A 72089-nucleotide genomic window follows, 5' to 3' on the forward strand; every position below is an offset into this window, starting at 1 on the left:
TTCTTCAACAGGTCCCTTCATCCATTCCCGAACACGATCCCGAATGTAGTCTTTGACATTTGGAGTTTCGCGATATTTAACAACTACATTCGGATCGGGAACGGCGAATTCCGGATCCGTAAAATCGATCTCAGGATATTCCAATTGGAAGTACGCCATAAGCCATTCACCATAGAAGAAGGCTTGCTCTCCATCCATAAATTCGGCATCCGCTAAAGCTTCTTCATGCTCCTTAGCATCCGCTTCAATCTTCTCCCTCAACTGCCGAATCTCAGCATCCTTACGGGCGGATTTGGCATCTTTAAGAGCAAGAGCTGATTCGGCATTCGCCTTCGCCTCCGCAGCTTCTTTTTCCAACCTTTCTATGGTGGCCTTATCCGCCACCCCTTGAAGAAGCTCAGCCTCTGCGACTCGTAAGCGAGTATACGCCTACGAAAGCAAACAAAAGCTTAGTCGATATTTATCCCCAAAAGAAATTGCCTAAAAATCAAACGTATGGTTAAGAAAGCACTTACGGACAGAAGCTCCTTTTTCCCAAGTTGGATGTTGGCAGCTCCTGAGATTAGAGTTTGACTCTCTCGAACCCTGCCTAATTGCCCAAGAGCTTCATCCAGATCGTTGATTACCGACTCATTCTCCAGGGATCCCTCATCTCCATATTTAGCAGCCCAATAACCGCCCAAATCAGGTCTCGCCATCTACACCATAATCTCCAGGTCAAAACCTAAAATTAAAATGTAGAAAGGAAAAACAAGTAGAGCAATTTACCTGTTCCTTGTTCGACGAAAGTATGGCGGATCTCAATGCATCGGCCATCAACTTTTGCCCGACCGGAGCAGTGTATCTCTTCTTCTTCTGCGGCGGATCAATTGCTGGATCCGCAACACGCTTTCCTACATTCTTTTGAGGCTCCATTGCCTGCGCCTTCCTACGGGCCTCCTCCTCCTTCATCTTCTTACGCATCTCTACAAGAGCGTGATTGGCCTTAGATACACCCATGTCCAAGAAGAACAATCAAATAATCAAGGTTTAAAGAAAATTAAAGTTACCTTGATCAAATTGAGCAATCTTGGAGTAAGTGAACTTGTCTCCATCTCGGCGAATCAAGGGAATGTCGTTCATCATAAAGTCTAAAGCATCGGCATATGTCCAAGCATTCGCCTTAACGCTCTTCATGAGATCCGCCACAGCCTCATCGCTACCCGTCATTATTCGCATGTCACCCGCCATGTGTAGAGGTTTGGCATTCCAATATGATGGAAAGCCTAACGGCTCATTCTCCTTGATCTTCAAATAAAAGAACCTCTCGTCCTAGGAGTGGACATTCGACATCTTGCCACTAAATGGCGAATAAACTCCAAATTTGGCAAAGGTAAAAAATGACTCAGACTTCCGTTTAGAGGGTTTATGAAAGGTTCGGAAGACGCGAGGTGTACACACTACACCTAGATTTGAAGCTAAGTAGCAATCCAGAGCCAAATCTAACCAGCCATTAGGGTGCAACTGACAGGCAGTGATATCAAAATAAGCAAGGATATCCGCCATCATCTTTGGGAGAGGTAGACGAAACCCCCTCTCTACATGACTACAATACACGGATAGATATCCGCGTGGCGGATAGGCTGGTCGCTGATGGGCATCCGCCAGTTGAGTTTCATAATTTTTAATCCACGGAAAGCGATCCGCCAGGCTCGCTAGATCCGCAGAGCTCATACGAGATGAGGTGGACTCGGCACGAGGTCTCTTTTGCCTAGGAGGAACTGACGAAGAAGCCTCCATCTCTAAGTATGACCTAAAACCGGTGGCCGGAATACAGCGGGTAATGACGACGGGATGGTTTTGAACCTCGCCGGAATGAGTTCGACGTGTATTACACGCCGAGGCACGCAACTCAGCTAAATTACAACTAACGGAATCCTCAAAAGAAGAGGAATTCTTTGAGGAAGAAGAAGTCCAGCTAAAAATGGGTTCGGAAGATGAGGTTAAATCAAAAAGCTCGGACGTAGATTCAGAAGAGGAAGAGGAACTCCTAAACATTCAGAAAAAATAGAATGGGAAAGATGAACTTACATGTAAGCGAAAGCTTTGAAGGAACTCTGAAACTCTTAGAAAAAGCTTCAAGCAACGAAAAAGTAAATGAAGACGAAATGGGGAAGAGAGAGAAAGAGAAGGAAGAAGAAGACGTCTTTTCTTTCCTTGGACAGTGCGCCCGTTACACGTGTCACTCTGCGATTGGCATCGAATAGAGTGCTCATTAATGCAGGTAGTCATGACGGCGCGCAGAAGCCCTAAAGGACTTTAAGGGAACTTTGGGGGGGGGGGGGGGCTTCTGATAACATTGAGATATTATCCCAATGACCAAAAGGGATATTCACCTAAAGAACGCCGCGTATTGATCCTCCAAAGAGATCCGACTGGCGGATCACCAAGGTCCCATCAAAAGAGACCCGCCAGCGAACCTATGAGGCGAATCTCCTTGAACACTCATTCGCCATTAGAACGGCTGGGCTGACCCGACCATAAAGACCATTAATGAGCCATCAATTGGCTAACCGCCGGCTTAAAGGTAACTTGTAACCGCCATTAATGGAACATTAATGGAGACTTTCTAGTTACTGAAAGTTACAAGTTTCTAGCTATATATAGCCTACGTCTCAGGCTATCAAGGTACACATTCATTCTTACCATTTGTCAATTCAGTTTGCCATCTTGTTCTTCCTTATTGACTTTGGCATCGGAGCTTCCCCCCGTCGAACCCAACGACGCCCCCACAGGGACGGAAGTTAATCAGAATTTCTTCGCGTGTCATCATTGTTCAATAGTTATTAATGATTATACCATATTGGTATGTAATATATATGAAAAGTCAGATTGTTCAGAAACATTTCTGAAATGAATACAGATTTATTAAAAATAATGACAAATTCATGTTAAAATTATACTATTTCATTTAAACTGAGATTTGGATGTATTCATATAACTTGTATGGTTAACGTATTTTAAGCAAAAAGAATCAAGAATCAAACTTGATAGTTTTATTAAAATTAAAAGAACACATATACATAAAATCACAAAGAACATATATATGTAAAAATGAAAACAAACCTATGTACAAACTATACACACAGAAAGTAAAATAAAACAAAATAAAGTAAACTAATTTGTCATCCCTTTGAATTGGGATACGCATAGCCCGAATAACGATCAATCTTTGCTTGCACGAAGATCTGTCTTTCTTCCGCAGAAAGAAATCATGGGCCAACTCGGAAAATTCTCTTGACAAATCCCTCAGGAATTCATAGTCAATGATAGGGAATGGTTCTTTATCAGTCCATGGAACCGAAATAATGTGTTTGGTTCCTAAAATAATTTCACATAGTATATTCCCGTATCCAATTGTTCTTTCCATGGAACATGAAGCGGCAACTAATCCCTCCATTAAGATTTTTTAGGAATGAATGGTGTTTGCCTTGAAATATGTCTCCTAACATATATATTCCTTCATCATGAATAGAAATAAGAAATGGTTCTCCAAACTCAGAAGCTATACATTCCTTTATCATGTTTGGTGAATAAAGAAAAAAAAATGTGTCTGTAACTTTTTGGAAAATTTTGAATAATATGGAGAAGAATATCAGATTTTAAAGAGATGAAAAGTATGGAAATCTGATCTTCTCGAATTATTTATAATGATGTTAGGATGAATTAATGTGTCTGTTGGTGGCGAAAAGGTGCAAATTCACACCATTTGAACATGAAGAAACTTAATTGTTCAAAATTTTCAGAAATGGTGCATGAACTGAAGAAGAAAGAAGAGATACAAGTCTAATATACGCCCGTGTCGCGACCGTGAATGGCGATTCTCGGTCGCGAAAAATATTTTTTTTATTTTTTATTTGGTTTCGCTGAAGTTTCCGAGAATTTCGATTCTCGGTAAGTTCAGAAATTTTGTTTTTCTCTTCCGTTCCCTTGAAATTTTGAAATCCTGAATTCTTAATTGAGAATTCACATTCTCAGTAAGTTCAGAAATTTATAAGGCAGAGAAAGTAAAATTCTCAACTGAGAATTCACATTCTCAGTAAGTTCAGAAATTTATAAGACAGAGAAAGTAAAATTCTCAACTGAGAATTCACATTCTCAGTAAGTTCAGAAATTTTCTTATTCTACTCGTGAAAACCTAAACTTAAAATCTCAACTGAGATTTCTGGATTCTCAACTGAGATTCCTAAAATTTTAGTAAACACAATAAAAGTTTCTGCAAAACATTTAGAAACATGACTTTAAAAAAAATTTATTAGATAAAACTTGTTTATACACAAATCAAACTTATGAAATAAAAATAAAACAAAAATAAATTAAACTAAAAACAAATAAACATAAAAATTATGAACAAGGGATAAGAAGAATGAAAATCTAAACGTAAAAACTAAGCGAATTAATTTTCAAAGAACTTGTTCACAAATTCAATTGCTTGAATTTGAGCTCATTCATATTCAAAATATTTTTATTAACTAAATATGGCCTTGTTCATTTTAACTTATCTGGAAATAATTTCAATTTGGAATAAAAAAAGTAGAACTGTATTCCAAACTTTGAAATTATATTTTTTCTTTTTTTTTTAGCATTTTTTTAAGCGCTTTATTTTTTAGCGTTTTCTCAATTTAAGAATCTAGTGATTTCGGTTGAATGTTCGAACTTCAGGTTCAGGCCTCGAACAAAAAACTACGCACATGAACTGAAACTTTCAAAACTATATTAAAAACATACAATTCCTTCATAGCGCATAAGGTAATTTCATCCTACTTCTGATATATCTTGTCTGAGAAGATGTAGGCGTTTAAGGTAGTGATAAAAACGGAAATTATTTGGGTTTAGTGTAGGAATTGAATAATTTTCTTAACAAAGAGATATGACGTTTTGGTGAAGGATTTAGTGTATAGAAAAGAGGTAAATGTGTTTGGGAAGAGGTAAATTTTCTGAAAAAATCATCTGTCACGTCTGACATCCTGTTTCATAAAATTTTCTTTTCCTTTTGATGTAACTGCAGGCTTAATTTCTTTTCTGTAGACTCCTTCTGTGAATTTCATTGATAATCAAATCTTCAGGTTATCTTTGAAAAAACTTGAATTTTTTATCTGCAAACATCTAATTGCAAACGTTAAATAACAACGAGGATTTAGTCCTAGTGACCATCCTCAAAATAAAAAAAAACTATAAAAATAAATAAATACATATATTATAAACCAAGGTTCGAAATAAAACATGAAAAATCTAAATTTTTGTTAAAAATTTTGGCGTTCCCCGGCAACGGCACCAAAAACTTGTTGAGCGATTTTCGCAAGTGCAAGGTATACGCTTGTAGTAATAAAAGATATCGATCCCACAGGGAACGTTTTTTAACAAAAACTTATTTTGAATTGGTTAAATATACTTTTAAGATTTATAATATGGAAAATCGTTAAATCGGATTTGGTTTTGAAATTGCTAGAATGAGAATTAGATTAGAGTATAAAGATGTTAGAAAATACTTCTGATTTAGGAATGAATTTACAAAACAGGATTGTTTAGTTCTTTAGAAAAGTAAACAAGTGTATTCGTTTGCATTAAGCAAAGAAAGCAACTTTAAACTTTGTATAAATTATAACGATGAAATAAATGACGAAACCTCTAATTTTTAGGCTTTGAACTGTAGTCAATCCTCCTACGGTCGGGTTAGATCGCTACCTTAACCAAATTAAAACTCTTCCGAGATAATAATTTGTCTAAGTGTTCAACAAAGTTTCCTTGTAAAGATTTTGAATTAAACTACGTTTTAATGAAAACACCGGCAATCCACTTCGGATCCTTTACCAAATTGCTGCATGAAAATCTATCGAATATAACGGACTTTATTAGATGAAATATAAATTTGATACAAGTTTACAGAGAACAAGAAGCATGAAAACATTCGACGACTTGCAAGTGAACGGGTTGTCAATCCTTTCCTTGGGTTTCGTTAGAGTTTGTCAGACTCAGGGGCGGATTCTCTACTCAATCTTCTCGCTGAATCTTCGGAATAGAGACTGGTCTATCTACTACCAAAATGTAAACTAATATGAACAAATCTAAACGCTACTGTGTTTGTTATTATTGAATAAACAATGTGTGTACACCATAATGCTTTTTTACAAAAAAGAACTCTAATCTCTGACTCATTTCTGAGTCAGAGTTTTTGCATAACTCTTGCACTAATATTAAAATCTAACTCTCTCATTATTCATTTCAACTCTCAAATCAACTCTTTATTTATATATGTTGAAGAGTCGTGATTGAAGTGTCGTATCCATTATGGAGAGTCGTGTCCGCTGTGAAGAGACGTTTCTATCCACCCGAGCGAACGCATTTCTTGGATTTTAAACATGTGTTTGTTGTGCTTGCAGAATTTCTGATCTTACCGAGAATAATTAATTCTCGGCCGAGAATGAGGAACTGATTTTTCAGCCTTTGAACGAAAGAGAGAGGCGCCGGACTTTAGCGTGTCGCGACCGAGAATTTGGGATTCTCGGTCGCGGCCCACAAATTCTCTACCGAGAATTTGGATTCTCAACCGAGAATATGAATTTTTCTTCCGTTTCTGACTTCGTTCTTGTCTTCCTCATAATACAAATTGAATGCTAAGATTACGCATTGAATTTCTGGTAGTAGATCCATAATCAAAAAAGTGTTTGTGATTGTTCCAGAAGAAATGAAACAAAAGATAGGGTAGAGCTAGGACAGTTATTGTATGAGGTCTACCCAATGCTAGTGCTGATTTCTTCGTCTTTTATCTCCTAACTTAGGGTTTTTCCTTCGTTTTTGACCTCTTTTAGTTTCTATTTGGATTTTACCAAATATTTAGGTACCTTGCATGAAAGAAACATATTCGAACGTAAAAGTATTCTAAATATATGTAAACAGCACGAATTCATAGCAAAACTGATGTAAATATTAATGATATTTTAGGTATATTTTGGGCTTAACAATTATGTCCAAAAATAATTGTCTCTAGGACCACAAACCAACAAGTTCATCTGATCCTAAACCAACAAGTGGAAGTCGGATGAAGTTCATCTGACTTCCTGGAAAAAGGAAAGTTAGATGAACTTCATCTGATTTCCTTATTGGGAAGCGTAATTGAAACGTCGATGCTTGGGTTATGGAAGGAGTAAAGAAGTCGGACGAACTTTGTCCTATTTTCTTACCGTTTGCAAGTCGGACGAATTTCATTCGACCACACGAATTATTAGAGCACTATTTTGGGCATAATTTTTAATCGGGTCATGATGTCAGAATAATGCTCCAGATAAGCATTACTGAGAGTAAATATTCTTTGTATTTAATGCCAAATCAAGTTTATTAGGCAAACTATTTCTTTTTTATGAATAGACTAAGATTTGAACTCTAAATCTGTAATTTAAACGGGTTGTAGTCGTTAACCATTCAAGTTAATCTTAATTTTAAGCATTTAAATTTTGCATTACTTATCTTAAGTCATTAGCTTGAAATCTATACTTTATAGAGATAAGTAAAAGGCTAACACCAAGAAATTTTCATCTTCTTCATCTATGTTTTGGTGTTTCTTTTGGCTTTTAGTCGTACGATAAGCTAATTCTTTGTTTTGTTTTGCTTTTTCTTTATTGAATAATTTTTTTATTGATATACTATAGTTTTTTGTTTTTTCTCCATTTATTTATAGTATGTTTCCCTATATGTGTGTTTGTTATATGACTGTTTTGCTTTTTCTTTATTGAATAATTTTTTTGGTTTATATACTACAGTTTTTTGTTTTTTCTTCATTTATTTGTAGTATGTTTCCCTATATGGGTGTTTGGTATATGTCTTCTTATATAAGTGTTACCATGTTTATACTATATATAATTACGGAAGCAGAGAGAAATGAGAAGAAGTGTTTTAGAGGTCTTTTTGATGAGTTGTCAACGTAGTAAAAAATCAAATTAAAAATATTTAATTAATTAAAAATAAATATTTAATTAATTAAAAATAACAAACTTATATTTATAATATATTAAATAATTACTAGCCTATTAATTAAAATAATAAAAGAAAACAAGAGTTACGGGAAGATGAAAAAACACAAAGCAAAGGAAATCCAAAAGTCACAAATAAACTTCTATATAAAGCATGATAGATAATATTCCACCATTATATTCATTGGTCACGATAGATAGTATTATATTTCTGAAGGTAAATATTCGATTTTTTTCATATGTTGTAGTTATTTTGTTCTCAATTATGTTGTTGTTTTATTTTTATTAAACAATAGTTGTTATAGTTTCATCTTTCAGATTCATTTCTGTTGTTACTCAGGTTCTATACCTCTCGCTATCTTATCCATGTTTTCTTTTTTATTTGTCTTCTTTTCCAAACTGATAGCTTCAATTGAAGAAATCCGGAAAACACAAAAGTGTCAAAAATTACAAGAAATTCTTATGTTTCTCAAGGTAATTATTCGATTTTTCTTCATATGTTGTAGTTATTTTTGTTCTCAATTGTGTTGTTGTTTTCTTTTTTATTAAACAATAGTTGTTATAGTTTCATTTTTCAGAGATGAAATCTCATTTCTGTCGTTACTCAAGCTGCATACCTCTCGCTACCTTATCCATGTTTTCTTTTTTATTTGTCTTTTTTTTTCAAAATGACTAAAATAAAGATTTTGTAAATTTGTATTCTTATTCATGTTTTCTTTTTTATTTGTCCTCTTTTCCAAACTGATAGCTTCAATTGAAGAAATCCGACAGAAATAGAAGATGCATGAACAACTAAAACCGGAAAACACAAAAGTGTCAAAAATTACAAGAAATTCTTATGTTTCTCAAGGTAATTATTCGATTTTTTTTCATATGTTGTAGTTATTTTTGTTCTCAATTGTGTTGTTGTTTTCTTTTTATTAAACAATAGTTGTTATAGTTTTATTTTTCAGAGATGAAATTCCATTTCTGTCGTTACCCAGGTTCCATACCTCTCGCTACCTTATCCATGTTTTCTTTTTTATTTGTCTTTTTTTTTCAAAATGACTAAAATAAAGATTTTGTAAATTTTTATTCTTTTTTAGTATATGTTGCTAGGTGTTATCGTTTCGATTGCTAACTCTTAACTAAAATTTAGATTTTTGGCTTTATATGAACTCAATTTTTGGCTTTCTCAATTGTGCTGTTGTTTTATTTTTATTAAACAAGTGTTGTTATAGTTTCATCTTTCAGAGATGAAATTCCATTTCTGTCGTTATCCAGATTCCATACCTCTCGCTACCTTATCCATGTTTTCTTTTTTATTTATTTATTTTTCAAAATGACTAAAATAAAGATTTTGTATATTTGCATTGTTTTTTAGTATATGTTCCTAGGTGTTATCGTTTTGATTGTTAACTCTAACTAAAATTTAGATTTTTGGCTTTTTATGAACTCAATTTTTAATTGAAGTTAGATTAATTTTTCTAATTCGGAACATGTTGAAATCCACTCATTTTTTTAGTTTGAGTTTAGCTAATTGATATGGATTGTATTTTTTATTTTTATGCATTTTGGTACAAATAGATATAAAGTTTCACACGATAGTTGTTTATTGAACTTTGAGACATATTAAATAAAATATTAAAGAGATATTGGAATATTATGTTGAAACACCTTTCCACAAGATTTTGATTTGACAAAATCATCCATGATTAAGAGACAATTAAATTTATGTGCTTTATTTTAATTGTACTAATCCGTTTGTTCAATGTTGAGTATAAATATAAATAAAGATAAATATAAAAAGTAAGACAGGAAGAGGTCAGCATAGAAGCCCAAAGTATCAAGCTGAGTGGAATCAAACTTAGCATCAAAAGACAAAGATATACACGCCCACAACAACTGTCTCACGAAGCTGAGCTGACTAAACTTATACTCACCTTGGAATTACAAATAACAAGTTTTTACGAAACAGAAGCTGAGTGATTCTTTAGGACAGCATGAAAGAGACGTTTGCTAAAAGACAACGACTACCGCCCCTCTGAACCAATAATTGAATCCTTGGAAATACGCAGAAGACACATTCCAAGATGTATGGGTCAATGGATTATTGGTAAAGGACAACTAACACAAAAAGACAAGCCAGACGCAAGAAGATAAACCTGACGTCTGAAGAAATACAGAGGAAGGGAATGGCCGAAACAGTCTGAAGCTGACCAGAATGTGTCCCCTAAAAGAGCCGTTTTAACCTTAACGGCTACATCATTTCAAAATGATCCAATTCCAGATTTTCTCCTATATAAGGACAATCAAAATCCTTGGATCATTGCCGGAAAAAAAAGAGAAAAATACAAGAGAGAAAAGATACAAAAAGCACTTAGTTACAAAAATAGATCTTACACCCATCTTTCATTCTTTGTGTAAATGCTAGAGTGATTACTTGTAATCGTCTAAAGTGTTCTTTACTTGAAAAGAACAAGTGTTTATCAATTGTAAAATTGAGAGTGCTGTGCTGAGTGTTTGGTTGTAAACATTCAGTGGTAGAGAAATCTAGGTGTTGGGTTGTAGCACTTAGTAGGAGTTGAGTAGACGAATAGAGGAAGGTACTCTTGCATATTCAACTACCTTGTAATTGGTTTGTGCTTTACCTTTAAAGAGCTCAGTATTGGATTCTAAAAGCCCGGAGGACTCTGGGGACTAAACGTAGGCAGAGAGGCCGAACCAGGATAAGTGATATTGAGTAATCTCTAAACTCTCTCTTAACTTATATATGTGCACGTGTTGTATGTGAAATTTACTCAGCATATAAAATTGTTTAAAGTTAACTCTGAGTAATTTCAGGTGCTGAGTTAGACGCTGACCTCCAAGAGTGTCAATATCTAACTTATAAATAAATCAGCTTTAGTCAATATCAGTCCAAAGCTGTCTTATAGCATATCTGGCCAAGCCGACCAAAAGCTGAGCTGACCAACTAGCAAAAATATCTAAGTCAGCATACAATTAAACGAAAAAAGTTATATTAGTTCCTAACCCCCCCTGGAACTAATCACACGGGACCAACATATTATACTTACAATGAAGTTTATTTCAATATAAATTATGTTATATTATTATTATTATTATTATTATTATCAAAAAGTTATTTTTTCTCAATTTTCTAGACAAGGAGATTGTAAGCGTCTAATACGTTTGATAAGATGTTTATTCTTGAATAATGTGGATTATGCTAGATACGAATTCAAAATCAAGGTAAATAAAAATAAATTTTGATGCTCAAAATCCTAAAAATATACATTAATTATGGATATTGAGATAATTGCTTTTGCAATATTGGCTTATATCATTTTTAACTATTATATTATGGTTCGTACAAAATTGTTAGTATTTCAAGAGTTTTTAACAGATAAAAATGAAATATGATCATAGGACAAATTATTGAAAAATATTAATTAAGAAAATATTGTTATTTGAATCTCTTCAAATTCTCAAATGTTGAGCATAATGATTCTAATTAATATAATTAATTTCACATATTAATTATAAAATGTTTTTTTTTGTACTGAGTGGTTACAATTGCGATTTAATTCTATTTAACTAAAATTAATTTATGGACTTAATACTTCATTAAGAAAAAATAAAATGTTTAATTAATGGGCAAAAAATATTTTCGCTCTCCTCTTTATACGCTTATGTCTCGACATTCTCTCTTATTTTCAAAAAAAAAAAAAATCCGAGAGGAATATGGTTCTCTCCTAATTATCTTTTTCTTCCCTTCATTTTTTTTTAATTCTTTTATTTGTTTTTCTTACTTACAAAATTCAAGAATATATAATTATTAGAAAATATTAATGAAGTCAAAAATATCAATGATGACATTTTTAATATTTCACATTTGCGTTTTTCTTGACTTTTCCTATCTTTTCTCCTCCCCTTTCTTTTGTTTGTTCTCCTTCCTCTTCTCTTGTTCATACACTCACTTTTCTTTTATTTATATATTGTGGGTTTGTCAGTTCTTGGGCCATGTGTGCTCACCCCGCCCAAGTTCTGTCTCGTCCCAATTTCTATCAAAAAATTAATGAAGTCAAATAAGTGATATCTGCGAGTATGGCTGATATTCTATATAGTGAAAGAATGAAGAACAAATTGATCGAATGTCTTTATGAGATATTACGAAATGAAAATAGGAGAAATCATCATCTTAAACTGATTCAATTAGATATATTGCTTATTGTAGCAGAATGAATAATTGAATTCGAATACTTGGTGATCATGAAATTCCATCAATCAAAATAATTATCATCACGATGAATTTGTGACTAATTCTTACGAATTTTATTTTTTTATATGTAACATATTGAATTGATAAAGTTTCTTCATCTGCAACATTAGAAAATTATTGATTGTAATAGTTTATAGAATAATATATTGATGTTGCTTCTATTTTAACATAGATTGTAATTCTTTTGTATCGTAGATATAATATTTAATTTTAATTGTAGTTTAATTCAATTTTTGTTTAACCTATATTGTAATTCTTTTGTATCGTAAATATAATATTTAATTTTAATTATAGTTTAATTCAATTTTTGGTTTTTTATTATATTCTAATGTATTTCTTAATTAATCTGCTATTTATTATTATTGTTTCACAAAATATTTGGAATATGAAAATGTATTAAAATTTCTAAGAAGTAATTATCATTAAAAAATATATATTAATTTCAAATATACATAATATAAATTTTTTTCATAGCATGATATAAAATTATTTAAAAGTAAATATGTCAATTTATTTATTTATCTAAATTATATAAGAGTTTCATACCCCGTGCATCGCACGGGTTTTCGACTAGTTTTCCTTAATAGAAGAGTTTTGTCTACCTCACATAGATCTCACTCATTAAAAAACCATGAAGTCATTCATAGAGAAAAAAAGTTATGAAATCGATTCTATGTGAAGGTATTTTTCTCGTTGTATGAAAAACAGTTTCAAGCACCGTCTACTATTACTCTATCACAATCTATGATATTGAAAATGCAAATTTAAGTTTTTTAATTAATTATATTTCTTTTAAAAAATCATTAGCTTGAAACAAAGTAGTATTTAGCCAAGTGAAGTTTTTATATATATTAGGAAATGTTAAATTTAGACAATAATATAAAAGCATAGGCTAAATATCAACTACAAAATTGTGAGACGAGTTTGTATCTGAATATAAGAGGCACCGGCTAATTAAGTAATATATTAAAATTTGAAGACAGCATTGTAATTTGGTCTCAATTTTGAATAAATGTAAGGAAAAGTATGGGAAGAAATTATTATGTGCCGTTACAATTAATTTCTTAATTGATGTAATTAATTTAGTGGTTTGGTTGACAGAAGGGCAATGTTATGTGGGACCCAGAACGCATTAAAAGCCAGCCATACTAACAGTTCGCGCCCAACTGTTTATGACATTACAAATATGTCCTTTTTCTTATGAACATATTACAGGAATGCTACTACCTTTAATTGGAGGCTCAATTAATCAAGCAAGACAAAAGTTTATGTTATGTTCGAAACATCTTCACCCAAAGTCAAAACCCAACCACATGTTAAATAATCTTCTCTTATAATTATACTACTACAATTTTTATATTTGATAAACCAGTGAATTTCTCCCCTCACTATTAGCTTGATGACCCGGCTTAACCTCTAAAAAAAAAATAGAGTTTTATTATCACTAATGCTAAAATCAATAACTTACTTGAAAATATCGTAAATGAAATTGTTGGAGAAAAAAGAAGAATATAAGAAGTGAAAGAAATATAGGAGGAAGCTTTTTTTAATTTTATTTCTCTTTAACTTGTGCTTCTTCACTTTTAGCCTATACAAGATAACTATTTATAGTACATTTTGATGTAACTATTACAAACCTAATAAATAACTCTTAATAACTCTTAGTGTAACTTAACATCGCATAACTTCTCATAAGTTATTCTAAAGTAACTTAATAAAAATCAACATAAAGACTATTAATTATAAATTTATTATTTCTAACACACCCCCTTAAATTTATAATTTTTTATCCTTTAGTAACACCAACTTAATCTACTGAAATATTCAAATTTCAACGTCGTTGATCTCTTCACTCTAGCCGCCATCATCATCCTCATTATTATCTCCACATTTTTCTTCGCACTTCATTGTAATTGACGTCTTCACTCTGGCTTCTATCATTTCCGTTATTATTTCCATTGTTTTTTTCTTCCTTGTCATCATCGTCATTTTCCTCATCATCATCGTCGTCTTCCTCATTATCATCGTTATCATCACCATCACGTGTGGTGCACATTCTTCATGAACTTGACACAATATTACTCATGTCAATGTCGTTGAGTTCTTTCACTTTTTCCTTTCTCTTTTTAACTTCCTCGGTTTCTTTCTCAGATGGGTTTGATAATAATCCTTCTATGGAAAATATCTCATTCACTTCCTTCATTAGCTCGGTCGCACATTTGTTCTCAGGCACCTTCTCATTCACTTCCTTCATTAGCTCGGTCGCACATTTGTTCTCAGGAACTTGCTTCATTTTCTTGTAAATTATTGGAGGTACATTCATCCTGTGTTGCTCAACATCTTTACCATACGCTAGAGTTGAAACTTCCTTTTCCTTGTTATGTTGTTCAACCGATGATTGAGACTGACTATCATCAAAGGCATTCTCGGTGCCTTCTGCAATGTTGTTCTCCTTCGTTGCTTCTTCCATAAGCTTGCTTTGCTTCTTGCCTGATGCTTTGATTTCTTTTTCAAGCCTCCGTTTTACTTCACCATCTTCATCTTGGCCGTCCTCATCAATCTCTTTCTAAAGACTCTGAATTCTCATCAGCACATAGATATACCTCAATTAACAGATTGCCTATATATTTCTTATATGGATCAAGTGCAAATTTATCAAGTCCAAAATCTTCCTCTAAAATTCGACAAAGATTGTTCGTCGTAACTTCCTCACAATTGGCTTTAATATAAGAATCTTTCTTCAATATGGCTGTGGTAATGCTGCTCTTACTTGGAACTTCTTTCTTCTTACTGACTGGATCGGTTTCTGGCAAAATGCCCATCACAGGAGAATCTTCCATTTTCTCCTTATCATCAGATACATGTCCTTGTACCTTAATTTCTCCTAAATCCTCAGAATTTTCATCATCATCATTTTCTAAGGATTCCACCAGACATTGCATGACAAATTTCTTTTGTCCATCCAAAGCATATTTCTCTAATCCCAAATCATTTTCCAACACCCTCCTGATCTCCTCGAAGGTCAAAGAATCAACTTGTTCTTTGATGTCATCTATGCATAAGCGCATAGCTTTCCAAATCTGGGACTTGGTCTCCCACGAATCAATGGCGATTTCTCTTTTCACCATTATTCTCAATTTTCAGGAGAATTTTTGTCTGGCTCTGATACCACTTTGTTGGAGAGAAAAGAAGAATATAAGAAGTGAAAGAAATATAGGAGGAACTTTTCTTAATTTTATTTCTCTTTAACTTGTTTTTTGATTGAAAATGGAAAGTGGCGGTTATTTCTCTTTAACTTGTGCTTCTTCACTTTTAGCCTATACAAGATAACTATTTATAGTACATCAAAATGTAACTATTACAAACCTAATAAATAACTCTTAATAACTAATTAAGAGTGTAACTTAACATCGCATAACTTCTCATAAGTTATTCTAAAGTAACTTAATAACAATCAACATAAAGACTATTAATTATAAATTTATTATTTCTAACAGAAATATATAAATATAAAAGACTTGAAAACCTCAAAGGAGAATTTAGACAAAAGCAAACTAAAAACACTGAGGTAAAAAAAAAACATAGATTCGGATGAGTTGAAAATCCATAAAAGTGCCTTAGTCAAAAGTTAGAAAAACAAATAACAATAACAATCTATCATTTATTGAGAAGATCAACACCATGAACATTAATCTCTGAGAGCTATTTTTTCTGAGAAAAGAGAAAGGAAGAACTCGAAAAGAGAAAGAAAGAGATGACGGCAGAGCAAGAGTCCCAAGTACAAATGAGTAAAGAACCTAACCACTTAGGCTTCTTATTTGACCGAGACACTCTTGGACTACCAAGGGTATTTCGGTCATTTCACACAATCAAGAACATTTCTGTCCAAACACATCTTTAGTATATTCTGGAAGCTTGAGAGAATATCTTATGGTGCACCACACTTCAGCAAATTAAACCCATCCTCAATCACCACCATTCATCATAAAACCCCAGAATCAAAGCACCAGATTTCTCCAAGTGTCTTAGTCCTTTTTGTCCTTTTATTTTCCTTAATGTAATTGCATTGCTTGTAAGGCAAACCTAAGAACAATATAAATATGTAAGTTATAAGGTCTTTAATTTTTAATGCGAATCAAATAGTAAAAGTGATTTCCTTTTACCTCATTCACATTTTCATGGTATCAGAGCAACACACTCTGTTTTTTTGAAGCTTTTTGCATCAAGCATTAATGGCTGTCCCTGTTATTAGCACAAGCAGCCCATATCATCTCCCATAAAATGAGACTCGATCTTTGGCTCTTGTTTCTCAAGTCCTCACCGGGCCCAACTATCACCAATGGTCCCGATCCGTAAAAGTCGCCTTAATGTCAAAAAACAAATACTCCTTTGTAGATGGAAGAATCACATCACTGATGCTCGTAAAGTATATAAAAATAAATAGGACAAGTGTATCCTATCGCAACAAGTAATATAGTGCTTAAGCACAAGATCGAACCACAAGGACTATTATCCTAATTATAATATTCAATTGGTAATCTATCTATTTAGCAAGGTTGAAAATCAATTTGTTTATAAACTATTAAAATAAACAACTAAACTAAAGAAAGCAGTAAACAGAACTAGCCGCAGAGTGGATTGTGATTAATGGTAGTTACGACCTAGAATGGGGAATCCATTGGTTAATTCTTATGAATGGGTTTATAGGGTTTCAGGTTTAAGTTTAACTAATGATTGAAGGTAATTGTCCTAAGTTAAAGACAAATGTGATCAGTATTCGTCCTTCCTATTCACATGCATTCGGGTGACGGCTTGATTAGGCATATACCCTAGGTCATGCAAAGCATTAGGTTTATTGACAAATAAGACTAAAGTCGTAGCCCAGTCACAAAGCCTCATTCCTAGTGGTCTCTAGCGAAGTCAGGTTAATACAAATTTGGTATAGAGGATTCCGTGGTCAGGATTTCATCTATCTATAATCCTATTTAATGTCAGGGTCACAGGCATTAAGCACATTATATACATAAACAGGCTAGTTGATCATTATCAATGCTCATTCTAGCAGAAATCCTGCTCCTAACATCATCTAGGCATTAAGCATGCATAAACTGATCGAATCAAAAGCGAATTCCTTAAACCTAAACCCTAAACATACATAATCATTCAACCAATTTCATCCCCATTCTAGATTGGATGGGGATTAGCTCATAGACAAGCCAATCATATTAAACATGCAATTGAGGATAAATGAAAGCATTCTTGATTAAATGTAATAAAGATAAAGGGAAGGAGAAAGAGATTCTAAAACCCGTTCGTCTGATTACAATGTAAACAAGGTAGATCCTCCACACTTTGAGTTGTTCTTCAAAGAATTAAAGCTAAGCTACAAACTGATTGAAATTAAAAGCTGAAATATAATTTAAAGTGGCTAAGAATAAAAACTGTCTAATCTCCCGAAGAACTGAGTTAAGCTACCTATTTATAGTCGTAGGCAGATAACCTAAGTCTCCCGAGGGTAAAAAGGTCCTTTCCTGTGCTAAAATAGGTGTTCTACAGGCTTAAGTTCGACATTCCAGCAGGGGAGAGGCGTTTTTGCGCCTCTCCCGCCTTGTCGAGACAGCATAGTGTCTCGACGAGACAGTGCCTGTCTCGGCGAGACAGCCCTCTGTCTCGATGAGACAGGCATCCAAAAGGGGTAAAAGGGCCGGTTTTCTTCGTTTTGGTCCCCAGGCTTCTGAAATCTGCTCTAATGGTCCCTAACGAATCCCAAAAGTGCTTCGACGGTCCCTGAATTATTCAAAATTGCTCCAAAAGGCTCGGGTCTGGTTCGGGAATGCTCAAATAGGCCTAAAAACACATGAAAACACAAAAAATGCCATAAATACTAGAAATAACTGATTTTAACCAAAAGCTAACAAAACGATACTAAAATTAAAAGGAAATAAAGCAAAAACGAGCTAAAAGGGTCCTAAAAACCCTATACAAATAGGAGCTATCAATCACCCGCCGTCACAGACAACATGCTCAACCAATGGGAACGATGCAACAACATGGTGATGTCCTGGATCCACCATGCCCTCTCCCCGCCGATAGCATGCAGCGTCATGTGGATAGATAAGACGGAGCAAGTTTGGGCAGATTTGAAGGAGAGGTTCGACCAGGCGGATTCATTAAGGATCCTTGAACTGAGAAGAGAAATGCACGGTCTGAAACAGGGGAATGGAAGTGTAACAGAGTATTACATGAACCTCAAAATCATATATGACGAGCTCACCAACCTCAGACCCATGCCAAAATGCTCATTTAGACCTGCCTGCTACTGTAGTGCTTTCAAGGTGTTGCATGACCAGCAGGATACCAACCAAGTAATGACCTTCCTTCAAGGCTTGAATGAAGCCTACTCGACCATTTGCTCACAGATTCTTCTCATTGAGCCCTTGCCATCTTTGAACAAGGTTTATGCCTTGTCTATTCAACACGAGAGACAGATAGGCCTCGCACCTGCAAGACAGAATGAAACAAGTGAGCACACATCATTTGCTGGATTCACAAATCAACAAAATAGATAAGGAAATTACCATGGGAACGCTAGAAACTTCAATCGCAAGGGAAACATCAGTAAAGGATCCTCCTTGTGCACTTTTTGTGGCAACACAAGGCATACCGAAGAGATTTGCTTTAAGAAGCATGGTTACCCCCCGAGCTATGGCAATAGAGGAAGAAACGGTGGCAACAAAACTGTGCAACCAAAGGCAAACGCCACCAATGCAGGAAGGGAAGAGGGAGATTCCGTAAAGGAAGATAACACACACGGTGACAGAGAACGGTTTATACTCACCAAAGATCAGTACCAGAAGTTGGTGTCACTTCTTCCTCCTAACAGCCAACGAAATGTGTCAACATCAACCAGCACCGTAAACACTTTCGCCAAAGACAACCATTCTAGTAATGCCTCTAATCCTGCTCTTCAAAATAAAATTACGAATTCTTGCCGAATCATTGACACCGGGGCAACATACCATATTGTTTGTGATGTTGGATTTTATAGCTCATGCAACAAAATAGCAAACTGTTGGGTTAGTTTACCAAATGGAGAAAAAGTAAAAGCAGAATATGCAGGCATAATTGTGTTAAGTCCTCAATTGATTCTACACCGAGCCCTATGCATACCAAATTTCAACTATAACCTAATCTCCACTAGCCAACTTTTACAGTCAAATGATTTATATGTTCTCATAACCAGCTCAACGTGTGTTGTACAGGACACAAGGAATTGGAAGACAATTGGCTGGGCTAAGGAACAAGAAGGGTTATACCATCTCAAACAGCCATTACCAAGCGTAGTTAGTAATAACACTTTTGTTTTTTAGTTTCAATCAAAGCCGATGTGTGGCACTCGCGTTTTGGCCATCCCTCTTACGAGCGATTAAAGGCGCTAAAACTACCATGTAATGATTACAAGTTGTTTAAAGAAATGCCATGTGACATTTGTCAAAGAGCCAAGCAAAAGAAAATACCATTTCCAACAAGCCATAGTAAAGCAAAGCAATCATTTGATCTAGTGCATGTAGACATATGGGGACCGGTCAAAGAATCGCATTCAGAAAAACATTATTTTTTTACTATCCTAGACGACCATAGTAGATATACATGGATAGCCTTGTTACATAATAAAAGGGAAGCAAGACAGGCTTTACAAAACTTCTGTGCATACACGAGCAAACAGTTTAACATGGAAGTGAAAGTCATCCGTTCCGATAATGGCCTAGAATTTCTAATGAAGGATTACTACGCTACCAAGGGGATAACCCATCAGACGTCGTGCCTAGAAAAGCCACAGCAAAACGGCAGGGTTGAGCGCAAACACATGGACATCATGAACACCACTAGGGCTCTAATGATGCAAAGCTCATTACCTAAAGCCTACTGGACAGAAGCAGTCAGTCACACAGTGTATCTAATCAATAGACTAGCATCCACACCAATACAATCACAAACACCTTTTGAACGCATCTATGGAGAAAAGGATGATATGCACAATCTAAAAACCTTCGGATGCCTAGCATACGTCTCGACTCTGGACAGGCACAAGACAAAGTTCACTGATAGAGCAACCAGATGTGTTTTCATGGGATACAAGAACGACACGAAGGGTTTTAAATTGTTAAACCTTAACACTAACACTGTTTTTTTCTCCAGGCATGTGAAGTTCTTTGAACAACATTTCCCTTTTTCAGACACAGACAAAGGGGTGGATGCATCATTCTGCAATGAGGATGAACTATAACTATTACACAAAACGATACCAGAAGATGAGGATGACAAAGAGGTCATACAACCACATTCAAACGATGCTCGGTCGAATAAGACATAGACAACAGATCTGCAACCCAATGCACAGGCAAACAATGGCAATAACACAGTTGTTTCACATCCAGAAGAAACACAAACACACATTAGGCCAACCAGAACAAGAAAACTGCCTACATACCTCAAAAACTACCATGTAGCCTTACTGCAAGGGCATCCATTGCCAAAATTCGCCAACTCTCTGCACTCCCTTAACAAGCATCTCTCTTACAACAACCTTTCCTCACCAAAATGGACTTTTGCCATGAACATCGCTTGTCATACAACCAAGCAAAGTTAGACACCAACTGGATACAGGCAATGAATGACGAATTAGTGGCATTGGAATCAAACCATACTTGGGAGTTGGTACCCTTACTTGAAGGAAGGAAGCCCATTGGTTGCCGGTGGGTGTACAAAATCAAGCACAAGGCCGATGGGAGCATCGCCAGGTTGAAAGCAAGGCTTGTGGCAAAGGGCTACACCCAGTAGGAAGGGGTAGACTTCACCGCAACATTTGCCTCTGTGGAAAAATTTACCACAATTAGAACATTGCTTACAATAGCAGTAGCAAAGAAATGGAGCATACAGCAGTTGGATATCGATAACGCTTACCTCCACGGGGAGCTCCATAAGGAAGTATACATGACCTTGCCCCCTAGCATGATAAGAACTTCGCCCAACCAAGTATGTCGGCTTAACAAGTCACTCTATGGTCTCCGGCAGGCCGGTAGACAGTGGAATGCCAAATAGGCCTCCACGATACGGGCCATGGACTTTGTTCAATCCAATACAGACCCCTCCTTGTTCATCAGAAAGGTACATCACTCCTTCACTGCCTTACTCATCTATGTCGATGATGTAATCATTACAGGCAACGATGATGATGCCATCGCTACAGCAAAACACCACCTCCATCGTTCCTTCAGTATCAAAGATCTCGAAAACATCCACTATTTCCTTGGCTTTGAATTTACTCGAAGCTCAAAGGGCCTGCACATGTCATAGAGGAAATATGTGTTAGAACTTCTCCAAGATACGACCTTTTTAGACAGCAAACCAACATCTTCCTTGGCTCTACCACACCATAAACCTAGCATGCGAGCTACCCCCTTGACCAACATTACAGCATACATACAAATAATCGGCAAACTACTCTACTTAACCCACACAAGACCCGAAATTTCCTACATAGTAAACCAACTTTCTCAACGTCTCAATGAACCCAACATAGATGATCAACAAAGGGTAGACAGGGTCTTGCGTTACTTGAAAGGCACTGTTGGCCTCGGACTCTGGTTTCCCACGAACAATGTTTTACAGCTACAGGCTTTCAGTGACTCCGACTGGGGAACATGCACTGAGACCAGAAGGTCCATCACCGGTTATGTGGTCTTCTTAAGGTCCGCAATCGTCTCTTGGAGATCTAAGAAGCAGAACACCGTGTCATGATCCTCTTCTGAGGCTGAATACAGGGCCATAGCCTCCACTTTGTGTGAACTTCACTGGCTCAAGCTTTTAGTCACCGATCTCAGCGCACCGCCGCAAACGACAGCTCTCCTCTTCTACGACAATGCCTCAGCCATGCACATCGCCCAGAATCCCATCTTTCACGAATGGACGAAGCACATCGACATAGACTGTCATGTGGTTCGAGAAAGGGTGCAAACTAGACTCCTATGGCTGATGCTGATATCCTCCGCCATGCAACTGGTTGACCTCTTCACCAAAGCACAACACTCTCCTCATTTATGTTTTCTGGTTAGCAAACTAGGCTTGCTTAATATTTACCAAGCCTAGTTTGAGGAATGGTGAGAAGATCAACACCATGAACAACAATCTTTGAGAGCTATTTTTTTCTGGGAAAAGAGAAAGGAAGAACTCGAAGAGAGAAAGAAAGAGATGAGGGCAGAGCAAGAGTCCCAAGTATAAATGAGTAAAGAACCTAAGCCACTTAAGCTTCTTATTTGACCGAAAGACACTCTTGGACTACCAAGGGTATTTCAGTCATTTCATATAATCAAGGACATTTCTATCCAAACACGTCTTTAGTATATTCTGGAAGCTTGAGAGTATATCCTATGGTGCACCACACTTCAGCAAATTAAACCCATCCTCAATCACCACCATTCATCATAAAACCCTAGAATCAAATCACTAGATTTCTCCAAGTGTTTTAGTCCTTTTTGTCCTTTTATTTTCCTTAATGTAATTCCATTGCTTGTAGGGCAAACCTAAGAACAATATAAATATGTAAGTTCTAAGGTCTTTAATTTTTAATGCGAATCAAATAGTAAAAGTGATTTCCTTTTACCTCATTCACCTTTTCATTTATCCTCCTCGATCACTGAGTTACATGTACCCGATCGTTAGAAGGTCTACATCAGAATGGTGGCATTATTCTCCAATTCTTCAAGGTATGGCAATCTCTTCCAGCAAATAAGAGTTGACTCCAATGAATAAGGTATATAGCATTCTTCCAAGATATCGACTTAGGTCCCAGCACCTGTACACCTTCGGAGCAACCAAATCTCTCTTAATCACAATTTGAATATGTTGTTGAAGAATTACATTTCGACCTTATGTCCATGATGCCTCCCAAGTCTGAAACCGTAGAATCTACGAATTAATGCATTTATACATGCATTGGTATATACATTACACCAGATGTTGGTACTATGTGCACATGTAAAAATACTCATGCATGGATTAAAGAACACACATATGACCATATACAGGCACATGATCATATGCCTTTTTGGCATATATCCATATATTGCCTGCAAAAATAAAGATTATTAATGTCAACATCGTGTAAGGAAAGTATTATCTTTTGTTGGGGTTTAGAGTCCTATAGTCAATTGTTCTAGGATATAAACCAGATGTAAATGAATTGTTCTTTATATCATTTGTTTTAATAAGATATGGTTTTCAAACTATATAAAGGCAATTACTTTTAAGAACTAAATAAGTCTAAATAAAAGGAAATCCCTAAGTTTATTTAAAGTGATTATAAAGTGGTCATACAAGCATGAAGTGAGACAAAACATTATAATAAACTAATAAACTTAAAACCACCCCAAGTCAAGTAATATGTTTTGAATAGGGATTGACATAATACTGTAGAGACTTGCATGTAACAATGTTTTCTATCGAGACAGAGAGCTGATCTTACAAGCTTCAGATATGCAAATATCTGGACAATTACATGAATCTAGTGAAGGAGTTCATTAGGATTGGGGACCTGACTTGAAATAATAGGATGGATGGATTTATCATTGTCACATGTTCATCACATTGGTATTAATAGGTATAAGTAATCCTCAGACTCAAATGATTGTTAATTAGTGATTCTGGATTATGGAATGTGATACTTTGACTCTGTTCAAACACGATCCATAACAGAGATGACTCTAGGGTGTGTGCGGGCAAGCGTTGGGTATCACGGAAAGTAATTGCAGGATAGTTAACATTAGATTGAGCATTTGTCACTCCTGATAAATGGGAGATACGTCCAAGGATCGCTTGTGGAAGACTTGACTCTAAATCCTTGCAAGGTGATAGCTTAAGACTTGAAATAGAGATTTCACTTAACCTATCTATTCGGAGTTAACTCAGCCTGTACAAGTAAAACGAACGTCTCGCTATATGTGACTTTACATAATCCATAGTCATAAGATTCTGTTCAAGGATGTAGTTGATAAAGGATCGAATTATACTGTAACTAATACGAAAAGGTCAACGACAGAATCGACCTGTCTTCTTATAACTCTAGGGGAATGTTTATGGTTCTTCCTATCACAGTCCTCGCACTCATTCCGTTATACAAAGATTAAATGTAATTTTGGGAAATTAATTTATTGGTTGTATACAGCTAGTAGTAATAAGAACATAATGGGTCACACATAAGACTTAGAACCAAAAAAGATGAATGGATGTTAATTAATAGATGGAAGCCCAATATAGTCCATAAAGGCCCAAATAATGAAGGGGGGCGAAATACATGTATTATATATATACATGTGGGAATTAATTTATTTTAGACAATTGTGGTTAAATTAATTATAGGATAATTAAGTTAGAAGGTTTAAAGTGGTTAAATTGCTTCTATCAAACAACTTAATGTTATCTTTATATTTAGAATAAAACTCTAAAGAAGTTATCTAAAAACTATAAATAATATTTATGGAGTATTTATTTAGAATAAAACTCTAAAGAAGTTATTTAATAACTGTAGATAATATTTATGGAGTATTTATTTAGAATAAAACTCTAAAGAAGTAACCTAATTCTATCTAACTAGGGTTTAGATACAAGAGGCTATTTATATCCCCCCCTTAACGTCATGTTACATCACGTTAAGTTATGTTACATTACGTTACACTACGTCACATTATGTTATGTTACATCACATTATGTTACGTTATGTTACGTTACGTTACGTTACATTACGTTACGTTATATTATTCTATGTTACGTTACGTCACGTTACATTACGTGAGGTCACATTACGTTACGTCACGTCACGTTACGTTATGTCACATTACGTTACGTTACGTTACGTTACGTTACGTGACGTCACGTTACGTCACGTTATGTCACGTTACGTCACGTTACGTCACGTTACATTACGTCACGTCACGTTACATTACGTTACGTTACGTTACGTTATGTTACGTTATTCTAAGTTATGTTAGATTATGTTACGTTATTCTAAGTTACGTTATGTTACGTTACGTTACATTTCTAAGTTATGTTAGATTACGTTACGTTATTCTAAGTTACGTTACGTTACATTATTCTTTGTTATGTTACGTTACTTTACGTCACGTCATGTTACAATACGTAAGATTAAGTTACGTTTGATAACATGACGTTATATTACGTTACGTTACATTACGTTACGTTACGTTACGTTACGTTACGTTACGTTACGTTACGTTATGTTACGTTACGTTACGTTACGTTATTCTAAGTTACGTTATGTTACATTATGTTATGTTATTCTAAGTTATGTTAGATTACGTTACGTTATTCTAAGTTACGTTATGTTACATTATTCTTTGTTATGTTACGTTACTTTACATCACGTCATGTTACGTAAGATTAAGTTACGTTTGATAACATGACGTTACGTTACGTTACGTTACGTTACGTCGCTTTACGTTATGTCACGTTACGTTATGTCACGTTACGTTATGTTACGTTACGTCATGTTACGTTACGTTATGTTACGTTATGTGATGTTATGTCACATTACATTACGTTACATCATGTTATGTTACGTCATGTTATGTTTTGTTACATTATCCCACGTTACATTACGTCACGTTACATTACGTTATTTTACGTTATACTAAGTTACGTTATGTTGGATTGGGGAACGTAAGCTCAATGGCTGTTTACAAATAAATAAAAGCTTAAAGAAATAACAAAAGCTAAGGATTTTAAATTGAGCTTACAATCATGAGGATTTATATATTGAGCTTACAATCCTAACTCGACTGTAAGAAGAGGAACCCTATGCTTGGAGCTTACCTCTGGCTGCAAATTGACCCTTGCTTTCTGATTCTTTGGATAATCTGCTTTTTCACCAACCGTTAACTCAATATTCCCGTCTTTGGACTTCTTAGCTGTGACCAAGTTACCTATTTCCATAGGCCCTATGACTGCTTTTCTACCTTCCTAGCTACTAGAACTAGGTTTACCGCTATCTATCTTTTCGGGTAAACGATTCTGAAGAATCTCTCTTTTCTGGTTCAAATCACGTGTGAAACCCCACTTTATTCTATTTATTCCTCACTTTGCTCTTCCCCTTCCTTGGGGCTTGCTTCGTGACTTGCTTGCTGGCTTTGCTTTGTTCCCGTTCTTTCTTTCCTAACCCTCGGACTTCTACTTTTTACTTATTGGGTAAAGAAAGAGGCATATAGGCTTGAGATTATGAAAGGGGCACATAATGCTCCATATGCAATGCATCTAAGCACTACAAAGATGTATCGAAATTTGAGACTATATTACTAGTGGTGGTCTATGAAGAAAGACATTGCTGAATTTGTGGCTAAATGTCTTACATGTCAGCAAGTCAAAGCAGAACATCAAACAACAGTTAGGAAATTATGACCTTTAACTATTCCATCTTGGAAATGGGAAAGGATCACCATTCACTTTGTTATTGGACTACCTAGGACAATGCGTAAACATGATGTTATTTGGGTTGGGTGATTATAGATCGTCTAACTAAATCTGCTCATTTCTTGCCAATGCGACAAACTAATCCTTTAGACAAGTTAACAAGGTTATATCGGGATGAGATTGTGAGATTGTATGGTGTTCCAGTCTCTATTATATCAGATAGGGATACCTGTTTCACTTCTCGATTTTGGGGTAGTCTGCAGAAAGCTTTAGGCACAAAACTGAATTTTAGCACATCGTTTCACCCTCAAATAGATGGATAGTTGAAGCGTACTATCCAAACATTAGAAGATATGATGAGGGCTTGTGTGCTAAACTTTCAAGGAGATTGGGATAGGCATTTGTCATTGATAGAGTTTACGTACAATAACAATTTCCATTCTAGCATTGGGATGGCACCATATGAAGCATTGTATGGAAAGAATTGTAGAAATCCTGTTTGTTGGGATATGGAGGGCATGAGACAGTTAGAAGGACCTAAATTGGTACATGAGACAGTCGAAAAGATTGATACCGTAAAGAAATGTCTACAGACGGCACAGGATAGACAAAAACTTTATGTTGATAAGCACCGGCGGGAGATCGTGTGTTCTTAAGGGTTTCACCTTGGAGAGGGATTTTTTTCATCGAAAAAAGAAGGAAGCTGAGTCCGAGGTACATCAACTGTACGAGAAAACGGAGAGGATTGGATCATTGGTGTATATACTAATGCTACTGGTAGAGTTATCATAGATTCATGATGTTTTCCATGTGTCAATGTAGAGGAAATATCGATCTGATCTAGATCATGTGATTTCGGAGCCATAGATTCAAGTGGTCAAGGATTTAACCTACAAAGAGGAACCTGTGGAAATATTAGAAACTCAAATGAGGAAATTGAGAAGGCGGGAGATTCCAATGGTGAGAGTTCGTTGGAGTCACCATTGATCGCTACGTGAAGCTACATAGGAGATTGAGGAATATATGAAACAAAAATATTTGCATCTCTTAGATATTGCGGGTACGTAAATTTTGAGGATAATATCACCTCTAGGGGCATGCGCATTTGAGCTGGAGGCATAGGCAGCTGCAGAAGGGGCGGATGAAAACTTTGCACTAGCACTCTAAGCATACTGCTCAACTCTGATCCTGCCTCGAGACTGCAACATATAAAGTGTCAGTAATACATTCAATCAAGCAGACAAAATGCAACACAAGTAAACCACTCATACTTATGGAGGTGCATCCGGGATATAGCCATCATCCCTAGGACGTACTGGAGTCCACCACAGGAATATGGCAATAAAAGTGGGATAGTCACCCTCTATGTGCTTAGTCATACGCTTTCCTTTGATCAGCTCCACGAAGGCCGGGTCCTTAGTGTAGCAGGAAATATTGAGTATCTCCGCAGGCGGAGGCAATGGAATGAAACGCCTAATGGGTCCCTCCTATCAACGGTGCACTCTATCTCCTAGATAGTATACCCAAGTCAATAGGCACTCAGCTACAAATCTCTGGATGCTCGACCGGGAGGCCTTCCTCATGGCAACACTACATCCAGCCTCACTCCCCTTGGGAGATGCGTGCACTTGTCAAACACAAGAAAAGGGTAAGCATTCCAACTAGTGAATTTACTTTCAACTAACAAGTTTCTTTCCTTGTGTACCTGATCCCAGGTCAAATCTACTAGATAGTTTTTGATGCCATCCACAGAAAAGTCCATAGTCCAGGTCTAGTTAAACCTAAGATATCCCCCTAGAACTAGAGGACCAGTGATAAGGGTCAAAAATCCTTATATTTTAGTACGGTTTTTAGGGATTATTTTGTATCTTTTATTATCTTTTTTATTTGCTTTAATAGTAATTTATCATTGTTTCGTCAATTTTAGGTTTTTAATTACTTTTTTATCATTTTATTAAATATTTCTAACTTTTGTCAAGTATTTTGTCACTTTTTATAAATTAATCTTCTATGTTTTATTTTGAGTTGAATCTGTATCCAAAATTAAGAAATTAACCTATAAAAAATAAATCAATTTTGACTTGTTAATTAAAAAAAGATTTTTGGTAGGATAATTAATTAAATTTTGGTGAATTATCTAAATAATATTTTATGAGATTATATGGAGATTCTTAAAGATAAATGTGAAGATTTTTAAGCTTCAGAATCAGGAGCCTTTTTTACCAGATTCATTGAACCTACTTAAGAGTTCAAATTCAAATAAAAATCTTACAAATATACTTTGACAGATTTTTAGAGATTATCTTTAGTTTCTTTTTGCATTTAATAATTGGGTTTTCGATCCCCAAAGAATAATTAGTTTTTATTAGATAATGTTTGAAGAGTTGGTTTTTCATTAGAATATCTTTTCATTAATTAGTTTTTCGTTAGAATAGCTTTTCATTAATTAGTCTTTCATTAGAATAGCTTTTAGTTTTCATTATAAATAGTTTCATTAGTTAGGAATCAATCAGTTTGTAAAATCAGTTTTTATTCTTAGAATTATTTTCATCAATCAATCAGAAATTAGTTTTTAGTTTCAGAATTAGTTCATAGTTTGTAATCCATAGTTTATTTAAGGGTAAATTCCAAAAAAAACCCTTGTGGTTTCATGTTATTCCAAAAAAACTCTTGTGGTTTGTTAATACAAAAAAAGGACTGTGGTTTGCGCCGTTACCCGAAAAACGAAAAATGACTTAACACCGTTAAAGTGCTGACGTGGCACAGGGGTAAGGTTGGAAATTCGATTTTTTTTCCTTCTCTCTCTTTTGATTACGTTGTGGATAATGTCTCAGGTTGAACTCTTGAGACATCTGAGCTCCGATTTCCTTATCGGAATCGCTTCTTCTGCGTGTATAACTCATATTCACCTCTGATTCATCATCCACAACGTAATCAAAAGAGCCGACGGAGTAAGAACTTCGCGGCTCTACACCGGTATCAGATACTGTTTGGCGGCGGCTAATGGAGCCAATTTCAAGCCGAAAACTATCTCCACCACCACAACCACCGTCAATGGAGCTAGAAAGTGCCTTTAAGATATCAGTGTCGGAAGCATGAATCGGAGATCGACACAAAGGACACGTCTGATTATTCTGAAGCCAAGTATCAATGCAAGCGACATGAAAAGCATGGAAACAAAGAGGTAGTAAACAAAGTTGATCCTCCTGTTCAAACTTCGACAAACAAACAGCGCAATCGCCATTAGAGGTCGCCGAACGCCGTTTAATGGAGCTATAAGCGAACACCGGGAGAGAGTCGATGAGAGATAAGACAGGATTAACCTCAGGCGAAACACGGTTGGAGGAAGAAGTGAGAGCAGCGGCGGATGTTGAGATCGTTGAGGAGGTAGAAATGTTGCGGAGACAGCGCCGATTCAGATGACGGAGGAGAAGACAGAGAGAAATTGAAGAAGGAAAGTGATGGAGAGGATTAGGAGAATAACGAGAATGCTTAGTTTCAGATTTTGAAACGGAAAAGAAGAAGATGAAGGATTGGAACTCTGATTCGGATTGTTAATGGTAAATGAAATCATCGGAGAAGAAGGTGGAATCGGAGAAGATGGTAATGTTGCCGCCATTGTTGGTGGTTCAGATGAGAGAAGAGAGTTATGAAATCTTCAGCTTTTTGCTTCTTTATAATTAAGCGCCTATGTTTATGTTGGAAAAGAGTAAAAAGCACGTGAGCGGCACAGACAGATTATGTATACAGATTTCTGGAAAATTTCAGAGTGTCTGAAATTAAAAAAAAGAATAGAAGAAAAAAAAGAAAAAGGAAGAAGAAAGAAGGAAGAAGGAAGAAGGAAGGAGGAAGAAGAAGAGAGAAGAAGAAGAAGAGAATGAGGAAGAAGAAGGAGGAAGAAGAAAGAAGAAGAAGGCGGAGAGAGAGAGGGAAAAAAAATAAAAAATAAAAAAAATTCGAATTTCCAACCATACCCATGTGCCACGTCAGCACTTTAACGATGTTAAGCCATTTTCCGTTTTTCAGATAACGGCGCAAACCACAGTCTTTTTTTTTTGTATTAACAAACCACAAGTGTTTTTTTGGAATAACATGAAACCACATGGGTTTTTTTTTTTAATTTACCCTTTATTTAATAAATTTCTTCCACATTGAGAATAAAAATTCATCTTCTTCCATTCTGCCATTAACATTTGAGAAAGCTCCCTTTTCATCCATTCCACAAATTCTCAAGTTCATCCACGCCAAGTTCAGGAAGACGACCACTTGAGTTGACAGGTTTCAAAATAGGCTTTTACCCTTTTTATTTCTGTTTACTTTTAGATCCTTCTTATGAATCCTGAATTGGTTGTAAACCTTGTGATAATTTTCTTCCATCTTTAATATAAATATTCAATTTAGTATAGTTTATATGTTTATGAGTTTTTAATGTCTGCCTAGCATATTGATTAAAGGGAAAAGTACAAAAATAAACCTTGTAGTTACACCTGTTTTCAATCGTAACCTATGTGGTTTAAAACTTTTCAAAATGGTACTATGTACTTCAATCCGTTAGCAAACATAAACATTTCTGTCTAACGGTGTTAAAAATGCTGAGTTGGCAGTCAAAGTCAAAAAGTCTTAGGGGTAATTTTGTCATTCTCATTTCTCCTTTGTTCTTTCTTCTCCCTCCTCTATCATCCTCACCATTCTTCGCATATCTTCTTCCCAGCCACGACTTGTCCAAGAACACTGAGCAAAATCCACAGCTCAAAGGATTATTCTCCCCTGCAAATTAGAAATCAGATCAAATTCACATCTCAACGGATCAACGTTCATCATCTTCTCTCCGCTCTGATTTCTTCTTTCCGTTCGTCGCCATCATCCGTTCATCTTCAATTTGGCAGATCTCTTTTTACGTCTCCTCTTTATTGTGTCGTCTTCGTCCGATCGTCACACCAGAATCTTCAATTTCTTCTTCTGTTCACCACAATTCTCAAAAATCCAGTATCAAAAAATTTACAGTTCAAAATCCCAGAAAAATGAAAGTTAGAAACCAGAAAAATCACAGACCTTTCCTTACTCCTAAGCTCAAAAAGCAGGAATGAAAATTTTGAAGTGAGGTGTTAAAGAAAATTCAAAAAAACTAAAGTGTCCATAACAAAAGAAAAACTCAATTGTATAAAATTGATTTGGCATTAAAGGCAAATTATCTCTTCAATTTTTTGTTTGCAGGAAACAAGAGATCAAAATTGTATTGGGAGAAACCGGGCCAATATGATTGATGATATAAAGGTGGACGGACAGGCGGAGATGACCGAAAGTGACCTGAGCAAGGAGACAAATGTGGTGAACGGCGACGCGTCAAAGTGACTGATGAACGGTGGAGCTACGAGGAATTGAAGAGAAATAAGTTGGACGAAGAATGGTTGCTCCGGCTGGATGAAGAAAACACACAGTGAATAGGCGAAGAAAGAACAGCGGATGTAATGGAATAATTGGGACAGAGGACATTCGAATAGAATGAGGCAAATGGGAGAAGTAGAAGAGGGAAGACGAAGAGGAATGTACAGAATAAAAGTTAATTAATAATAAAATAAATTAAAAGACAAATTTACCCTTTTGACTTTTTGACTAAAAAATGCCACATCATCAATTTTTAACGGCGTTAGATTTTTGTCCTGTCATTGCTAACGGATTGAAGTACATGGTACCATTTTGAAAAGTTTTAAACCACATGGTTGCGATTGAAAACAGATGTAACCACAAGGTTTATTTTTGTACTTTACCCTTGATTAAATCATTCAATAATCCAAATATAATCTAGGTTCATATTGTGAGTCGAATTTGATACCCTGTAATAAAAAAAAAACCTATGAAATTGACGACTTCATAGTTGGTAAGACCCAAATTGCTGAACCTTAGAGCTAGTTTCGGCCTGACAATGGAATAACAGACTAGGATGTTGGGGTTTAATGTCCTATAAACAATTGTTGTAGGATATAAACTATTTGTAAATGAATTGTTCATTATCATTTGTTTTATGAGATATAGTTAATTAAACTATATAAAGGCATTAATCTTTTATCAGAACTAATTAAGTCAAATAAAAGAAATCCCAAGTTTATTTAAGTGATCATAAAATGTTCATACAAGAATGAAGTGAGACTATACTTTATCATAAGTCAATAAACTTAAAATCAATCCAAGTCAAGTAATATGTTAAAGGGGTTGACATATTACTGTTGAGACTTACAGGGAGCTGATCTAACAAGCTATAGATATGGAGATATCTAGACAGTTACATGGATCCGGTGAAGGAGTTCATTGGGATTGGGACCCAACTTGAGATAACAATATGGATAGATTTATCTAAGTGTCAACTGTTCATCTCATTGGTGTTAGTAGGTATAAGTAATCCTCGGACTTAAACAATCATTAATTAGTGATTCTGGATTATGGAGTGTGATGCTTTGATTCTGTGCGAGCACGATCCACTACAGGAGAGGCCCTGGGGTGTGTGAGAGCAGGGTTAGGTATCACATAAAGTATTTGTAGGATAGTCAATGTTAGATTGAGCATTCGTCACTCCTGATAAGTAGGAGATATATCCAAAGGGTCGTTTATGGTGAATTGACTGAAACCTTGCAAGGTGATAGAGTTAAGAGTAGAAATGGAGGTTTCACTTAACTTATCTTTCAGATTTAATTCCACCTAGACAAGTATAACAGACTCTTCGTTATATGTAACATGACACGTTTCATGGTTATAAGAATTGTCTAAAGGATCAAATTATACTGGACCTAATATGGAAAGGTAAACGTCAGTATTCAACCTGACTTCTTATCGCACAGGGGGAATGTCTAAGGTTCTACTAGTAACAGCTCTCGAAGTCATTCTGTTATATATAAGTTGAAATTAATCAGATTGAATTAATTCCGATAAATATATACGGCTAGCAGCGATAAGAACTTAATGGGTCGCACATGGGACTTGGAATCGGAGGAGAGAGAGGAAGTATATGGGTCGAATTTTATACATTATGAAATAATTGAATTGATAGTTATAATTAGATTATGGTTATAATTAAATTATCTGATTGTGGGATAATATTGATTATAAGGTTTAATGTGATTATATCTCTAATTAATTAAATCTCTAACATAAATACATATATAATTAGGATTAGAATTATTATCTAGTTATATTAAGATATAAATAAAGATAATGATTTTATTTATTTATTTATCTAATTAGAAGTCCTATTCGGATAGGGATTCTAATTAATTAAATCTCTAACATTAATAAATATCTAATTAGATTAGGATTATCATTTATTTATTTATATTAAGATGTAGATAATTATAATGATAATATTTATTTATTTATCTATTAGTAAACCTATTTGGAATATGATTCTAATTAAGTGATTAAAAACCGCGTCAGAGAATTGAAGCACATAACCAAAAGAGGAAGAAAATAGTTTCTATCACTACAGAGATTCTGAAAATCTCTGTAGCGACACACGCCCAGTTGCCTTGCGCGCTCCTTCCTTCCTCTTCTCTAAATCTCTGTTGAGATTCTTGTAATCTCTACAGTGACAGCAAGAAATTTCGGCACAATTAACATGTTTTATTTTCCAAACGACACATCCTTTCATCCAGATAGAGACGACTCTTCACCAACGGACACGTCTCTTCGGCACACCTCTTGGATAATTATAAATAGAGGCAGAATTCAAAATTCAAGGTTGGTTGTAGTTAGAAATTTGTTATACAAACTTGTTAAACAAAGTTACAAGTTGTACAAATAGTTATAGATACAAGATACATATTTTATTATTTACATTAGAGTTTACTCAAGTCGAGTTTATGCTTCGTAGACAATTGGAAGATTGCTATTTTGAGGATTCAGCGAGAAGAACCAGTATTGGGGGTGATCCACGGTCTGACAAACCTACGAAGTTGAGTAAAGGATTGACAACCCGGAACTCTTCCTAGTCAAATGCCATTCAAACTTCTTCTTCTTTGTTAGCTTGAGATGTTTCAATTCAAACTAATGAATATCTTTTAATTCAATTCCTTTTTATTGTTATTTCATTCTAGAGTTTGGTCTGTCAAGCGACATTCTTTAAGAAGTTCTAACGGGTGTTTCATGCAAAATATTTTATAAAGATCTTGGTATTTTTCATACTAACTTGTTGGGCTCTTTAGCAAATTCGGATTTATATTTGGTCATTACGAGAGATCTATTAATCGGATATAAACACCACATTTGATTAAGGTAATCAATCAAAAGTGAAAGGAAAGATTGATTACAGTTTAATTCTTTTAAATTGAGTAAATTGATAATTGTTATATCTTTCTAAACAAATCAAAGTTATAAGTTGTATTTTCGCTTATTGTAAATTAGCCTAGAAATGAACTTTAATCTAAACATAATTTCTATAAATTATAATCTTAACTATAACCAAAATTAGAATTAGAAACCTTTTTAAACCATTTAACGATTTTTTTATTAATCTCGAGAAAACGAATTTAATCAGAATTATAGTTTTTATTATCAAAATGTTCCCTGTGGGATTGATATCTTTTTATTACTACAGGCGATATCATGCACTTGCGGAAATCGCACAACAAGTTTTTGACACCGTTGCCGGGGAACGGTTTTGGTTTTAAAAAAAATTTATTTTTATATTTTATTCCGAATCTTGGTTTATAGATACTTATATTTATATTATATTTTATATATACTTACAAATTTTATTTTTCAATTTTTTTGAAGGTAGTTTCAGTTCATGCGCGTAATTTATGTTCATGCGCAGTACTAGAAGTTCGGGCATTCAACCAGAATTACTTGATCCTGAAATTGAGAAGACGCTAAAGAAAAATAAGAATAATAAAAAGAATAAGAATAAAGAGACACAAAATCAAAAGCCACAAGTAGTAGAAATGGTTGGAGAACGCCCTAGACTTGTGGTTTATGCCCTAACGAAAATCCAAATGCCCATTTGACTAACTTTCTTGAGATTTGTGACACCTTTAAAATTACAGACGTTTCTGCCGAAGCAGTCAGACTTCACCTTTTTCCTTTCACATTGAAGGACATGGCTAAGGTTTGGTTGAATTCTATGCTGGCCAGAACAATCTAAACTTGGAACCAATTAGCCCAAGCATTTTTATCCAAATATTTTCCCCTAGCTAAAACAGCAAAAATCATTAAATAGATTACATCATTTACACAAAATGAAAATGAAACCTTGTATGAAGTATGGGAACGCTTCAAAGAGCTTCAACGTTTATGCCCACACCATCATTTACCCGATAAATTTTTAATGCAAACCTTTTACAATGGTATTAATCCTACCACAAGGGGTTCACTAGATGCTATTTCGGGAGGTTTATTTATGAAGAAGACATATGCTGAAGCAAAAGAACTTTTAAAGGAAATGGCTATAAACAATAGCATGTGGCCTGCAGAGCGTGTACATACACCAGTTACTCCAAAACCATCATCCTCAACTTCATCATATGTTAAAAGTATAATTAATCTTGACCCTATAGCGATGCTACAAGCACAATTTCTGCACATGCTACAAGCACAATTTCTGCACTATCGCATAAAATAGATAAGCTTGTAACACCGTGTGATGTTAACGGAAACCCCATCCAAAATGAAATTGATTATAATGGTGCGGATGAGGATGAACAAGTAAATTTTGTCTAAGGACAGAATCGAATCAATAACCCATATTCGAACACCTATAATCCCGGATAGAGAAATAATCCGAATTTTAATAGGAAAGAGAATAATAATACTAATGCCAATCAAGATAGAACTAATAATTATCAAAATCAATCAAGAGATTCTATTGGCACACTTTCTTCTAAAATTGATAAATTTATTGATGTTATTGGTGGTAAGATGAATAATCATGATGGAAATTTTAAACGTATTGAAGATAAGTTTGATCAATTGTTTAAAAACCTCTCATCTAGCATCCATAATTTGGAAGTACAAATTGGACAAATTTCCAAGTCAATTCCATCCCGCAAGGAGGGTAGCCTTCCTAGCCATACGGAAGAAAATCCTAAAGAGCAAGTTAAGGTTATAACTCTTAGATCGGGAAAACATTATTTAGGTCCGGAAATGCCCAAAAATGTTACTAACATTTTGCAGGAAAAAGATTTGATGACAAAGTCCAAAGAAGTGAATGAAAATTCAAAGAGTTCACCCAAAGAAGCTAATGCAAGTGCATTTCAACCAAAACCTCCTTTTCCTCAAAAAGTCAGAAACAAGGACTATGGTAAACAACTTTTAACATTTCTAGATAAACTTAAGAATTTGCATATTAACTTAACATTTATGATGCAATAACTCAAATTCCTAACTATGGTAAGTTTTTGAAGGATTTGATATCTAAGAAAATAAGTTGGGAAGGTATTTCATCTATAGCTTTGACTGAAGATTTAGTTCAATTGTGTCGAGTCATTTGCCCACTAAGTTAAAAGACCCAGGATGTTTCACCATTCCTTGTAAATTGGGAGATATTGAATTCTCAAGTTGTCTTTGTGACTTAGGTGCAAGCATTAACTTAATGCCATTGTCTATATTTAAAAAGTTAGGTCTAGAAGAAGACATTAAACGCACTAAAAAGCCATATGGTATAATTGAAGATGTTTTAGTAAAAGTCGATAAATTTATTTTTCCTACCGACTTTGTGATACTCGACTTTGCATATGATGTTAATTGTCCATTAATTTTTGGTAGACCGTTTATGAATACGGGACGTGCGTTAGTTGATGTATCCGAAGGAAATGTAATTTTGAGAATCAGTGAGGATGAAAATTGAGCTTAATATGAATAGAGCTATGAAATATCCTATGGAAGAGTTTGTTTGTATGAAACTTGATTTGGTTGATGAATGTGTTAGTGATATGGTTAAAGAGGAAAATGTTATAGAACCCATAATTGAAGAAGAAATGGAAGATAAGGCTCCAGAGCCTTTGATTCGTGATGATGGACCAATACCACCCTCAGTTTTAAAACCACCTAAATTAGAGTTAAAAGAATTGCCCAGCCATTTGAGATACGCTTTTCTAGGTGAAGGCAATACTCTACCTATGATTATCTATAACAAATTAACTAAGGAACAAAAGATAAGTTTAAAAGAAATTGCTAGAAATAGGATAGGAAGTATAGGTTGGCAAATTTCAGACCTTAAGGAAATTTATCCTAGCATTGTAATGCATAGGATACACTTAGAAGAAGGAAAACCTCCTAAAGCGGATAGGCAAAGACGTTTAAATCCTAACATGAAAGAAGTAGTAAAAAAATGAGATACAAAACTTTTGGATAACAGGATTATCTATCCAATTTCGGATAGTGAATGGGTTAGTCTGATCCATTGTGTACCTAAGAAATGAGGTATGACCGTAATTAGAAATGATGAAGAATAGTTAATACCTACATGAACCACCACAGGTTGGAGGGTTTGTATAGATTATAGGAACCTAAATACGGTAACTACGAAAGATCATTTTCCTATTCCTTTCATTGATCAAATGATTGAAAGGATAGTCGGGTATGCATTTTATTGTTTCCTAGATGGGTATTCTAGATTTTTCCAAATCTATATTTACCCAGATGACCAAGATAAAACCACCTTCACATGTCCCTATGGAACTTTTGCTTATAGAAGAATGCCCTTTGGTCTATGTAATGCAGCTGCAACTTTTCAACGTTGTATGACTGCTATTTTTAATGATTTTATTGAAGATATCATGGAAGTATTCATGGATGACTTATATGGTGATTCTTTTGATGCATGTTTACAAAACTTAGATAAAGTGTTGTCTAGATGTGAAGAGACTAACCTAGTACTTAATTGGGAAAAATGTCATTTCCTGGTAGATGAATGAATAGTTTTAGGACATAAAATTTCTGAAAAAGGATTAGAAGTGGATAAAGCAAAGACTTCAGTGATTGAAAATTTACCCCCACCAACCACGGTTAAGGGAGTAAGGTCATTTTTAGGACACACATGTTTTTATAGAAGGTTTACAAAGAATTTTTCTGTAATTGCCAAGCCACTTACTAATTTACTTATGAAAGATGCTCCTTTTGACTTTAACAAGGATTGTTTGCAAGCCTTTAATACATTGAAAACTGCTTTAGTTAGTGCACCCATAATTGCTAAGCCAGATTGGGATTTACCTTTTGAAATAATATGTGATGCAAGTGATTTAGCCGTAGGATGTGTATTAGGTCAAAGGAAAGATAAAAAACTTCATGTCATATATTATGCAAGTCATACTTTATCTGGTGCTCAATTAAATTATACAACAACTGAAAAGGAAATGCTAGCGGTAGTTTTTGCATATGATAAGTTTAGATCATACTTGTTAGGTCTAAAGTCATCATTTACACCGATCATGCTGCTTTGAGGTATTTGTTTGCTAAGAAATATGCAAAACCGCGTATTATTAGGTGGGTCCTATTGTTGCAAGAGTTTGATATTGAACTTAAAGATAAAAAAGGGAGTTGAAAATCTAGTTACTGATCATCTATCTAGACTTGAAGATGAAAATGGTCCCATTGGTGAGACTGTAGGCATACGAGATGATTTCCCTCATGAATATCTCGTGCAAGTAAAGAGCCCAATAGCACCATGGTATTCGGATTGTAACATCCCCAAAACCCTAACATATGAGCCTTCCCACATTCATATATGTTTTCATGATTGAATACATACATTTTAGATTCATCTCATTGTCATTGAAAGTTTCATATGCATAATGCAATTACCATGCGATTAGTAGGCGATTAGTGAGATGTAACGATTGATTAGTGAGAGTTAATTGAGTTATCGAACCGAGTGCGATGGTAAGCATATTGCTTATATATGTGTATGAATGTATTATGGCTTGTGACTTGTTGAGTGTGAGATGTGGTTGAATTTGATGTGAATGATGTGAATAATTTTTTAGTGTTTGTGATATGTTATGATAGATAAGAAAGTGATATGATTGAGTATGTTGCAGTGTTATGAGTACAAATGTGGCATGTTAAGCCTTGTGAACATATTTGAACTGGATAATGGTTGGATAAGAAATGAATATGAGCTTACTTAGATGGATATGTGAAATGGTCCTAGTTGAGAGTGTTATCCGAATATTGTGAGTCGGCAGCACATGTGTTGAGATATATGAGTACGTGAGTTGAGTTTTACTCCTCCGTAGCACAGATGATTGTATTCCGAATTTAGTGATACGGGATACAGATTAGGCCCAAGGACCATTTTATATATATTGTCTAAGTATAGCAAGGCCTTACTTACTAAAATAAGTATTACTATAATAAGTGAAACAAGTGAATATATTTCTATTGAAAATTCTAACTTGGTATTGATGACATATTTCGATTTGTGTTCTTTACATTACTTTTGTAAACATATATACGTAATATGTTTATTGAGTAGGCAGCTCACCCATTGCCAACAGATTTTACAGGTTAGGTGGAGTTCTTCTTGCTTAAGGTCGCACCGGTAGTGTGAGTCCATTCTCGTCTAGGCATTTTGGAGTATTGTGATGTACTTTTGTTTTGTAAATCCTATATGTAGGATAATGACTTTAACATGTTTTGTAAATTGTAAATGCTTTCTCTTATATATAATATGTAAAGTTTATATGAGATTGAAGTTTATATGATTAAGACTAAAAAGCATGTCTGTAACTAATGTTGTGTGAGATATCATGTGATCCTAGTGAGGGGGTTACATTTAGTGGTATTAGAGCAGGTCTACTTCCTAGGGATTAGGTATGTGTATGACTTGTTTTGGATTCCTAGGTTAAGACCACATAATCATGTTTTCTTATTCTAAAGCATGTTGACATGGTCATGTTTCATGTAGGGTTATGGAGTTTGATGGTGAGAATGGACAAGCCGGTAATGTGTCTAGTCATGGTTCAGTTGGTCATGTTCATGTGTCTGGAGGCTTAGAACATATAGGAGGTTCAGGACATGCAGGTTACCCTCAGGGTTACAACCAGTTTGAACAGATGATGGGAATCTATTTGGCTCAAGGTCAGCCTCAACCATATGTTCAAGCTCGTCAAGATGCGCCAGTCTTTGATAAAAAAAATTGAGAGGCTTAAAAAGGTGGGTGCTACAGAGTTTGAGGGTAGTACAGATCCTGATATAGCTGATAAATGGTGGGCCAAGATTGAAGATTTACTTGAGAACACAGAATGTCGACCAGACTCAATGGTCAAATATGTTGCTAATCTTTTCACTATTGAAGCTTTAAAATGGTGGAGATCTATAAAAAGGACAAGAATTAAAACTGAAATGACATGGGATATTTCAAGAAGGAGTTTGTTGAGCGATTTCTGCAAGTGCACGGTATACGCTTGTAGTAATAAAAGATATTGATCCCACAGGGAACGTTTTTTAACAAAAACTTATTTTGAAATGGTTAAATATACTTTTAAGATTTATAATAAGGAAAATCGTTAAATCGGATTCGGTTTTGAAATTGCTAGAATGAGAATTAGATTAGAGTATGAAGATGTTTAGAAAATACTTCTGATTTAGGAATGAATTTACAAAACAGGATTGTTTAGTTCTTTAGAAAAGTAAACAAATGTATTCATTTGCATTAAGCAAAGAAAACTACTTTAAACTTTGTATAAATTATAACGATGAAATAAATGACGGAACCTCTAATTTTTAGGCTTTGAACTGTAGTCAATCCTCCTACGGCCGGGTTAGATCGTTACCTTAACCAAATTAAAACTCTACCGAGATAATAATTTTTCTAAGTGTTCAACAAAGTTTCCTTGTAAAGATTTTGAATTAAACTACGTTTTAATGAAAACACCGACAATCCACTTCGGATCCTTTACCAAAGTGCTGCATGAAAATCTATCGAATAGAATGGACTTTATTAGATGAAATATAAATTGATACAGGTTTACAGAGAACAAGGAGCATGAAAACATTCGACGGCGTGCAAGTGAACGGGTTGTCAATCCTTTCCTTGGGTTTCGTTAGAGTTTGTCAGGCTCAGGGAAGGATTCTCTACTCAATCTTCTCGTTGAATCTTCGGAATAGAGACTGGTCTATCTACTACCAAAATGTAACTAATATGAACAAATCTAAACGCTACTGTGTTTGTTATTATTGAATAAATAATGTGTGTACATGATATTGCTTTTTACAGAAATGAACTCTAATCTCTGACTCATTTCTGAGTCAGAGTTTTTGCATAACTCTTGCACTAATCTTAAAATCTAACTCTCTCATTATATTTTTTCAACTCTCAAATCAACTCTTTATTTATAGATGTTGAAGAGTCGTGATTGAAGTGTCGTGTCCGTTGTGGAGAGTCGTGTCCGCTGTGAAGAGTCGTTTCTATCCACCCGAACTAACGCGTTTCTTGGATTTCAAACATGTGTTTGTTGTGCTTGCAGAATTTCTGATCTTACCGAGAATAATTAATTCTCGGCCGAGAATGAGGAACTGATTTTTCAGCCTTTGAACGAAAGAGAGAGGCGCCGGACTTTAGCGTGTCGCGACCGAGAATTTGGGATTCTCGGTCGCGGCCCATAAATTCTCTATCGAGAATTTGGATTCTCAACCGAGAATATGAATTTTTCTTCCGTTTCTGACTTCGTTCTTGTCTTCCTCGTATCGGTGTGCTGATTTCTTCGTCTTTTAGCTCCTAACTTAGGGTTTTCCTTCGTTTTTGACCTCTTTTAGTTCCTATTTGGATTTTACCAAATATTTAGGTACCTTGCATGAAAGAAACATATTCGAACGTAAAAGTATTCTAAATAGATGTAAACAACACGAATTCATAGCAAAACTGATGTAAATATTAATGATATTTTAGATATATTTTGGGCTTAACAAATCTCCACACTTAATCTTTTGCTAGTCCCGAGCAAAATTTCACTGATTTTATTCTTTAACTAATCTCTTTATGAAAATAAAACATATATCTTTGTATTACCTTTTGAATTAGTTAAGCCGAAAAGACTAGCTTCGCATGATAAATTTATACGCAAAACATCAAACTAACTTAGTATAAAGGCGATATATCATTCGTCTTGTATTTTCAATTTTGAATTGAAGTATTCGGGACGATATAAGCACGCATGTTATTGAGTCTTTCGTCTCAAGGCATTTCAAAGCACCAAATTTCCTTTCCCAAACCTAAACTAATATATGAGATATATTATTTTTAAATAAGTACTTAGGTTAATTTTTTTTTGCTTAGTTACGCTCGAGATAAGGGTGGTCTTGATCGTAACTTTATACGTATTTTATTGCTTTGTGTTTGCTTAAGAGGTACCGACGATGCCATGGGTGGACGCAATCATTACTTTAAACTTAAACACGCTTATTTTTTGCTTTTAACGTTCCTTCCATACCTCGATTGTGATAAGGGTGGTCGCAATCGTGGCCAAAAGTAAACGATACTTACTTTTCTTCCCTTTCATACCTCGATTGTGATAAGGTTGGTCTCAATCGTGGCCAAAAGTTAAGAATTCAACTAATTGATTAATTAATATGAATTTAAAATTGTAAATTGGGAAAAAGAAAGATAGCACATTCATCCTATATTGACTAAAAATTCGACATGTATTATGACTAAAGTTTCCTTAAAAACTTCAAATGGTGTTAATGTAAGACGAAATCAAACCGAGCTAAAATTGTTAGTTCAATTTAATGTCTAAAAACCTAATTGAAAATTTAAAATAAGATTTATTGTATCATGAATTTCATGATATAAAATAGAGATTAAAAATAAAGAATTTTTTTACTTAAATACATTCACTCGAGACAATTTTACTTAAAATCGTATCAGAGATTTGTGAAAAATATGAAAAAAAATAATGTTGCCTGTATAGAAATATTATTTCTAACGATAATGATAACCTAAAAATAATCATAAGTAAAATATTTTAAACATATGAAAATATATGGTTTATAAAAATAATGTTAAAATAAATTGTGTTGCAATATATGTTGCATTTGCATAAAACAAGTGTTGTATTTCTAAATGTTGCTTAAAAATTTATTTGTTGCATTTATCGGTACTAAAAATAAAATGATATATGCAATATCTCCTCCCAAACTTAAATTGGACCATGTCCTCATTGGTGCAAAAATTGATAAAATACGAAAAATTTGTACGAAATAAAGCAAAATTGTACGAAATAGATAAATATGAAATGGATTGTATCCAACATAAATAGAAATTGAAATTGTACCAAATTTAATCAAAAATAACAGAAGAGAATAAATGAGTGGAGAAAAGATAAGATAAAACCTATTCTTGTAAAGGGAACCCGGTGGAGATGGTGCGGTCACTACGTTTGGACGACGGAAACATTGATAATAACTGGCGTCATGTTGACGTGTGATCTCTCCTCAAAGTATGGATATGTGCATCCACTGCGTTTAATCGTGAACTCATCGCTTGATTATTCTCCATAATAGCATGGAACCACAAATTCATTCGCCGGTTGTGTGCATGCATTTGGTTCAAAATTGGGTGCAAAGTAACGTGAGCATCAACATTGTGCTCTTCATCAACATTGTGCTTGTTAATGCATATCGTCACCCCCACCAAAATGTGTCTGCTTATTACCATCCCCTTGAATACCATTACCATGTGAACTTGGAATTCCAACATCGGAAAATAAGTAGGAGTAACTGATGGAAAACCAGTCCAAAATACTCATAGCATCCAAAACAAGACCCGTAATCAAAGTACACATAGTAACGTGCTTATTGGTTGAAACGGAAACATGGACTCAATTGTCAAAAGGTAATCCAATTTAATCTACCACGAAATCCTAGAAGATGTAATCCAAAAATGAACAAACAAAGTCGGACTTCGAATCCTGATCTTTATAAACTTATCAAATCTAGGCAAACTATGTCAAAACTGGAGTAGTTTGAAAATCGATGGGCTTAACAATAAATTATTTTGTATGATATCCAAACCATACACTCATCTCGTCATCCCCAACTTCATAAAATTAACCTAAATCCCTAAATGTAATCCTCTCATTCCTTTTTAGCATAGGAAAGAGTAACCAAAAAGTCAATAATGTCTGTTTCACTACGCACTATGTCCATAATAGTGCTTGTACCACGTGCCCAACCCCATCTGAAATAATGCTGAATGGAGGTAGAGGAAACCTGATGAGTAACCTTCTTATGTTTAGGCATGGTGTGGAATTAATTGTACTCGGAAGAGTTTGGATTGTGTAATTGGGAAAAATAGGAGGTGATGTAAGGTTTGTGTAAGGGATAGGTGTTGGTCCCTTGTAAGGTTGCAAAGATAGTTCCAAGGGGGGGTTAGGAACTATTTTACCCTTTTTAAATAATTAGGGCAAACTTCTTTTTCTTAAGAAGAAAGTATATGACAGCGGCACTGAGCAATCAGCAAGACACTGGCTTAGTCAACTGGTGACTAGGTCAGTTTCGTTGCTTAAGTCAGGAAATAGCACTTAGAGTCTATTCCTGAACTAAGTCGTTTGCAGCGCACAACTCAGCTTGACCTCTTTTACTTGGTCAGTTTTAGTTTGTTTTAAGCAAGCAATGTATTAAGGAGTTAAGGGTTAGAGATACTTCACTCAGCGGAGTTATCCAGGTTCGGCTTCTTCTAAGCCTACGTCCTGTCCCCGGAACACGTTCCGAGATTTCCAATTCACTACTGAGCTCTTTAAAGGTAGAGACTCAAAAACCCTTTACAAATCAGAAGCTGGGTATAACAAGAGTACCTTCCTCTATACCTCTACTCACTTCTACTCTAATTCACTAAGTACTAAAACCGAGTACTCAGCTTCTCCTTTCTAATTCTAGAAATGATTAAGATTTGCCCTAAACAACAATTGCTAGAACACCTTAGATGATTGAGGATCAATCACTCTAGACTTTTACACAGATGTGAAAATTGTCGTGTAAGATTTGCTTTGCTTTTGGATGCAGAACTTTTGTATACGTTTGGTCAGCGTAACGGCTTTTGCTCAAAGTTCTGTGTTGAATAAGGATTCTGAATGCTCTATTTATAGAGAGCTGTGAGAGCTTCTGGTTATTTCGAATTTCGAAATAACCATTGGAGGGAAACGGCTTCATGTCGTTTTCACTCAGTCTGTTCAGCAGTTCTCTTAGCCAATCAGATTCTGGCATCTTCTGTTCTTCGGTCAGTGTGGCAGTATGTTCCTCCAAATCTGGTAATGTCAAACAGACAGCTTCCTGCGTCTTCTGTTCTTTACCAAAAGAGGAAATACTTGGTCTGGAAGTTGCTTTGTGGTCAGCGGCTGTCTTGTACGTTTTGTCGAGACAGCTCAGCAGCTTCTTACCGAAGTTATCTACGTGGATCTTCTGGATCCTTCATTGCTGAGCTGCGTTTCAATACTCAACGGCAGCGTTTTGTAATACGCGGGCTGAGTGATCTTGGCCTTGTTTAACTTGGGCTTTGACTTTCATATAGGGCTTGGGCCTTATGATCTTTATGTCTTGTAACAATTATAAACTCAACATTGAACACACACATTAGTAACAATAAATCAAAGCATTTAAACTTAGTGTGTTATAGAATATTTAATTGTACTTAAATAATTTTGTCAAATCAAAATCCTGTGGAAAGGTGTTTCAACAATAGGTATATATAGGTATGAATTTAGGTGTTTAGGAGTTAATGTAAAACTAGGAAAAGGTTGCAAAATTGGATAAATTTGTGCCTATACTCGTCCTACAGGGCGCGTGTCGCGACCGAGAATCCAGATTCTCGATCGCGACTCGTCATTTTCAGAGAGAAATTCTCACTGAAAAATTACATATCTTCGCTGAAGTTGTCGAGAATTAACAATTCTCGGCCGAGAATCTGCACCTGGCAGCGACAAAATGTGCGTAAAAACTCTGTTTGTGCAATTTTCTGGGTAAATGTGTCCTATAATGAAGTAAAGGTATACCTGAAACTTAAAAACACAAATTAAAACATTAAATTCAAGGTAAACCAAAGGTTTATCCTTAGGAAATTGGAATAAGGAAACAAATAAATGCCTTAAACAGAGTTAATGTAGAATCAATGTTTCATTAATTCACATAAGTTGAATGAATAAGCATTTGAATCGAAATTAATCTTCTAAGAGGTAAAAATAAATGTACATTAACGGAAGTTCAATTAGTCACCAATTCATGGTAAAACTTAAACATTGAAACTTAAACAGATGATTTAAATTTCATACAGATTCATATGAAAAGATATATGCACTGATACATGTTAATAATTAGCAATGTTAACATAAATGAATCAAAAACTAAAAAGTAAACTTGACGATTTAATTTAAAATGAAAATTCACTATCATGTTCAATAGTTAATATTGATTATAACTTATTAGCATTGAAGATATATATGAACAGATTCATTTGCTAATAGTGTATAAATTTTAACAGACATAAACCAGAACATAAGATTAAAGTATGAAATGAATATGAATTCTTATTACATAACACATGTGTACATAAATGAAGAAAAACATATGTACTAGAAAAATTAAAAACGATCCTATATACAAAAACAAACAAATGAAAATTAAACAAATCAAATTATTAATCACTTATTCACAAATGAACAAGAACAGAAATGGACAAAGAACGTATAGGCAAATCTGAATGCTTCAGATTAATGAAATGATAGACAGATTTATTTTAACATCATAAACACATTCATGTTTGAAGGTTATATTGTTTCATTTTAATATTATATACAGATTCATTCTAATAACTTGCATAGTTAATATATACTAATAAAAAATAACCAAAGAATCAAAATTGATATGCTATCAAAATTGAAAAACATAAGTACAGAACAAAACTTAGAATTTATCATATAAAATGAATGTTCATGAATTTGTTTAATAGTTTATTAATGATTATACCGTATTAGTATGTAATATATATGAAAAGTCAGATGTTCAGAAACAGTTCTGAAATGAATACAAATTCATTAAAAATAATTACAGATTCATGTTAAAAGTTATACTGTTTTATTCAAACTTAGATTCAGATGTATTCATATAACTTGTATGGTTAACGTATATTTAAGCAAAAAGAATCAAAGAATCAAACTTGATAGTTTTATTAAAATTAGAAGAACACATATACATAATAACACAAAGAACATACATATGTAAACATGAAAACAAACCTATGTACAAACTATACACTCAATGTAAAATCAAACAGAACAAAACAAATTAAACTAAATTCTCATCCCTTTGAATTGGGATACGCATAGCCCGGATAACGATCAATCTTTGATTGCATGAAGATCTGTCTTTCTTCCGCAGAAAGAAATCGTGGGCCAACTCGGAATGGTTCTTTATCAGTCCATGGAACCGAAATAATGTGTTTGGTTCCTAAAATAATTTCACATATTATATTCCCGTATCCAATTTTTTCCATGGAACATGAAGCGGCAACTAATCCCTCCATTAAGATTTTTGAGGAATGAATGGTGTGTGCCTTGAAATATGTCTCCTAACATATATATTCCTTCATCATGAATAGAAATAAGAAATGGTTCTCCAAACTCAGAAGCTATACATTCCTTTATCATGTTTGGTGAATAAAGAAAAAAAATGTGTCTGTAACTTTTTGGAAAAGTTTGAATAATATGGAGAAGAATATCATATTTTAAAGAGATGAAAAGTATGGAAATCTGATCTTCTCGAATTATTTATAATGATGTTAGGATGAATTAATGTGTCTGTTGGTGGCGAAAAGGTGCAAATTCACACCGTTTGAATATCAAGAAACTTAATTGTTCAAAATTTTCAGAAATGGTGCATGAACTGAAGAAGAAAGAAGAGATACATGTCTAATATACGCCCGTGTCGCGACCGTGAATGGCGATTCTCGGTCGCGAAATTTTTTTTTTTGTTTTTTTGGTTTCGCTGAAGTTACCGAGAATTTCGATTCTCGGTAAGTTCAGAAATTTTGTTTTTCTCTTCCTTTCCCTTGAAATTTTGAAATCCTAAATTCTCAACTGAGAATTCACATTCTCAGTAAGTTCAGAAATTTATAAGGCAGAGAAAGTAAAATTCTCAACTGAGAATTCACATTCTCAGTAAGTTCAGAAATTTTCTTATTCTACTCCTGAAAACCTAAACTTAAAATCTCAACTGAGATTTCTGGATTCTCAACTGAGATTCCTAAAATTTTTGTAAACACAATAAAAGTTTCTGCAAAACATTTAGAAACATGACTTTAAAAAAATTTTATTAGATAAAACTTGTTTATACACAAATCAAACTTATGAAATAAAAATAAAACAAAAATAATTTAAACTAAAAACAAATAAACATAAAAATTATGAACAAGGGATAAGAAGAATGAAAATCTAAACGTAAAAACTAAGCGAATTAATTTTCAAAGAACTTGTTCACAAATTCAATTGCTTGAATTGGAGCTCATTCATATTCAAAATATTTTTATCAACTAAATATGGCCTTGTTCATTTTAACTTACCTGGAAATCATTTCAATTTGGAATAAAAAAAAGTAGAACTGTATCCCAAACTTTGAAATTATATTTTTTTCTTTTTTTTTATTTTTTTTAGCATTTTTTTAAGCGCTTCTTTTTTAGCGTTTTCTCAATTTAAGAATCTAGTGATTTCAGTTGAATGTTCGAACTTCAGGTTCAGGCCTCGAACAAAAAACTACGCATATGAACTGAAACTTTCAAAACTATATTAAAAACATACAATTCCTTCCTGGCGGATAAGGTAATTTCATCCTACTTCTGATATATCTTGTCTGAGAAGATGTAGGCGTTTAAGGTAGTGATAAAAACGGAAATTGTTTTGGGTTTAGTGTAGGAATTAAATAATTTTCTTAACAAAGAGATATGACGTTTTGGTGAAGGATTTAGTGTATAGAAAAGAGGTAAATGTGTTTGGGAATAGGTAAATTTTCTGAAAAAATCATCTGTCACGTCTGACATCCTGTTTTATAAAATTTTCTTTTCCTTCTGATGTAACTGCAGGCTTAATTTTTTTCTGTAGACTCCTTCTGTGAATTTCATTGATAATCAAATCTCCAGGTTATCTTTGAAAAAACTTGAATTTTTTATCTGCAAACATCTAATTGCAAACGTTAAATAACAACGAGGATTTAGTCCTAGTGACCATCCTCAAAATAAAAAACTATAAAAATAAATAAATACATATATTATAAACCAAAGTTCGAAATAAAACACGAAAAACATAAATTTTTGTTAAAAAATTTGGCGTTCCCCGGCAACGGCGCCAAAAACTTGTTGAGCGATTTCCGCAAGTGCACGGTATACGCTTGTAGTAATAAAAGATATCGATCCCACAGGGAACGTTTTTTAACAAAAACTTATTTTGAAATGGTTAAATATACTTTTAAGATTTATAATAAGGAAAATCGTTAAATCAGATTTGGTTTTGAAATTGCTAGAATGAGAATTAGATTAGAGTATGAAGATGTTTAGAAAATACTTCTGATTGAGGAATGAATTTACAAAACAGGATTGTTTAGTTCTTTAGAAAAGTAAACAAATGTATTCGTTTGCATTAAGCAAAGAAAACAACTTTAAACTTTGTATAAATTATAACGATGAAATAAATGACGGAACCTCTAATTTTTAGGCTTTGAATTGTAGTCAACCCTCCTACGGTCGGGTTAGATCGCTACCTTAACCAAATTAAAACTCTACCGAGATAATAATTTGTCTAAGTGTTCAACAAAGTTTCCTTGTAAAGATTTTGAATTAAACTACGTTTTAATGAAAACACCGGCAATCCACTTCGGATCCTTTACCAAAGTGCTGCATGAAAATCTATCGAATAGAACAGACTTTATTAGATGAAATATAAATTGATACAAGTTTACAGAGAACAAGGAGCATGAAAACATTCGACGGCGTGCAAGTGAACGGGTTGTCAATCCTTTCCTTGGGTTTCGTTAGAGTTTGTCAGGCTCAGGGGCGGATTCTCTACTCAATCTGCTCGTTGAATCTTCGGAATAGAGACTGGTCTATCTACTACCAAAATGTAAACCAATATGAACAAATCTAAACGCTACTGTGTTTGTTATTATTGAATAAACAATGTGTGTACATCATATTGCTTTTTACAGAAATGAACTCTAATCTCTGACTCATTTCTGAGTCAGAGTTTTTGCATAACTCTTGCACTAATCTTAAAATCTAACTCTCTCATTATATTTTTTCAACTCTCAAATCAACTCTTTATTTATAGATGTTGAAGAGTCGTGATTGAAGTGTCGTGTCCGTTGTGGAGAGTCGTGTCCACTGTGAAGAGTCGTTTCTATCCACCCGAACGAACGCGTTTCTTGGATTTCAAACATGTGTTTGTTGTGCTTGCAGAATTTCTGATCTTACCTAGAATAATTAATTCTCGGCCGAGAATGAGGAACTGATTTTTCAGCCTTTGAACGAAAGAGAGAGGCGCCGGACTTTAGCGTGTCGCGACCGAGAATTTGGGATTCTCGGTCACGGCCCACAAATTCTCTACCGAGAATTTGGATTCTCAACCGAGAATATGAATTTTTCTTCCGTTTCTGACTTCGTTCTTGTCTTCCTCGTATCGGTGTGCTAATTTCTTCGTCTTTTAGCTCCTAACTTAGGGTTTTTCGTTCGTTTTTTACCTCTTTTAGTTCCTATTTGGATTTTACCAAATATTTAGGTATCTTGCATGAAAGAAACATATTCGAACGTAAAAGTATTCTAAATAGATGTAAACAGCACGAATTCATAGCAAAACTGATGTAAATATTAATGATATTTTAGATATATTTTGGGCTTAACAGAGTTCACTAATAAATACATGCCAATGATATATAAAGATAGGAAACAAACAGAGTTTTTTGACCCTTATGCAGGAGGATATGTCTGTGCTGAATACGAGCTTAGGTTTAACACCTTAGCCAAATATGCACCTGCAAATGTGGCTACAGAAGAAGCAAAATGTCGTAGGTTCGAACATGGTCTACACCCCGATATTAGAATGGGGATTCATGCAAATGAAACTATCTTTAGATTGTTAGTAGAATCTGCACTCAGAGCTGAAGAAATTGTGAAAGATAGAAAACAACTTTTTGCAACCAAAAGGGCTAGATTTGATACAGAGGGCAAGTCTAGCAGGCCATCAAAGAGAGGTGGATTCTCAATTTCTTCTAGAGGCTATTCTCAATAATTTAGAGGTAGTAGTATTATCCATCGGGGTGGGACTAGATCACGAGGCAGATTTGGAGATGTTTTGAGTAGTGCTCCATCTGTTGGTAGTAACAGATTTTCAGGTGGTCGATTTAGCACTGGGTATAGAGGAAGAGCGAGGACAACATCTTTTCCAGCTTGTCAGACATGTGGACGGGTACATCGAGGTGAGTGTTTGGAACCTTCCCCGGTTTGTGGCAGATGTGGCCGATCTCACACAGGAGAGTGTTATGGTTCATTTAAGAAGGGTACATGTTTTGAATGTGGAGAAACAGGCCATTATCGTAATGATTGTCCCTTATTAGTTGATAGAGGAGAGAGAGTTCAACCTCAGTCTAATATAGGAGGTGGTGCAGCTGGGGTGGATAGAGGCAGAGGCAGAGGTCGAGGAGGAGGTAGAGGGGGTAGACATGATGCTCTTATGGGTGGACATACACAAAATTTACCATGAAATAGAGCCTTCAATATGACGAGGCGTGAAGCTCAAATAGCACCAAAGGTTATATCCGGTATAATTTCTATCCTTAATACCTTAGCTTTTGTTTTGATTGACCCTGGATCCACTCATTCATACATAACACCTAAGTTTTTATTGAAAATAAATGGGAAGGTAGAACCATTAGGATATGATGTGGGAGATATCCTACCAGTTGAGAATAATGTTACTGTAAATCAGGTTTTGAGAGATTGTCCTATAAAAGTGAGGGGAAGTGAGTTCCCTGTAGATTTAGTAGTTATGGGGTTTAGAGAATTTGATATTTTTTTTGGGGATGGATTGGTTGTGTAAATATGAGGCTAAAGTTGATTGTTGTTGAAAGGAAGTTGTGTTACATTTTAATTCAGAATCAACTGTGTTATTTGTTGGGGAGAGAAAGGTTGTGTCGTCTTGCCCAATATCTACAATTCAAGCAATCAGATGGATTAGAAATGGGTGTGAGGCATATTTAGCTCATGTTGTGGACACTAGGGAGGATGGAGGCAAATTGGAGAATATTCCAGTGGTGAGAGATTTTGCAGATGTATTCTTAGATGAACTACCAGGATTACCACCTCATAGGGAGATTGATTTTCCTATTGAGACCATGCCATGAGTATCTCCTATATCAATTTCTCCATATAGAATGGCTCCAATGGAATTACAAGAATTGAAGAAACAAATAGAAGAACTACTTGAGAAGGGATTTATACGACCTAGTACTTCACTGTGGGGAGCACCTGTATTATTTGTGAAGAAGAAAGATGGAAGTATGCGATTGTGTATTGATTACAGACAACTGAACAGGTTGACAGTGAAAAACAAGTATCCATTGCCCCGAATTGATGATTTGCTAGATCAACTTAGAGGAGCTCATCATTTTTCAAAGATTGATCTAAGGTCGGGCTGTTGGCAGTTGAGAGTTGCAGAAGCTGACATACCTAAAACTACTTTTCGCACAAGGTATGGTCATTTGAGTTTCTTGTGATGCCTTTTGGCTTGACTAATGCTCCTGCAGCTTTCATGGCATTAATGAACAAGACCTTTCAGCCATATCTAGATAAGTTTGTTGTGGTATTCATTGATGATATCCTAGTGTACTCAAGGACTGTGGGTGAGCATGAACAACATTTGAGAATTGTTTTGAATATTTTAAGAGATAATCAGATGTATGCAAAGCTGAGAAAATGTGAATTTTGGATGGATGAAGTTGTATTCCTTGGTATTCATATATGCGTAATATGTTTATTGAGTAGGCAACTCACCCCTTGCCAATAGATTTTACAGGTTAGGTGGAGTTCTTCTTGCTTAAGGTCGCACCGGCAGTGTCAGTCCATTCTCGTCTAGGCATTTTGGAGTATTGTGATGTACTTTTGTTTTGTAAATCCTCTATGTAGGATAATGACTTTAACATGTTTTGTAAATTGTAAATTGTAAATGCTTTCTCTTATATATAATATGTAATGTTTATATAAGATTGAAGTTTATATGATTGAGACTTGAAAGCATGTTTGTAACTAATGTTGTGTGAGATATCATGTGATCCTAGTGAGGGGGTTACACGGATCTAGCCAATTACCTTGCTGCAAATATAGTTCCTGATGGTTTGAATTTCCATCAAAAGAAGAAATTCTTTTCTAATGTTAAAAGATACTTTTGGGAAGATCCTTTCTTGTTCAAAATATGTGGTGATGGCATGCTTAGGAGATGTGTTAGTGAGTCGGAATGTTATTCTATTATGTTTGAATATCATGCAAGCTCTTATGGAGGTCATAACGGTGCAAGTAAAACAGTTGCAATGGTATTAGAATGTGGATTCTTTTGGCCTACTTTGTTTAAAGATGTTCGTTTATTTGTTAATCGTCGTGATAAGTGTCAAAGAGTAGGAAATTTAGGCAAATGAGATGAAATGCCCCTGAATAACATATTGGAGGTTGAAATCTTCGATGTGTGGGGAATTAACTTTATGGGTCCTTTTCCTCCTTCTTTTGGCCAAAACTATATTTTAGTAGTCGTAGACTATGTTTCTAAGTGGGTTGAAGCTATTGCAACCCCAACTAATGATGCTAATGTAGTTGTTAAGTTTTTAAAAGCTATATTTCGTCGATTTGGAGTTCCTAGAGCAATGATAAGCAATGGAGGTACTCATTTTATTAACAAAAAGTTTAAGTCGCTTATGAAGAAATACGAAGTACATCACCGTGTTTCTACTCCATACCATCCTTAAACGAATGGTCAAGTAGAAATCTCAAATAGGGAACTCAAGTGGATATTCGAGAAAACAGTTTCGTCTTCTAGTAGAGATTGGTCTCAAAAGCTTGACGATGCGCTATGGGCATACCGTACCACATTTAAAAGACCTATAGGAATGACATTATATAGATTAGTCTATGGTAAAGCTTGTCATTTACCAATAGAATTAGAGCATAAGGCATTTTGGGCAATTAAAACCCTTAATTATGATTTACAAAGTGCAGGTAGAAAGCGTTTGTTAGATTTAAATGAATTGGATGAGTTACGTTTCTTGTCCTATAAAAATGCTAAGATGTATAAAGAGAAAGTGAAAAAATGGCATGATGCTATAATTAAGGTTAAAACTTTCGAGATTGGGGGATAAAGTTTTACTTTTCAATTCCCAATTGAGGTTGTTTCCAGATAAGTTAAAGTCTAGATGGAGAGGACCATATTTAGTTATTAATACGTTTGATCATGGAGCTTTGGAATTGGAAAGTCCTAATGGAGAACGGTTCAAGGTTAATGGTCATCGTTGTAAGATTTATTATGATGGAAATCTGGTCCACGTAATTGATTTAGTGCAAAATTTAGTTGATCCTTGAGGTTTTTTAAGCATTATTACATTTTTAAGTTTTTCGTTTTTCGTTTTTAGTATTTAGTTTTTACATTTCATTTTTAGTTTAGTTCATTAGAAAATAATAGATTAGAAATAATAATTTTGATCATTAAAAGATATTAACGATATATTATGTATCTTAATTATTTGTAATTAATTAGGAAAGTGTCTTTAAATTTTAAAAAATCTCAATTGAATTAAAATTAATTGAAATTACATCAACCTTAAAATTTCTGTTTGTATAGAGATTTTAAAAAAATCTCATCAGTGACTTTTGTTTTGAGTTAGATGAATTTCTGCTCATACAGAGATTTTTAAAATCTCATCAGAGATTTTTGTTTTTAAAGACTTAGACGAATTTATGCTCATATAGAGATTTGGGGAGGACCAACACGCAGGTCCTTGCAAAAGGCAAGGCGTGTCGCGATCGAGATTCTGAGAATCTCGACTGCGACACGAGTTCTTCAGCGCTAGAAGACTGCTTTTTTTCTCCTTCCTTTTTTCCTCAAGCATTAAATTCGAAATTATAGTTAATTTTTCAGCAAAAGACACCAAAGGCACCTTTTCATTTTCAATAGTCATGATTTTTGGGATTACAACTTATAAATTAAAATTTCTTTACAAATTTTTCATACTTTCATCTATTTTCAGAATTTCTGAATTCTCTGTTTTAATTCTTAAGTTTTAAACACCAAAAATTCTTTGTCATGACTCCTTCTCCAAAACATTTGAAGAAATGTAATCCCGCTTGCGGAAAACGTGTTGATATTTCGACACGTTATGGTGCGTGGTTCCCAATTTTCAACGAAGATGAGGGATGACGTTATTTGCACTTCCGCTATGTCATGTTTTGTGGCATAATGTACATGGATGACTTCTTGAATGATGAACTCAGAATTAGCGGAGATATTAATTGTTATCTTAACAATTTAGGATGGACTAAGTTTTGATCCATGCGTTTCCCAATTATAGGAAATTGGGCAGTAGAGTTCTTTTCAACAGTTCGATTCATCGATAAGCGGCGAGTTCGTCTCAGTTTTACAATAATGGAAGAGAATTTACATTCGGTTATCCCGAATTACATGCATGGTTTGGTTTTCCACTATGAGGAACATCAAATATTCATCCTGATAGAGATATGAATTCTCGAGATATATGGAGGATGTTGACAGGATTGTGGCGTTTTAACCCACATCTTGCATTAAACAAATTAATTAATTCTAACTCCATCTTATATCTCTATAAGTATCTCTGTTATAGTATTTTTGGACGTGTTTACGGAAATGTAGTCTATGACACAGATTTATACGTTTTGGGAGATATACTTCAAGGTAATGTTGTGGATTCATCAAAAAATTTGATGGACGGTTTGATATCTACCTCATGTTGGATATGGGAATCTAGTTTGTGGAATTATTCTGTGTGCCAAGGGCACAATTTTCGTTCCTTGGAGCGAGAATGAACCATTCCTCGTCCTTGATTTTGAGTTCTTGGAGAATGAAGGACTTGTCAAACGTGAATTTTGTCTTGGTCTGCGGTTTCTTTCTTCACAAGAGAGACAGTTAACAGTTCAAGTAAAAATAAATCGGACTCAAGCACGAGGAATTTCCATCAATAAGGATGAAGATTAGATTTAATTTGCTTTGATTGTGTTTAAAAATAATTCTTTGTAAATATGTTTCTGATATTTAGTTTACATATTTTCAATTTTATATGATTGTGTATCTATGTTCCAATATTAATAAAATCATCTATTTTATAAATTTTAGATTAAGGAAAGCCTTTAAGGCTAACCTTTTATTTAATTTTTAGTTTTGTTTTTAAGTTTTTCAGGTTTAAATATCATTAAAGGAATATTAGTGCAAGAAAAAATAATTTTAACAAGTTGAAAATGTCAAATATTCAAGATTTTGGCTAACTCTCTGTTGAGATTTTCAAAATCTCTGGACGACCAGCAAGCAGGCAAGCCACGAAGAGTAGTTTTTCTCGCTACAAAACGCGTGTCGCGACTGGGATTTTGAGATTCTCGTCCACGACTCGCTGTTATATTGGCCGAAATTGATCCTATTTTTACACCTTTTCCTATTCCAACTTTAATTCAAACACCTTTTCTTCTTCCACAATCAATTACACATCAAATCACCTTTAAATTCACCCAACTTTTCACCTATCAACACACTTCTCTTTTCCCCATAATAAGATTTTGCTCTTACCCGTATATATTTTCCCTGTCCATCTTTTTCCCAAACACAAAATCCATAACCTAAATCTTGATTTTTCAAATTTTCTCAAAATCTCTCTGTATTTCTCTCACAAACACCAAATATTTCACCATGCCTAGACAAAAGATGGCTGGACACAAAATTCCTTCAACATCAGAAAATAGATTAAGGGTTCAATATGGAGCAACTTTTGATATTTACTCAGATGCGGAAGGAAAACGTTATAAGCACTTTTCTGGATCCAAGATCTTGTTCACCGATATACTCTTCTTAGATTTTGCTACGTTGAGTGATTTTTCCTTCTCCGAAAGGATTAATGAATTTCTTAGAGTTCTGGGTTGGGAAAGATTTGCTAGTATGCGTTTCCCTCATAGTGAAACGGATATTATCGAATTTTTGGTTACTTTGGCATATGATAAGAAGAATGGTAGAATTTCTTTTAGGAATTTGGGTAAACATTTTGATGTTGGATATGAGGAGATGGGTATGTGGTTTGGATTTCCTACACGAAATTTTTATGCTAAGCCTAAGCATTTTCAAGCCAATCTGGTTTGGAAAACTTTGACGGATTTGGATATTTTTAATCCAAAGAACACTTCTAGCAAGCTAATTAAGGATAATTGTGTTTTCTATTTTCACAAGTTTTTATCCTATTCACTTTTTGGCCGAGTTGAAGGGTCGAAGGTTCAAAGTCGGGATTTATTTGTTTTGGATTGCATCTTCAAGGGTCAATTACTAGAGATGGGATCGAGATGGTCAATTATGTTGGGGGACAATAGAGGCACAACTAGAACTACAATAACTACAACCCCAACAACAACAACTATAACTCCTACAACAACAACAACAACAACAACTACAAGAGGCCTCAGCACCTGAACTTATCTTACGGGAGCTCAAACCAGAATGTGCTTAGACCTCCCAACGACTTTGTCCAGGAGCATAGAGAGCAGGGACTTGGCATGCCCCCATATCAGCAGCAGAATCAATGGCCCGTGCCACCTTCCAAAGAACCTGATGAGGTGGTGACTCTCCTGAAAGAGATCTCTCCCAGGCTTGCTAACAACGAAGCCTTCTGCAAGGATCTGAGCAATCATGTAGCTCAGATCAACTGGGATAGACAGGAAAGGACACATGGTTCTCTCCCAAGCACAACAGAGAAGAATCCAAAGATCCTGAGAAAGGATTGAGTAAGGGGGAAAATCAGATTTTCCCCGGTTTTAATTCAAAATTGAACAATCGTTTATGCCTTCAGTTTTTATTTTTATTCTTTTTATAAATTTTGTTGATTGTTTTCTCTTACATTTTATTTCTTGTCGGTTGTCAATTTTTGAACCCCCGTATATGCTTTTCGTTTCTCTGTTAAAAAAATCGATTTTCCGCCCTGGGATGCCCAGCTCGGCCGAGACGGGCGGAGTTCGGGATTTTTAAATCCCGAACTATATATATATATATATATATATATATATATATATATATATATATATATATATATGAGAGATCAGGTGTGACACATCTCTTATGGTGTGACAAGCCTTATTGTGTGACAAGGACCAATTTTGTAATTAACCAGAGGAATGTGGCAAATTTGTAAATAAAAGGAAATAGAAAATTGTTTTTTTTCTTTTCTTTAAAATGCATTTTCCCAAATTTTCCAACCTTGTTTTTCAAAAATTTTTATACCATTGGACTCGTCTTAATTAGACGGTCATTTTAAGATCCTAGAAGTTCGGGTAAAAAAAATTCGTTGAATGGAATCCGGCGATCTGTTTTTCTGTGAGAAAAAATATCCAAACAATTCTCAAAAAAATTCAGAAAATGTAAAATATTATTCTGAAAAACTTTAATTCTTGACTCAAAATGAGATTCCTTACGGTTTAGTCCCAAATCAACGGAATCCGGCGGTTAGATGAGCGTTTTCCGATAAAAAAACCCAAAAGTGCCCAGAAAATTCTTAAAAAATTTCAGAAAATGTAAAACATTATTTGGAGAAACTTTAATTCTTGAGTCGAAGTAGGATTTCTTACGGTTTAGTCCCAATAAAATTGTTTCCTTAATTTTATCCATTTTACATCCTTCAACAATTTATTGGGTCAAACTCGCAAGAAATTCCGCTTCGGCCCAAGAATTAAAGTTTCTTAGAATAATGTTTTACATTTGCAGAAATTGTTTGAAAATTTTCTGGGCATTTTTGTTTCTCGCCAGAAAACGCCCACCCGGATTCCGTTCACCGGAATTTTTTTTACTTGAGGTTCACCGTCTAGTTTAGACGAGTCTAATAGTATTAAATTTTTCGAAAAAATGAGGTTAGAAATGTCGGGAAAATATATTTTAAAGAAAAAAATAAAACATTTTTCTGTTGGAACAATATAAGTATTATGTTGGAACAAATGGTACACTGATTTGGAACAATGTAAGTAGGACAAAAAAACGTGTCCAGAAAATTATTAAAAATTTCAAAACATGTAAAACATCATTTTAAGAAACTTTAATTCTTGGCTCAAAGCGAGATTCCTTATAGTTTTGACCCAATAAATTGTTGAATCATGTAAAATGGATAAAATTAAGGAACAAGTTTTATTGGGATTAACCGTAAGAAATCCCGCTTTGACCCAAGAATTAAAATTTCTTAGAATAATGTTTTATATTTTCTGAAATTTTTTGAGAATTTTATGGGCACTTTTTTCTTTCCAGAAAACGCCCACCCGGATTCCTTTCACCGGAATTTTTTTTACTTGAACTTCAGGGATCTTAAAATGACCGTCTAATTTAGACGAGTCTAATAGTATAAAGTTTTTCGAAAAACGAGATTAGAAATTTTGAAAAAATGTATTTTAAACAAAAATGTATTCCAACCTCATGGCACTTCTCCCAAAGACGTCGGGGGCGGACCGGATTGAGGCCTATAGGCCTATCGTGATGAGCAATTTTAGCTATAAAATAATAGCTAAACTGATGTCAGACAGGCTCGCAGGAATCGCCTCGCGCATCATATCCAGGTATCAATTCGGGTTTGTTAAGGGTCGGAATATTTATCATTGTATCGCGGCCGCGTCTGAAGGAATCAATCTACTCAACAATGATTGTTTTGGAGGCAATATGGCAATCAGGAAGGCGTTCGACACACTGGACTGGAGCTTTCTATTGTCAGTTATGGAAGCATTTGGTTTCTCTTTGCAGTTCCGTGACTGGTTTCTTAACATCCTCTCCTCTGCAAAAATCTCAATTATGATTGGTGGCTCGACTCACGGATACTTTGGGTGTTCCAGGGGCGTAAGACAAGGTGACCCCCTTTCACCTATTCTGTTTGGCATTGCAGAGGACTTCTTCAGCAGATTACTTTCTAAAGCGGAATTAGACGGCTCCTTTGCCCCTATGCGCTATACACAAGGTTCAAAGTTCCCCTCTCATCTTCTCTATGCAGACGACATGATAATTTTTGGAAAGGCCTCTATTAGTAACATGCGTTCGCTAGAGAACATCCTTCGCATTTATGGCAATATATCTGGGCAGCAGGTGAACTTTGAGAAATCAACAATTTATTTGGGCTCCGCGGTTCCTCCTAGGAGACGACACGCCCTTAAAGGAATCATGGGATTACATGAAGCCCCTCTCCCCTTTCAATACCTTGGCGTGCCGCTGTTCGTAGGTTGCCAATGCGCAAGACATTTAAATGGGCTGGTGGATCGGTATCTAGGTACTTTCAGTAACTGGAAAGGTTCGTCTCTATCGTTCGCTGGGAGGCTTACTCTGATTAAGGCCTCGTTTGTTGGCGTCCTGGTTCACTCATTCACAATATATAAATGGCCAGCCAGCTTGCTGAAGAAGCTCAACGGAAAGGTCCGCAACTTCCTCTGGACGGGATCCATAGACATTAAAAAGCTAGTAACGGTTCCTTGGTCTAAATGTTGCAAACCATTGAATCAAGGTGGCTTGGGCATAAAAAATTTTCAACTTTTTAATCAGGCTCTGCTGGGGAAAATGGCCTGGGATATTGTTCAAGGTCACATTTATTGCTGAGCTCCTCCGGGTCCGTTTTATATCTAAAACAGGCACCCCCCGGTCTTACATTTACACCTCAACAATCTGGTCTTCCTGCAGAACAAGGTTTGAAGTGTTAAACAGTCAGGTCAGATGGTGGATCGGCCTCCAATCGAAATTGAATTTCTGGACCGGGCTATGGATTAAGCCTAATTTAGCGGATCAGATGGGTTTGTCAGCTACTGCTCGTCGTACGTGCACTTCGCGGGTGGAGGAATTTCTAATTGGGGATTACTGGAACCTCCCGCCCCTAACACCAGAAATATCGCAACAGGTTCAGAATATCTCAAGAGGCTTACATGAATCTGACATTTGCATTTGGGAGCCCACCCCTTCAGGTCGATTCTCGCCAAATTTCTGCTATAAGCTCTCACTTCCGACAGCCCCGGAACTAAACTGGTACAAATTTATTTGGGGGGCCCATATCCCGCCTTCTCGCTCAACCATGTGCTGGAAACTTTTTCAAAATGGTCTCCCCACACACGATAACTTGCAAAAGCGCGGGATCCCCATCGTTTCGCACTGCATTCTTTGCAAATCAGAATTTGAAACTTCTCTGCACTTATTTGTCAGCTGCAAGTTTGGAAAGGCATTGTGGCAATCACTGAGCAGCTTGTTCAACGTGATGATAGATTACTCAGGTACACTAACAAGCTTCTTTGATAGGTTAATCTCACTGAGGTTCGGGAAGCAGGCGTGTTTGGCCTGGCAGTCCGCGGTTTGCTCATGCTGTTGGCTAATTTGGAAAATGCGCAACGCAACAACGTTCCAATCAAAACTCCCTTCAATCCAAATGGCAATCTTGAAGCTCAAATCTCTAACCAAGGAATCCGCAGCCAGGGGGTCAGGTATTTGCCACAGGCCGTATGACAGACGCATCCTCCAAAACATTGGAATCGCGCCACGCATCCCGCCAGCTCCAAACATCTGTTGCGTCAGATGGATTGCCCCGCCGCTGAACTGGATGAAAGTAAACACAGACAGTTCAGTTCAGGGCTCTCCGGGGGCATCAGGCGCAGGAGGAATCTTCCGATCTCACAGAGGATTTGCTAGGGGCTGTTTTGCTTTCTCCTTGAGTCCGGATTTCGCACATGTTGCAGAGCTAAGGGCAGTCACATTCGCCGTCGATATTGCGTGGGAAAAAGGGTGGACGAATCTCTGGATAGAATCAGACTCAACATATGTGATCCGCCTGCTCCGGGACAAGTCAGATGAGGTTCCTTGGAATGTGAAGCGGATATGGCTCAAATGCCTTCAACAATGCTCGTCAATGCAAAAAATTGCAACACATATCTTCCGAGAAGGAAACAGAACGGCGGATGCGCTAGCCAGATTTGGCGTTATGGTCTCCGGTATACGCTAGTGGGAGACGGCCCCGGCCTTCTGTCACGATTTCATCATCTCTGACATCTCAAACTTTGCCAACTTTCGTGTTCGTTAATTTGTCATTCTTTCATTTCTTTTATTCTTTATTCGTTTCTTTTCATTTTCTCCTCCTGTACTGAACTTTTCTTTTATTTATAATATGAGGGTTTGATGAGCTCCAGTTTAGAGTGCCAATTTCGGCCCCTAAACCGCTCACCACAGTCCCAACCGTTACGCAAAAAAATATAAGTATTATGTTTGAACAAATGGTACACTGATTTGGAACAATGTAAGTAGGACATAAAACGTATCTAGAAAATTATCAAAAAATTCCAACACATTTAAAACATCATTTTAAGAAACTTTAATTCTTGGCTCAAAGCGAGATTCCTTACTGATAACTTGTGGAAAAATCCTTGATCGGAGCACTTCCCTGTGAGGCGCCGTTGGGATCGGCCGGGGACACTCCGATGCCAAAGTCAGTAATATTTCTGAGAATAAACTGTAAGCACAAAAGTAGAGAATCAGTAAGTGTACCTTTGATCCTAGGAAGCTGGGGTATTTATATAGGTTTTTGTAACCTTCAGCATTAATGGGGAAGCAGGTGAAGAGTTGTGTCATTACTCATCTTTAATTGCTATCAATTCTCCATTAATCCCAGCATTTAGCATTGAAACCCTCAGAGTTGAGGTATTCGAACATTCAAGTTTTTATTCTCCTTTAATGGCTATTAATTGCCATTTAATTGTATTTATTCCCATTCATGGATGGTAATAAAGGCGCCTTTTGGTATTCTTAGATCTATCAAGGCGTATGTACGCTCTCCTTGAGAGCTATGGCGGGTCTCCGCTACTCGCTCTCATCGGGCGTATCTCGTTATGGCGTATCTCGCCATGGTCCACGTGGCGTGGCATAATGCTAGAGACTCCTTCCTTTTCCTCATTATTTGCATATTCGCCCCTGTATTAATTATCATTAATTCCACATTAATCATGCATAAATATCTCTTTTAGAATGAATAATGGTTTGCTATTATTTCTATTAATTTTCCCTTATTCCTTATTCAACGAATAATTTGGGTTGTTATCAGAAGCCCCCCCCTAAAGGTATAAAAAGCTCTTTAGGGCTGTCTAAATAGTGTTTTATTTTTCTATATTGGAGGAAAGTGGACCCGCCCTAGATGGGGGATCACATATGGATATGATATGCTTTTAGGGGATTTTGCTTCTTCGTGGATAGGTGGCCAACCGTATCCATTGTTAGCCTCTAGGGGCTTCTTGAGAGTTATATTTCCTTTAGAAAGGAATAACCTGCCCTTTATGGGACCATTTGTTCCTACCTTATAGGATTATGATTCGCCTTAGGGACTTTTTTTCTTCAGTTCTACCATATTGAGGAGAATGACCCGACCTTAGGGATCAGTAAGAATGATCAGCCATTTAGGGACTTTTGTGCATTTTGTGGAGGGTTTTGGCACTCTAGGCACTTGCCTTTTTAGCCTTTACTCATTTTCCAAAGTGTTTTTACTTTGCATTTGTGAAGGCGAGACTTCGTTATTTCTATGATGAAGACGTGAATTCATTACTTTGATGAAGACGAGGCTTCAGTGTTTGGAGATGAAGACGAGGCTTCATTACTTGGAGATGAAGACGAGGCTTCATTATTTTGATGATGAAGACGAGGCTTCATTATTTGGAGATGAAGACGAGGCTTCATTAGTTGGATGAACCCTTTGCTTTCCAGAACTATTTTTACTAATGCATTATATCTTTTAGCAAGTAATTTTCTAGAATCTGGTTTAGGATTTCTCTGATTGTTTAGGGTAGGTGGCCAACCGTACCCCAATGTGTGAACCTTTGTGAAGGTTAGAAGCTTTTATTCCTGGTGAGGAAGTTAAGCTGCCTTAGGCGATCGATTTGCTTCCTATCTTTGAGGTAGATCGATCCGCCGCTGAGATTATTGTCTGATTGTTTGTAAAACTTAAGTACAATTGTTTTAATCCTTATGGTCGCCATTTACTTTTACGTTTGCGTAAGTAAATATATAAGGTTGTATGATTTAATATGGAGTAGGTGGCCAGCCATACTCCGTTGTGCGAACCTTTATGAAGGTTTGAAGCTGTTCTATTCCTTCTAGAGGAAGTAAAGCTGCTTAGGGGATCAACTTGTTACCTATCTTTGAGGTGAAGTGATCCGCCCGTAGGACTTGTGAACCCTTCTTTGGGAAGGGAGTGAGAGAGTGTAAAGTCCTTGCGTCCAAGGAATGTTTTAACTCTTTCTCGAATGGTGATCATCTAAAGATGGATCCGCCCATGAGAGTGTTCTCCTATCTTTGAGGAGAAAGTTGAGGGTGTAATGATCTCATGTTTGAGACGATTTTAACCCGCTTTTGATGGTGGTCAATCCTTTTCCTATCTTTGAGGAGAGAGTTGAGCTCATTTGAAAGCTCCTGAGGGTCTGTGCTTCTTATCTTTATGGAAAGGGGATCCGCCCGTGATGGGATCAATTGTCCTATCTTTGAGGTAATTGATCCACCTATGGAACTTTTCATTCGCCAGCCATTGGGCGTATATCAGCACTAAAAGCTAGGCAAATGAATATAAGAAGTATGGCGAGAAAGAATAAATTATAAAATATAGGATACTATAACAGTTTAATGCACATATAAGAATATGTAAAAATACTGATTTTTAGGCCCATGGTTCCGTCTTTTCTGAGCAACTAGAACCGCATCCTCAATGATGTTTAACTTATGAGTAATCACATCTGGGCTTACTCCTGTGGGGATCTCATTCTCCTATGTAAATAAGCTTTCAGACTCAATGAGAACTTTTTTAACATCCTCTTTGATCTCAAGTTTTAATCCTTTGGCGATCTGCACCCGCTTTCCATCAGCAATAAGGAGCGTTTCTGTGTCGCCCAAAGCTGTAGTGACAAGTTAATATTTCTCACCTTCGTCCTCTTTGGATTGTGGGCGGATTGATAGTGACGCCGAGTATAAGTCTCTTTAGCCACCTTTTGGTTCCCGCTAATCATTACTCCTCCTTTGCTGGTGGGAATGTACATTGTCAGACGACGGATGGAAATTAGGGCTGCAACCTCTGGCCCTTGGTCTGGATAGTGTGACCCGTCACTCCAATGATGTCAACAATGGTTGTTTCTATTTGGATCGGATCAACCTTTAGTTTGGCGAATACACCTTTGGTGATGACATTGCGAGAACTGCCCGTGTCTTTACTCGCTTTATTTTATCTCCCATCATTGAATTGCCATTGTTACTACCAATGCATCTGCATGTGGAGATATTACTGGACCTGTTTCTGCAAAAGGAGCAATGGAGGGATGTTTTATCCAGAGCGGATATTTTTGCTTTTTCCACGGGTGGCTGATACACTGGTCCATCTGCTATGACATTAATGACACTTTTGAATTTCTTTTTGGGATCTGTCTTCTGCTTGTCGTCTTGTTATTTGTTATTCTGGACAAAGCTATCTAGTTTGCCAGCTCCCAGCAAGCTTTAGTGTGGTGGCCAACCTGTAGTACGCTTTGGTGTTTCTTCCAACGGTTACATGCTCCCCTCCTTTGGGTTCGGGATATGTAATGTCCCGCTTATATTGAATCTTTTCTTTTATATTGTGGCAAGTTGGAAGCTTTAAACATTCTGTCCGCTTCGTACCCCAGGATCCGTGTTGTGAATGGCAAATTCATGTTAACTTGATGGCGTACCTTTCTGCATTGTTCTCTTATCTATATAGAGCGGTATGCCCTCGTCTTTCAATCTCATCATCCGTGTGTTCAATGTTGAATCGTGATGGTAAATCCGGCTCTTGATCTTGATATCGATCATGTTGAGGTTATACTTGGAGCTATGGTTTAACGAGGATGGATGTTGTCACAACCGTGGGAGCCATTTTATCTAGCTTCGAATATCTTGTCTTCGCATCCTTCAACATTTTTCTAACATAATAGATGGAGAACTGCTGACCTTCTTCTTCTTGAATAACCACGGTGCATATAGCTTTATCCATGACAGATTGATACAAATGCAGGTCTCCCCTTCAGATTGGTCTGCTCATCAAGGGTGGTTCTGCTAGGAATTGTTTTATACCTTGATATGCTTGTTGACAATCTTTCTAGTATGATGATCCGCCCGTTCAACCTCTGGATCTTTCTCACCCATTGTGGGGTTTTCATTTAGGCGCTCTTTTCACCTTTTTCCTCGCATGGCTTTTATTTAGGCGCTCTTTTCACCTTTTTCCTCGCAAGGCTTTTATTTTATCTGGATTTGCTCTAACTCCTTTTTGGCCAATGACATAGTCAAGGAATTTTTCTGAAGTGACTCTGCATATACACTTCTTTGGATTGAGCTTTATTTTTCATATCAGTGTTTGCACTGGTTGTAGTATTAGCAACTCCCTTGTACCTGTGGGTTAGCACTGAAAGAACTCCAGAAGTGGGGCATACTCTGTCTATTATTAAAAGATTGTGGTAAGTCATAAAAGCTATATTCACTTACCTTGGGGATCAATGGCTTGATCCATGGAACATACTTCATAGCAAAAGAATGTTTGCATTTGCCTTGTTGGCAAATATCATGTATGATGCAATTCTCTTTATGGAATTTTTAATTCATCTTGGAATCAACTTAATAATTCCTTCGCGTTGGTCCCTGACTCTAGAATGAACTTAGTCAAAGGATAAAACCGAGTAAATATTATATGTCAAACAAATTCATAATAGAATTTTAATCGTGCTTGTTTTAATAATAATATCACGTATAACGGTCATAACGATAAAGATTGCTACTGCACATGAATATCATAATGAATTCTTAATAAATAACCATAATGAGAATGGTTTAAGAATAATGTCCTTTTGTATTTCAATGCGCATTAATATCCAAGATAGCATATTTATTTTAAACGTCATAAAAGTTATGGCATTCTATATTGGGTAAGATATCTTACATAGTTACTTGCAATTAATATTGTGCATCCATACATTAATGGCATTCAGAGATCATTAAAGCCTCATTTGAATGAGGTGTAATTAAAGAAAGGTAAGTGATGATTTAATAATATAGTTATATATAAAATTACTCTACTCTTATATCATTTCATTTGTACGAATAAAATAAAAGAGAAATGGTAATTTTGGAAGAAAAATACATGTACCATGATTCTCCTCCAATTTGGAGTGTAAGGAAAATTACTCAAAATTCACTCTCACCTACCTTCACATACAATCCTCCAATCTTTAAGGAATTCTCATGTATATCCTAAGAATTTTGCATAAATTAATGTTCTGATCCGAAACCGACACTTGCACTATTTTGTAGTTAGCTCAGGACATGAAAGTTTTGTTTATCCCATTTGGTAATTCATCAGCCCATAATGGCCTTAATAGTTAGGGACAGTTACAGGATAATTACAAATAGACTCAATATTTTCAAGTCTCCTGTGTTGGTAACAGAAATTCTAACAATGTCAAATAAACAGTTTTTATATGAATAGACACATCCTTGTAAAAAAGGGAATAAAATAACTGTTTGACAAAACAATATTCAAAAATATGAATTTCTGATATTAAAAGTACTATATAGGAGAAAAGCCATATATAGATGGTGAATTGTACAAGGAAAAACCAAATATGATTTTTTTGTAATTTCTTCTAATAGTTATATGCATGTTCATCCAAAAGACCGACCAGATCTAAATAATTTGTAATTACATGAGCCCTTTTATGATATTTTAATATCAAATGACAAAATCACATTGAATGGATGATTTTTTTTGTAAATCCCAAGATTACGGGTCTTATACATGCGTTTGTACTAATTCAATGATAATATCATATTACACTTGTCATGCATAAAAATATGAGGGCATAGTAAGCATGCAAGATTTAATGAAAGATTTGTGTCTATGACTTCATCTTTCACAGTTTATTAGATTTATCATAATAACATGTAATGATATTCATAGCACTTTATAAGAGTGAGGGATCTCAATTTTCTTTAATTAAAAATGGAATAAGAAAGGGGAGGAAACTTATCTTTTTCATCATAAAGTTCCAGATTTAATGTAGAAAACTCTTTCCCACCAATATATGGAGAACTGTATCTTTGGATAGATTTGTTGTACTGATTGAGCCAAGGTTTGAGATTGTGATTTCTATTCCGTTGACTCCATTGTTTTGTTCTTTGTGAAACTCTATACAATCAAGATTTTGTGATCTTCTGTTTGTTAGAGATCCACGATCACCGCACCAATTGATAACTTGTGGAAAAATCCTTGATCGGAGCACTTCCCTGTGAGGCGCCGTTGGGATCGGCCGGGGACACTCCGATGCCAAAGTCAGTAATATTTCTGAGAATAAACTGTAAGCACAAAAGTAGAGAATCAGTAAGTGTACCTTTGATCCTAGGAAGCTAGGGTATTTATATAGGTTTTTGTAACCTTCAGCATTAATGGGGAAGCAGGTGAAGAGTTGTGTCATTACTCATCTTTAATTGCTATCAATTCTCCATTAATCCCAGCATTTAGCATTGAAACCCTCAGAGTTGAGGTATTCGAACAGTCAAGTTTTTATTCTCCTTTAATGGCTATTAATTTCCATTTAATTGTATTTATTCCCATTCATGGATGGTAATAAAGACGCCTTTTGGTATTCTTAGATCTATCAAGGCGTATGTACGCTCTCCTTGAGAGCTATGGCGGGTCTCCGCTACTCGCTCTCATTGGGCGTATCTCGTTATGGCGTATCTCGCCATGGTCCACGTGGCGTGGCATAATGCTAGAGACTCCTTCCTTTTCCTCCTTATTTGCATATTCGCCCCTGCATTAATTATCATTAATTCCACATTAATCATGTATAAATATCTCTTTTAGAATGAATAATGGTTTGCCATTATTTCTATTAATTTTCCCTTATTCCTTATTCAAAGAATAATTTGGGTTGTTATCACTTACAGTTTTGACCCAACAAATTGTTGAAGCATGCAAAATGGATAAAATTAAGGAAAAAGTTTTATTGAGACTAAACCGTAAGAAATCACGCTTCGACCCAATAATTAAAGTTTCTTAGAATAATGTTTGACATTTTCTGGATTTTTTTGAGAATTTTCTGGGCACTTTGTTTCTCGCCGAAAAACGTCCACCCGGATTCCGTTCACCGGAAATTTTTTTACTTGAGCTTCAGGGATCTTAAAATGACCGTCTAATTTAGATGAGTCTAATAGTATAAAAATTTTCGGAAGACGATGTTAGAGATGTCGGGAAAATTTATTTTAAAGAAAAGAAATAAAACAATTTATTGCCACCTTGCCTTTTTTAATTATCATCAAAACTACGTAGTTTTGTTATGTCACACAATAAACTCCTTGTCACACGCTAACCCTTTGTCAAACTGGATCTCACCCCTATATATAATGGGGATGAACATTCATCCCCCTTCTTCTTCTTCCTTTCCTTCTTTTTCTTTTCTCTCTTTTTTCTCTTTCAAATCCCTAACCTCCAAATCTTCAATTCTAACCCAAAATCGACAAACAAGGTATGGATTCTTACAATTTTCGATTTCATGCATGATTCTAAGGTTACATTTTAGTTTAGAGCCTTGATTTTTGATTATTAGGTAAACCTAAGTTTTAGGATTCTTTACCTCTTTTTTCAATTTTCACTTGTTTTGCTTGTTTCTCTTAGTTTTCTTGCAAATTTATGACTTCTTGATGATTAATACTTGCTTTGGATATGATTTGAGTTCCTAATTTGTGATTTTTGGAGAAATTGTTCAAATTGGCTAAATTCTCCATTTTAGCTCGGAAATTCAACTATGCAGTTTATAGCTGAAAACTTATCAATAGGACCTTTTTCACATCCTTAGCATATTTTGGTCGCTGGGCCTCTCTAATTTTGCATGTATTAAGAGTTACGGGTTAATCACTATATTTTAGGGACCAAAACCTCACATTTTGGTCCATAAATCTCTAACTTTAGATTTAATCATGTTTATGGGTTGATTATTTGGGTGGTTTAAATATAACTATGTATATGAGCATATTCTGACTAGTCCGTTTTGGTCTACCTTCTTATTCTCATGAACTATGGGAAGAAAGGGCAAAGCCAAGGTTGTTATAGAGAACGAAGCCGAATCCGGCGTCGAATATATTGACGCCTTGCAAGATAAGTATGGTTCTCCTTTTGGTTTAGCTAGTGAGGAAGAGGAGGAGAAGTATGAACGTTTTGCCAAGCAAAACCATGCCCCCCGAATTATCATTGACCAAAACTACTTAGCATCTCTAGGGCTGGACAAGCATTTCAAGCAAATCCTAAGGTCCCAAAGTTGGCTCCACCTAGCCACAAAAAATATTGTCCGGGTAATGACTAGATTTCCTGAGTACCCTAAAGAAAGAACCACCTGAGGGTAATGACTTATACTCCTTCCGACTAAATAGGAAATCTTATCGCCTCCGTGAGGCGCAGATAGCGGCTTGTATGGGAGTTTATAGCCTAAATGATGCAGTCTCGGGTTTTGAAAAACCCATGACTACAGAAGAAGCCTAGTACGAAATGACCAGGAAGTCAGGGTATAGTTCCAGCACTGCTAGCCCGAGATCTCTACGAGATCCACTCTTGAACCTTGCCCACAAATTTGTGGCACATTACCTATTGGGAAAGAACGAGAGTAATAAGGTCTCTAGCACTGAAGTGCTTATACTGTGGTGTGTTGCAAATGATAAACCGGCTGACAATGTCAAGGCCATTTTTTAGGGTTTCCGTAGCCAAACAAGTAAAAAATGCGGCTCCCTTGGGCTTGGTTATTTGGTGACCAACTTCCTCAAAGACCAATTCAAAGACTTGGTCTTTAACGAAGAGGGTTAATGTTGTCCTCAAAACAGACTCTAGCAAGTGCACTAGATACATCCTATTTATTCATGAATGACATAAAGTGAAGTCAAGGTCTCTTCTTTAAGGCTCACTTAAGTCAACTTCCGTGTGTTCTTAAGATTCTAAGATGTACTACAACCTTAAGCGTCCTTAATGTTGATTCTTTCTTGCATTACGAGCGAAACAGCATTTCATTTTAGAAAACCCTTGATATAATCCCCTAACATTCCTGTTTT

The 72089-nt window shown here is 35.4% G+C and overlaps 1 non-coding gene and 1 pseudogene across 1 annotated transcript; both read right to left on the minus strand.

The window, feature by feature from the left end:
• Nucleotides 1–23325: 23325 nt before the first annotated feature.
• LOC136203940 (E3 ubiquitin-protein ligase ATL4-like) lies at nt 23326–30367 on the minus strand (annotated as a pseudogene).
• A 5571-nt stretch (nt 30368–35938) lies between these two features.
• LOC136204929 (small nucleolar RNA R71) lies at nt 35939–36045 on the minus strand. Its single transcript, XR_010675741.1, has one exon. It is a non-coding gene; the product is annotated as a small nucleolar RNA R71 (small nucleolar RNA).
• Nucleotides 36046–72089: the final 36044 nt, after the last annotated feature.

Source organism: Euphorbia lathyris, chromosome 8 (assembly GCF_963576675.1).
Source record: "Euphorbia lathyris chromosome 8, ddEupLath1.1, whole genome shotgun sequence".
Classification (NCBI taxonomy): Eukaryota; Viridiplantae; Streptophyta; class Magnoliopsida; order Malpighiales; family Euphorbiaceae; genus Euphorbia; species Euphorbia lathyris.